Source organism: Centrocercus urophasianus, unplaced genomic scaffold, assembly GCF_019232065.1.
Source record: "Centrocercus urophasianus isolate 14NV4802_14NV808 unplaced genomic scaffold, USGS_Curo_1.0 seq_648, whole genome shotgun sequence".
In the NCBI taxonomy this organism is placed as follows: Eukaryota; Metazoa; Chordata; class Aves; order Galliformes; family Phasianidae; genus Centrocercus; species Centrocercus urophasianus.
In genome coordinates this window covers 1-66,841 of record NW_024885253.1, presented here as the reverse complement: position 1 = coordinate 66,841, position 66,841 = coordinate 1, and the positions used below count along the sequence as shown (strand labels likewise).

Below are 66,841 nucleotides of genomic sequence, written 5' to 3'. Positions count from 1 at the left end.
AAGAGTCACACGGTCACACAACCGTGGGGGCTGCAAGGCTCCTCTGGAGCTTCCTTAGTCCACCCACCCCAATGAAGCAGCTCCCAGTACTCCAGATGTGGTCTCCCCATGGCAGAGCAGAGGGGCCGAGCACCTCCCTGCCCTGCTGCCACACTCTGTGCATGCACCCCAGCGTCCAATTGGCCTTCGTGTCCACCAGGAGACACTGCTGGCTCGTGGTCAGCCATTGGCCATCAAGGCCCTCAGGTTCTTCTCCGCAGAGCTCCTCTCCAGCAGCCCATTCCCAGCCTGCAGGCTCTGTGACTGCTCCTCCACGGGTGCAGGGCCCTGCGCTGCCTATGTTGAACCCCAGCAGGTTCCTCTCCACCCAACTCGCAGCCTGCCCAGGTCTCACTGAATGTCAGCATGGCCTTCTGGTGTGCTGGCCGCTTCCCTCAGCTCTGTGCCACCAGCAAACTTGCTGGAGGTGAACCCTGTCCCTACATTCAGGTCGTTGATGCAGATTACAAGATGGAGAATGCGCTACTTCTGTTAATTATTTCTCCCGTTAGTTAATCGTTGTCACTGTGAAACTTGCACCTGGTAACTAATTTGCATTTATTGGCTTTTGCTTCCAGGGGTTTGTTCATGTATTTCCTCTTTTGGTTAGATTGAAGAACCTGCTTGTACCATATTCTTTCTTCCTCAAATAGCTTTCCTTGTAATCTTCTAACTGCAAAATGGAAGCGAGCAAAATATAAGTGTGACACATTTTTACAGCCCCTTGACTCCCAAGCCCTTATCTGTATTCACTCTTCTGGCTTCTTTGAAGTCGATTCAGAATGTGGTCACTGAGATTTCATGCTACATTTCGGTACCATCCTCAGCAGTGCTGAAAATGCCTCTTCCTGCTTGGTTGGTAACGCCATCAACTCTTTTGCCATCATGTTGTGTTCCTCTGAGACTTGCTGGGAAAGTTTGTGCTGTGGTGCAGGCAGTTCTCAGCCAAAGACCTGAGCAGTGCTGCACACCACTGGTAGGAGCGGGACCCCGTGGCTCCAGGCATGGACTCTATGACTGCAGGAGGAAATCCTGCTCCCTTCTCCCCAGCTTTCCTTAGTTCTGCCTGCTGAGCTATCTCTCGGGTCTTGAATTCTCTGGAGAAGGAGAATCCACAGCCTCCCTGGGCAGCCTGTTCCAGTGCTCCATCGTCCTCACTGGGAAGAAGTTCCTTCTTATGTTGGTGCAGAACTTCCTGTGCTCCAGATAATGGCTGTTTCCCCTTGTCCTGTCCCCACAGACTGCTGAAAGAGGTTAGCCACATCCCTTTGACTCCCACACTTAAAATGCTCATAGATGTTAATAAGATCGTCCCCAAGCCTTCTTTTCTCAGGGCTGAACAGACCCAGCTCGCTCAGCTTTTCCTCACAGGGAGATGCTCCAGGCCCTTTGTCATCTGTGTGGCCCCCTGCTGGACCCAGGAGACCCCTGTCTTTTCTGTATTTAGGACAGTAAAGTACAGTAGGATGGCTATCTTTGATGGATCTGTTTTTGTTAATAATCTGTTCCTCTGCAGCCTCTGATAACAGGAGCAGATTTATATCTGTCTGCTGAATATCTGTTGCATTTCACCCTCATCTAGAAATACTGAAGCTGCATTGCTTTTTCTGTGCTGCCAACAACATGTACTGCTGATGATTTTCTGATCTAGCTAGAGAACAGCTTGCTTGTTCTCAGTGAGAAACCAAGGTAGAGCTATGTCGAAGGTTGCTTATTAGGCAAATCTTATGAGGTCAGAAAACCTCCAGAGCTGAAAATAGAGGCTGGGAGAGGACATAAGGAAGTGTCAAACATGGTTGCCCTTTTCTTGGTCTTACCTGGGAGTGCCCTTAAGGCACGTGTTCCTACTGTTCACCTGTAGAAGCCAGACGCCACCAAGTCCCTGGGAAGGGGGAGGTAATGCCAAAGGGAGAAAGACCAGAACTAAAGTAAATACCATGGAGGACAGCAGATGTTGACATGTGGGGAAGTGATCATTAAAGGGACAGAAATGTTAGATGTACAAGTCAGTAAGGACTGGGAGCACCTCCACCCGATGGGTGCTGTTCCCACAGTTTTCCCAGAAGGCGGGCAGCAGACCAGCACTGCATCCAGAGCATCACTGAAAGTACTGGAAAAGAAACAAGAGAAAGACATCCACTGCAGGACAGTCAGATTGAGAAGGTGAAGCGAGGGAGGGTATGACGTGTGAAGGGACATGGGAGGAAGTGCTCCCCTGGCTTGCAGCCAGGTGTGTTCCCTGGTTTTGGTACTTTTCTCTGGAAGTAGCACAGTGGTGCAGATGAAGATGTTTTGCTGCACATTGTGAAACTGGGAGTCTTTGGAGTTGTGTAACAAAGGGGCAATATCACATGGCAAGACACATCTCAGAGCCTTTGGCACTGAGCTGAGTGTCATTTGACTGGAAGAGGGGTGTAGTTAGAATGGAGTTAGCCATCCCAGTTGGAATTTGCAAGCTTATGTCCCAGGCATGTTCCAGAGTTGAAACTGCAGCTTGCTTACACCTGCCCAAGTTCACATTTGAAGTACTGTGCAGATGCAGAAAAAATGCAGCTCTGCGGGTGTCAGGGAGTCAAGTTTTGTGGACTTTGGCTGCCCAGCAGCTGAGCCCTGCTCTGACACAGGAGCAATACTGGAGCTGAGGCAGCTTCTCTGCACCTTTGTGAGCTGCAGCCGCCTCCCAGGGTGGCAGGGCAGGCATCTGAACTGCAGGGAATTTTGTTGCAGCGCTGTGAAGGGCGTTGTGGCTCCCTGTTCTGTGCATGTACCCATGGTTACCAGCCCACAGAAGAGCTGAGGTAATGGTTCAGGCATTTACTGCATTTAGAGTACAGCCAGTACAAAGCGTGGTGACTTGCTTTAAACCTGCTCATCACCTTTCCAAAGAGAGGTTTGGGTCGCCCCACCTTTCTGCTCCACCCTGTTTGCAGAGCCCTCTGAGCTGCCTATGATCACACCTTTGCCACGTGGTGCACTGCACATCCTGAGAGGCCGTGCTGTAAGCCATAATGCTCAGGAGCTGCTGAATGAACGTGACTTCTAGCAGCAGTGCTTTGTATTGCTACAAATAGTTTTGCTATCATTCGTTATCATTCTTCACTGTGATATGTGAGATAAGGGTTTGGCAGCCATGGCCTAAAGGTAATTTAAGTCAGGCAGAGAGAATATGGCCCAGTATTCTCCAGTACACAAAAACGACAGGAAGCATAGTGGAGCACATGAGGTTAATAATCTGTGCATGCATGATGTTCATCTTCCATTAGGAGTCTGACCAGCTGACCCTGGTGCAGCAGCTTGAAGGAATCAAACATTTACAAATGACGACTCTGGGATATATTTTGTCTTCTAACACTTGCTCTGGTAGCTCCTTTTTAAAGTAGGACCTTCCATCAACATTTGATGGAAGGTTGTGGCTGCCCCTTCCTGTAGACATTCAAGGCCAGGCTGGATGGGGCTGTGGGCAGCCTGGTCACCTGCAGGAGTCCCTGCCAATTGCAATGGGGTTGGAACTACGTGATCTTACAGTCCCTTCCAACCCAAATTATTCTATGATTCTATGATTTGCTCTTTTGGGAATCTTTTGGGAAAAATGATTTGCATTGTTGTGGTGCATGTGCAGATACAGAATTAGGAAAGCTTAACACATGTCTTACTGGGTCATACCACAGCCCAGTCGTGCATTCCCAAGAGAAGAAGTCCTGTGGAAAAACCCCATCGCTTTCTGCAGTTCTTTCCCCTCACACAGCTGCTGTATACAATGATACTAAGAATGATAAAGGACACATTTGAGGCTGTTCCCGTTGGTGTCAGCTCTGGACCTGCTACCCAAGGTGTGTGGAGCCACCTCCTGAGCATGTTGGTGCAGTCTGACCCAAGCATTTGTGCGCAGGTCCCAGAGGGCCAGAGTCTGATAAATGAAGGACCATGGATATGGCAAGGACTATGGATATGGCAGTGGTGACCTGTTGTAACTGTCAGGGGTTACCAGACTACCCAGGTGTTTCTGTGCTCACATTCATCATTGCAAGTTCTGCCTCTGTATTATCCAGTCAGAGGAGAGGGCCAGAATTCCAGCATTTTGGCTCGCAGTGGGCAACGTAGACAGCTGATAATGTGGGGAACATTCATGCGTGCTGCTGCAGTCAGCTGGTTTAGATTCACATCACTGTTCACAGCTTTACAAAGCCACTTTGAAGTACAAAACTCCTGACCCCAGTCTCATCTCACTGCTGGTAATGCAAAAGCTTCTTTGCACATCATGGAAAAACAGTTCATATGATAACTTTGACATTTCCAGTCTTCCGATGTCACTGAGTTTTGTTTTGCAGCACTTGAAGGAGAACTTTGCACGAGTTCAAGCCTGTATTTCAGAGCTCCGCTCACTGTCAAGAGAAGGCTGCTTCCCACAGGGGGGACATGGAGTGGTACAGGCCGTGCAGGATGGATTGCAGCAGTTCAAACAATACAGCAGGCACACAGCAGCAGGAGGCTCAGCAAATAGCTCTGTTGAGGTAAGACAACGTTGGGAAGATGGTGGTGATTTTCCTTTCGGCCTATCATGGGATGGTTGAGGTTGAAAGGCACCTCTGGAGGTTGTCTAGCCCATCTCCTGTGCTGGAGCAGGGGTACCCAGGACCCACATGCAGAGGGAGGCTTTAAAGCACCGTGCCAGTGCTCCATCACCTGCACAGTAAAGAAGTGCTTTCTGATGCTTAGATGAAACATCTTGTATTCCAGTTTCTGTCTGTTTCCTCTTGTCCTGGCACTGGGCACCACTGACAAGTGCCTGACTCCATCCTCTTTGCACCCTCCTTTTGGGTGTTCGTACACATCGATACAATGACAACCAGCTGTCTCTGGTACAGGTGCCAGGAGAGCCGAGCAGGAAAGATGCCCTCCTAGATTTGTTGCTTGTAAACAGAGGGAGTCTCATGGAAGATGGGATGGAAGTCTCATGACTTCAGAAGGACAAAAGCAGGAGCATCAGTGAAGCCACAGCAATGGGGACAGGAAACATGGGCTGCATTAGGATGGAAAGCTTTTTTCAAGTCCCCAGCAGACTTTGGTTTGTTTTTTTTGTACAGCTGAGAAGTATACTAGCATTAAGAGATTATTTTGAGGAAGTGTAGTAAAGTGAAGTCACAGTAGCTTTTTTTGAGGGACGTTTTTCTCCTGGCCTCTCACTGGCCTTTGCTTATGTGTCTCAGGTTCTGAAAAGGGCAAAGGGGATGTGATAGTCTGTAGATGAAATGCATCCATGGTTTTAATTAGATAAAGGTGTATTAGTGTAACAAATGGTTTGTCTATAGCTCAGCAGAAGACAGTGGTCTCTTGTAGACAGTTCAGCTTCCCTCCACTTCAAGGACAGTCCCTGTTAACCATTTTCAGTATATCCCAAAAGGAGACCACCATCTTTCTTCTCTTTCAGTACTTCAGAGCCAAACACCAGAGATGCATTTGAAAAGAGAAGATGTTCTTTGCTGTGGAAACACGTTTTAGTATTGCTGTACACATCTATATTCCTATTCAGCCTTTAAGTTAGACAGCCAGATTTGATCTACTTGAAATATGGATTGGTGCTGTAATGGGAAGTGGTGCTTTCCCTCAGGATAGCTTAGGGAGAAGCCCTCCCATGCATACATTGTCTCTCTCATTGCCCTTTACATGCAGCTCTCACAAGAGCTAAGGCTAAAAAAGCGACGTGTTTAGGTCTTCTTTACAAATAGATTATATGCTTCTTCCATCAAATTGGCACCTTATTCAAACAGGAGGCAGCCCAACATCATTGCTTACCAACGGAGGAGTAGAGTCAGAAGCAGCTGTTGCACTGTGATTTGTGTTTCAGATCACAATTTTGACGAGCCAGTCAGGTAAAGAAATTGTTGAGCAGCTGGAAAGGAAGCTAAAAGATGTAGACCTTGTGAGTCTCAGAAGAATACAAGTCATTGAGGTTTTGAAGAGAGACTTTTTGGAGCCAGAGGATGTGGAACAGTGCACGCCAGCAGAAGAGCCCAGCAGCAGTGGTGAGTACTTGCAAAACTCATGGCTTTGGACAGCACTGCTTCTTGCCTTTGTCCAATACCTACCATCTTCCTTTGTGCCATTTGGTGTCACTCAAGTGGGAGCTGCTGAGACTGGAGAACAACAATAAACTTGTACCACAGCATTTCTCAGGGTGCCTTCTTGCATTTGGGTAGACTTAGCATGTAGATTTCATGCAGCTCTTCTCTAGGTTTTACTAAAAATTGACTTATTGTGCAGTAGAGCTTTATTGAGGAATTAAAGAGAGTAAGTGCAGAATTTGTGAGAACAGCACAGGCTGAGAACTCATACTGCTGAGCATTAACCTTCAGGTTCTGCCCCCAGACTGCATACTCCAGTATGCCTGCAGGAGTTACATTTCCAAACCACATCACGTAATGTACTGTTGATCAGCTTTTTTTGTCACTGTTGTCTTTGCTTTGCTGCTGCTTTTTTTTTTTTTTTCCCTTTTTTTTTTTTCCAATGCTTAAGGCAGCTTTTCCCAGGCTCTAAGGTTATACTTGTTGAGTAAACAGTGAAAGCACTCATCAGTGAGTTCCTTATAGCCAGCAGCTTCTATTTCTCAGTCCAGGTCTCCATTTTAAGGCCATTGCTGCTAATTCGCACTTCAAGTCCAGACCAACAAGCCTTGATTCACACAGCAGGTTCTCACAGCAGGTTGATAACAAGCTCCATAAACCTGGGCCTGGTGCCTTGCAGAGTTAGAGCATGGCCAGTTACCAGCAATGGCAGCACTTTTCTGTGCAGCGATAAGCAGCGCTGGATGTTGCTGCCTTGACTGCCTCTAGCTGTTCTTTCCAGGTTGCAGTGGCACATTTCTGGTCCCGTGGCAGAGCAGGGGTTGGGGCTGTTTGAGGCAGGTCACAGATTCCTTTTGGTGCTGCCCACTGCATACATGACCCCGTGTTTCATTAATGAAGGAGGTAGTTCACCTCAGGCCCTAGGTGCTGTTTTTCCTGGCTGTATCTTTATAGAATGCTGCCACTAATCTGAGAGTTTTCAGCAGAAAGAATTTAAGCTATAGTAATGAGAAATTCAAAGCAAGAAATTACTATGAGGTGCTGTTATGAGCCTTTTGTTGTACAGCAAATGATGCTGAGCTCCATAAACCTGTGAGGTGGTACCCAGAAGTCCTGTACTGCAGCAGTTAACTGGCAGAAGCCTGTACAGTGCATACAGTGCCACTTTTATTTTCTATATTGCTTTTTATCTAACTTTCAAATCTCTTCAGTTACTTCAGCTCTTTCTCGAGGCTGATAAAGTAACTCCTGAATAGCAGGAGCTTTGCTGCTTTTCCCTCCTCATAGCACATACCAGCTGCATTTTGCCACAGGCAACGATTGCTCTGTGCCACCTCTGCTTCCCACTAGCCTGCTGGCTAGACTTAATCCAGTACTGAGCTTTGTCACCAAGTTCTGAGACACACAGCAGGCTTTTTCCTACCTGCTGAAATCTTTCTTCCTGGAAAGGAAGGACTCCATCAGAGAGACTGAGCTGCTTATTCTAGGCTGCCTGCTTGGACCAGGGGCTTTGGAGAGAGCTCTCCTCATTGCTGCCAGAAGGGCAGGTCTGTTTTACCTGATCAGCACCACCACCTCTGGGTCACAAGGAAGAGGACCAAGGCTCTGTCACTCTGACATGGCTTTACAATTACTTCAGTATGTCTGAGCCCCAAGGGCACCAGAACTGTGAGTTACAAAACGGTTCTGAAGAAACTGTTGCCCACAGCTCTGAGGCTGAGGTGTTCTTAGCAAACACTGCTCCAGTCCATATGGACAGAAGGGATCATTTCAGGTGGCTGCAGATGCTGACTTCTTAGGTGAGGTGCATTATTGGCAGGGCTCTGCAATGTGCTGATGCTGCACGGAACTGTGCAGGGAGACCTTGAAAAAGGAGTCACCAAAAAATGAGATGTTCTTTGCCTCTTGACCACGGGGCTGCTCTAGCATGCAAACTCCCACTGTTGTTTCTGAAAGTGAAGTTGTGCAGCCCTTTTCAATATCTGGAGTGAAAAAATAAACAGAGATACAGAACGTAGCAATTCTACATGAAGACCATCTGACAAGAAGTAAGGATTGGGTTTTCAGAACAGCAAAGCAAATCTTCTGTGGGACGACAACTAAACCGATGGTGCTTCTTCAGTGATAGAACATTAGGGCTTAGCAGACTGCAGACTGGAACAAAGACTATAAATCCCACAAAGAGACCAATACATAAGGCTTTTGCAATGGGAGTAGTGTGTGTCTGTAATCAGTGGGATGCAGTGAACTGATCTCTAATGGATAAGATGGGAATTATTGCTGTGTCTTTCTTTCCTCCACCCCATTATGAACACTTAAAGCGTCTGGATGTTGCCAAACCATTTGCAAATGGCAGCTAATATTTATGAGATGCTGGCTCTGTCTTTTGAGAAAGCAAAAAACAAGCACCGATACCTTTTTTATGAACGCAGTCCATCTTCTGCAAGGCCCAGGAACCTTTTTTATCTGCTCTCTGCAGACAGCTGGCCAATAAATGGTGCTGCATACCCAGCGTTCGAGGACTTCTGCAGCCATCACTCATAGGGGTCGGCATCCCACCCCAATCTTCCTGCAGATGCAGTGAATCCAATGAATTTATTTTTACAGTTGCCACCTATTGTGCTAACTTAAGATGTGTAAGTGGCTACATATGCATTAGAGAAATGTAATATATGTATATATATTTATATTTACTGAGTAAAGAACTAGAATATTTACCAGCCCCAAAACACTGTCATTCAAAACACAGGTAATTCCCCTTGTCACCTGTGTACACGTTGTTTGTCAAATTGAATGACACAATTTCCAGGTGCTTTGTCTTCTGTACTGCTGATGCCATCTGCATCAGCGAAGCCTAAGAAAACTATGGATTTGTCACAGCTGAAGCACAGCCAGCAGGCTCTCCAAGTGCACGCTCCACATCAGTGCACTCTGCAGGGAAACTGGAACTCGAATCCTACCATCGGGCCAGAGACTGACAGGTGATAACTGCTCACGTGGAGCTGTCTCCAGAGAACAGTGAGGAATTTGCTCCGCCTGGGGTATCCTCCAGCACTGCTCCAGGGAGCAACTCGAATTTCCACAAGCATTGAGAAGACTGGGACAAGGCACGGTGGGAGGTGATGCTCCCCCTCTGCTCTGCCCTGCTGAGGCCTCATCTGGAGCACTGCGTCCAGTTCTGGGCTCCCCAGTACAAAACAGACAGGGATCTCTTGGGAAGAGTCCAGCGGAGGGCCAAAAGATGGTGAGGGGCCTGGAGCATCTCTGCTATGGAGAAAGGCTGAGTGAGCTGGGTCTGTTCAGCCTGGAGAAAAGAAGGCTGAGAGGGGAGCTGATCCAGGTCTGTGAATATCTGAGGTGTGGGGGGCAGCATGGCAAGGCCGGACTCTGTTCAGTGGGGAGTGGAGACAGGACGAGGGGAAACGGCTGGAAATGCAGCATAGGAAGTTGTGCAGCAATGTGCGAAGGAACGGCTGTGCAGTGAGGGGAGGAGCGATGGAACAGCATGCAGGGAGGGGGGGAGTCTGTGGGTCCCAGCATGTCTCTATGGGTCCCAGCGTGTCTCTATGGGTCTCAATGGGTCTCTATGGGTCCCAACGTGTCTCTATGGGTCCCAGTGTGTCTCTATGGGTCTCAATGGGTCTCTATGGGTCCCAATGTGTCTCTATGGGTCCCAACGTGTCTCTATGGGTCTCAATGGGTCTCTATGGGTCCCAACGTGTCTCTATGGTCCCACTGTTCACTAGAACAGGCTGCCCATGGAGGTGGTGGAGTCTCCTGCTCTGCAGATGTTCCAGACCTGCCTGGATGCCGAGCTGTGTGACTGCTGTAGGAACGGCTTGGGCAGGGGGTTGGACTCCATGAGCTCTGCAGCTCCCTTCCAACCCCTACCGTTCTGTGATGCTGCGATGCTGTGATACATACGTATACAAGAGCTGCCACAGGAAAAAAAAGACCTTGCAGCCCAGGGCAGCCAGACTGGGACTTGAAAAGCTCTCAGCACCAAAGGCAATGTGAGGCACCTCCCGTGGGGGGGGCTGCAGAAGTACAGCCTGCGTCAACCCAGTGCCTCCCTCAGGGCTGCAAGGGGAAGCAGTGAGTTGGCCGTCGTCATCTGATGGCCACACTGCGAGTTGCAGTTTGCAGACAGCTGAGGAATTACTTCACAGCCATTATTTTAGCCCTTTAATCGATTTTATACTATTCATTATGTAGGGGAGGTTAATAAATTTCCATCTCATTTTTTTGAATGCAGGAGAGGATGCACAGTGTTATGTTTGCAACCCATAAATACAAATGCATCAAGAAAACATTTCCCACTGCACATGAACGTAGAGCTGCATTTCAATCGTCAGCTGAACTAATAAACATTTGCAACAAAGGGCTTTTCCTGCTACCCACTCCTTGTCCTGGAATACTGGTCTCACACCTCAGTTCTGTGCACCATTAATGCTACCAGGCTGTTTCTCCTGTGGTTACGAAGGCTGTGTTTCAGACACATCATACAGGTTTTGCGAGTTGGTTATCAGACTCTGTTTTTTCCCACTTTTTCCAACTTTTTATCTTTTTTAAATTAATTGAATATGCCAGACTTTATGACAGCTTCTTTGACACCACTTTGGGTTATTATGTGGGAGTGTTATGGGGTTTTTGTTGTTGTTTGTTAACACCTCCTTTTAATTTATTTTGAAGAATTGTGTATTTTTATCTGCAAAGATCTTCTGCTTTGTGATTGCTGTTACCAAGCAGCACTTCAGCAGTAATGTACTGAACCACATCCTTTCATTTCACATCTTTCAGTTCCAGGTCAAGTTTTACTTCTGTTCTGTGTCTAGCTGCTCCTGGTACTGATGGTGTTTAGCAGTGTAGTTGTGTCTGCATTGCAAAGCAACGTTCATCTTCTTTACGAGGAGTAGTTTGTCACTCTACAAAATTCCTAACTACAGTAGCATTTCTGTTTTGCAGTTTCTGTGATTTCTTATACAAACCTTCAGCTTATAGCAAAGCTCTTCTAAGAGGGCAGGTGTCGCAGTGCTGTGCTGAGATTTGTGTGATTTCTGTTTGAAGGCATTTGAAGAGCTGGAGGGGTAAAGTGCAGTGCAAAATGCAGAAGAATGTTCATTTTTATGACTGAAAATATGTCTGCGTGCGTTTCCCCATGTTTCCCTGCAGATATTGCAATCCTTGGAATGGACATTGATCTGCAAACCATAGAGGATAATGTCATCAGCTTGGAGATGCTGTTTAAAACGTGGCTCCATGACTGTGGCTCAGAGAGGGAACATCTGCATCTTCTTCTTCCGTCTGGAGGCCTCAGCTGTGGCACTGCACCCAAGCCAACCCTAAGTACGGCATTTTCTCTCCCTCTCTGCAGAGAGCTCCTGACTCCCACAACCTTAACGATTATCCAGGCCCGTCCTGGACAAGTTCCTCTTCATTTTTAGACTCAAGTAGGGTCTCGGGGCGACACTGAAAGCTCTCCGTAGTTTCTGTTGCGTCAGGCTCTTAGGCACCTGCTCAGAGTGTGTGTCAGGGTTGCTGTGTCCCATGACTGTTGATGCTACAGTTCACCTCCATTCTGCAGCAAACATGTGCTTTGGAGAGGATGTGACTTTATGGCCACTGGGTCAAAGTAAAAGGGGCCTTACTGAGTGCCAGAGACCTTCTGCCTCAGCTTTATGGCTCTAAAATTATGTTCCTTATGCTTGATGATATGGGTCCGTGCCAGAGCACTTAAATTAAGGTTGTTTTTAAAAGGGGCTCGGCACATATTTTTATCTATTGGTGTTTGAGGTTTTTTGTGTGTTGTTTTTTTTTTCCCCTTTAAGTCCAAATTCCTAACAATTCCTCAGGTAAGTAAGCAGACACAGATGCTTCCCATAAGGGTTTGTTGGCTGCGTTGCCACCATTGTGCTGCCGTGGCAATCTGCATGTGCTCTTCCAGCAGCCCTTCCATGCTGCTCCACTGTCTCTCATGTGTTGCCTCTCACTGCCAGGCAGCAGAAGCACACTTGTTTTCTGCTAATGGTCTGCAAGCTGGCTCTGGTCTGGAAAAGAAGCACGGAGGTGGTGGGGCTCTTGCAGATACATGCTCAGCAAGCAGGTCAGAAGGCTTAGTGTGACTTTATTTGTGCAGTAGCCACCATAATGGCCTCCAGAGCACACATTATTGTGGTTTTTGTTTCTGAAAGGTGAATGTTTCTTCATCATAACATTCAATTTCACATTTGATGTGCTGAATTGTTATAGCTAGTGACACAAACCAAGTTACAGCAGGTTGTTTTCACCTTCCCACACTGAAGAACTCTTTGGAAGGCCAGAGAAATCGTATGCAGCTGTACACCCTGTGACAGTAGAGTTGCTATCTTCAGCGTGGAGTATTTCTCCCCAAACTATGTGATGACAGCTTATCCAGTGGCAAAACGTGCTGCCTTGTTTCACAGGATTTATCATTGCTCTTCCAGGGAGACATGGCTTGATTTTTAGGTAGAGCTGAGCGGAGCCTGGAGTAAAAGTCCTTGTGGGTCGCTTCCAGACAGGGATTTTTGTGATTTTATTATTCACTCCATAGTTGCAGTTGCTAGATAATATTAACTTATTGTTTGTAAGTGGCTTGAGCATGTCGTGTGCTACACAGTGCTGTTTCCACCAATCTAAACCCATCTCCCTCTCCCAGTGTGTCTGAAGTGTGATTTGCAAGAAAGATTGCTCGACCCAGCTCTGCTTTCTGGGACAACGGATGGCACCCTGAGAACAGCTGATTTAAACTCACCCTGCCAGATGACAGCCTGGCCAGCGACGATGCTGTATAAACTCCAGGTTGTGAAGTAAGTGCTGTTGCATCTTTTGCTCGATAGCTGGAATGCTGGTATAACAGTGTTCATGCTTTCTGTGCAATTTCAACTAGGGGCCAGGAATGTCAACATAAAGTGCCTGGGACTCAAAGAGCAAGGAAAACTCTGGGCTAAAACATTCCCAGCAGCTGTACCTCTTGGCAGGATGCATTTGCACATCCCATACATGCTGACAGGTGTGCAAAGTCTAAAAAGATGTCACCATAATGCTAGCACTTTATGAGTTTAAAAGCATAGATTTTATGCATGCAGCAGTGATTCCTTCCAGTGTGAAGCCCTACAGGTTGTGGCCATTGTTCCATATATGCTTTAGGTAGTGAAAGCACTACCTAAAAGAGGCTGCAGCAATTAACTGGCTGCTAGAGCTTGATCTCTTTACTTGACTATTAGGCAAAAAAGCAGTGAAAGCTTCACAGTTCTGAGGGACTGCAGATAAGAATTTGTCTTCTTTTCCCATCAGCAGGCTCTGCTGGTAGGCACAGAAAATAACAGGAAGGTTTGTTTTTAGTAAAAATGTGGTGTGATTTTTGAACTTCTTCCTGTATGGTTGTTCCCGAAATGATTCTCAGCTTGTCAGTGTTTGAAGAGTCTTAGTAATTGTGAATCACAGAATCACAGAATAGCTTGGGTCGGAAGGGACCTTAAAGTGGGACGCTAGCTGTGTGCAGGAGCAGTTGAAGGGAAGGAAAACCATAATATGCTAAAATCACTTAGGGAGAGATGTAACTGCCAGGGTGATCTATTGCCCAAGAGGCCAAATTACTAGTCTGCTTTGTATTCAAAATGTGTGAAGACTGAATATGCTCCAGGGCATACTCTTGACAAAAGAAATACAGTGGAACCTGGCAGCATGCTGGAGGGTGCCAAACTCAGTGTCCATCAGCAACAAAGCCCTGCAGGCTTTCCACTGCAATTGGACTTTTCCCTACTTCAGTTGGGCTTCATTGTGGCTACAGATATTGTTTGTAGCAGGATTGCAGCTGTTACAACCATGGCTGCTTGAGCTCATCTCCCCCCTGCGGAGTCTTGGCAGTTTCAGGCTGGCTGTGCTGAAGACGAGCTGTTTGTTTATAGAGCTCTGAAGTCTGAAGGGGTCTGTGAGTCTGTACTGTACGGACTGCCTTTCATCATCAAGCCCACGAGCTGCTGGCAGCTGGACTGGGACGAACTGGAGCTAAACCAGCACAGCTTCCATGCTCTATGTCACAGTCTTTTGGTGAGTGTAAAAATCGCAGTCTCATGGGGAGGGATTGCCACAGAAAGGAATTGTTGGTGTGCACCCAGTAAGGTCTTTCAAGCCTGTGCCTGAAAATATGTTCAAAATATATGGCTTCTTCTCATGTGCCAGGGTTGGGCCTGTAAGTCCTTCCAGTCACCATGACTATGGCAAAGAACCTGCAACACATCAAACAGGCACTCTTGCCAATCAGAAATGGGGCTAGAAAGTGCAAAATCAGGGCTGGAGTTGGGCAAGTATTTTTAACTGTAAAAATAGTTAACCAAGGCTCTGAGATGTGGAGGACTTTCCATTACTGACAAGTCTTAAATTAAACGTGGATGTTTTCTTAAGAACTGTCTTGCATTCATTGAAGAAAGTTGGGTTTTCCTCAGCCACCATGCAGTGGCTGTGTAGTAGCGGTGATCTCACAGTGAATGTGCTGAAGGAAGCAGCTGTTACCCATTTTACATGTTGGTTTTGGCTTTTGCTGTTTAGAAAAGGAAGTGGATGCTTTTGGCCAAACATGAGCCACACAACACTTGTCCAAGCTGGAACACTGTGGTGCATTCCTACTACATCATTGTCCCTTCTGACTCTGCCACTCTGCTTGTCAAACCAGTGGCTGCCAGAGAGCTCTTGATGCCATCAGCCTTCCCAGCCCTCTCTGCTGAGCATCCTGAGAGAGTACAGGGTGCTATAGAGGTAAGTCATCGATGACCCTACACAAAAACCTGTGGCAGAAATGCCAGCTATAGAAGCAGGGAATCAGGCTTATAGTCAGCCTGCTTGCACAGAACATGCAAATGCTACTGAAGTTGTATTTATCTCCCTTACTACAGTAGGTCCTTTGTACACAAGATAAATCAACACATAAGGTATCTCTGTTTCTTCTGATAGATTCAAACTTCTGCAATTCATGCTGTGCATCCACATGTTCTTCTGAGTTTTCTGCCTCTGCTTCAGGTGATGTCAGGAAGGGCAGGGCTCTTGCTATAGGTCTTAGCAGGTGAACAGAGGAGAGAACAGCTGTGAAAATGTCCACTGACAGGTGGAATATGATGTAGCACTCCAAAAATTCTTTTCAGCAGACAATATATTCTACGGTTTTCCTGCAAACAACAAAGCCATCCCTGCAAAAAATGCTCCCCCAGAAAAAAAAAAAGACAGCCACTAATAATGATTATAATAAGTCCTCCTCTTGGCACATCTAATTGCCTTTTTTCTGTCCGAGCAGAGTGCCCTGAACAGCTTAGAAGTGGAAGTTACTTATAATCCCTTACACCTGAAAAGCAACCTCTATAAATACCTGAAAAGTATGCTGTACAGACCGCTGCACAGGCAGCAGCCCCAGCCCAGGGAGCAGCGACCGGAGCGGCATCAGCCAAAGCAGGTACGGCTTTTGTCTTTGACCACCACAGACAGCCTCTGTCTTGTGCTCCTGATCTGCTTCCTGCAGAAGGGAAGAGGGCAGCTCCCCGATACCCTGATGGGACAGGGAGGCCACATATGGCAGGGGCAGCATTCACTTACAGCTGCAGAAGCGGCGAGGTGAGTGGAGCTTGTGCTGTTGAGAAGATGCGTGCTGAACAGCTGGCAAACACACTGAGGCAGCATGCAGCCAAGTGTTGGACAAGCTGACCCCTCCTTCCACAAGGTACATTAATATTTCATCCCTGCATTGCAGCATCAGAGCAGAGCCAAAGCCACAGTGGCACCCCTCCTGATGGCTCCTTCTCCTGCCCAACTGTTCAGACCAGCAGGAGTGAGGAGAGATTCCTGCGCACTCTCCTTCCTTCCCAAAGAGGATGACAAGATCCTGCACTGAAGATACCCCATGGCACTGCTAACACCCGTCTCAAGCAGTTAATGGTTTGGCTTCTGAGCCAGAAGCAGACAGGCAAGACAGTGAAGCCTGGCTGAGGTCAGATGGGTGCTTTCCGTTGTTTGTTGCTCCTCGTTTTATGGTTTTGTTTGTCACTAAATCAGTTGGCAGGAAGCTTGGTTCACCATTCCCTGGTGAAGCTTCCCATGCCCTGGCAGCTCCCCATGCCTGGGCAGGTGGCAGTATGCAGGGTTTCTTGGCCTCTTGCTGTTCAGCTGTTCCCTACAACACCTGATATTTCAGCACACATCACCAACAAGCCTCAAATTACGTTCTCTAGAACAGACGAGTGCAGCCCACAAACCACAGATTGCCGTCAGTGAATGCAGAAAAACTGCAAGGTAGCGTGGTGGGGAAGTTGGGCTGTACAGCAACGTCAAGCCACCCTCATCCTGCAGAAGGTTTCAAAGAGTGTTCTGAATAGCATAAAACAGGGCTTTTGGAGAATGCTGTCTCCCACAGCAGCACTATCTGTTCCAATGCTGATTTGCCGACTTCCACAGTGGTGTCTGTGTCCCTCTCCTGAGCTCATGGATAGTTTGCAGAAGTGCCAGGCTAGCAGCCGTGTCCTGGCCGACTCCTGCACAGTGCAGTAACCCACTGCAGCTGGACCTCAGAACAGTACCTTTCTCCCTGCCAGTTGTTGCTTGAAGCACACCATCTTATGGCCCATCTGCACAAAAGAGACTGTTCTGCAAGCTGGCGTGGCCATACATCTTGGCAAGGCTTCCCAGATACAGGGAGTTGCCCGCAGCTTTCCAGAGAGCTGAGTGAGCCCCAGTTTTTCAGTGCATCCATAGGACAGCTGCCAGAGCAGGAGCTGAGGACAGTGCAACTTAACCAATGTGGGGCAGCATCACTGGGCTTCCTGGATACTGCTCACAAACAGGGATTTGTGTTCCACGTAGTTTGTTCTAACGTTCTGTTTCAAAATAAAGTCCTCTTGCTAAATGTTACCTTACTGCTTGTGGTCTACAGTGCTTACAGTGTGTGGCAATCATAGCACTGACCTCTGTTTCCTGAGAAACGGCTGCTGTTGACCAAGGGCGCAGTGCAGCACCGTGCTTCCTCAAGGACTGCAGCGGCAGGACAGAGCCAGCTGTTTGTTCCAGGATCACAGCTCACGAGCAGGCTCTGATTGCTACCTATTTTCCACCCACTCATGAGATGTGCACTGAGATGGTAAAGCACCCAACGGAAGAAAAGGTGCCAAGACCCTATTTACCTCTTGTAGTAGTGTTCTCATCTGATACCTGAATCCCTACAGTACAATGCGTGCTGTAGTCTCAGATGAGGGCACCAGGACCCCTCCGAGCGTTGAGGCCAAGGAAGGGCACCACACAGTTGCTGCTGAGACAGAGATGAACCAGATGCTGCTTTCTGTGTCTGTGTGGGAGCTGTGCCATCAACAACTGCACACAGCCTGACTCAAGCACAGCACAAAGCCCAGACACACCACTCCCCATCTTGCTCTGTGCCTTTGCTGCTGGTTTCTGCTGCATGCATCTGAGCTTCCCATGCCCTGGCAGCTCCCCATGCCTGGGCAGGTGGCAGTATGCAGGCAGCTGCTCGGGGCAGTACCAGGAGGGAAGGGTGGACATCCCTAGCAGCACAGGGAGATGCATTTCCTGGGGTGTGCGTGCCTGCAGATGGCCAGTCCTCACCAGTCCTTAACAAACAAGCTCAGAAGGTGAGGAACTGAGAAGTGGCCAGAAACAAACGGCAGTAATGCACACAAATGGTTTCACCTCCAGCATGCTAACCTGATAATGTGAAAAACCAAGCAGATAAAACAATCCCCTCCCTCCTTATCTGATCTGATGACTCATTTAGAAATTACTCGGGTAATTCTATCAGTAGGAAAGGGTACATCAACAGCAGCTGATGGCTTGCTGTGAACGAAAGGAGGCTGACAAAGGAGAAACTCACAAAGAGGGAAAAGGGACTAAAAGGGGAAAGAAATCACAGCGCTGGGAGCGTCTGGGGGTTCCTTCTGAAGCCTTCTGCCTGGTCACCGGTGTGAAGCAGGGCAATAACCCTACAGCCAGTGTGTTTGAGTGCTCTCCCTAATGGCAGAACAGCTGTCTCACACCTGCACCATGCTAGGACCCCATAAGGGAGGAGGAAGTGGTTATAAAAGGACGGTTTCCGGAACGAGAAACAGAAAAAGGTGGTACAAAGGGAAAGAATGTGGCTGGGCTTTGGCAGTTCCCAAGTATTTTTCTCCTGATAAGAACTGCCTACTGGCCTACAGAGACCAAGAATGCTGCTTCATCTCAGCCGTGGCTGCTAGACCTGCTGTACTCAGTAACATTTCTCAGCTGGAGTTTGGGCTTTTAGCAAACAGAACAGGAAGGCTCATAGGCTGCCCACATACAAGGAAGCCTGATATCCAAATGACATTCTGTGCACCACGCAGCCTGGCTCCGAGCACACAGACAAGGCAGAAGATGCAGGATGCTGTTCCCCAAGTAAGCAGACTGCATTCAGTAATGGCACAGTGACTGTGATGTGCCAGGGCTATCTGTGAGCCTCACCCAGCTGCTTCACTGTTCAACACGTGGAAATAACAGGAAACAAAAGAAGGCAGACCGAATAAACCTAATCCAGACAAAAATTCAGCAAGGTCATCTGCTCCTAGAATTCACTGCAACTTTGGCTACAGGATGACCAGCCAAAAGCTCACTCTTTATTTGCCTTATTTCTTATGCTTTCTCAAAGCACCTATGGCACCCTAACCTGCTTCCAGAAAGGAGAAAAGTTGGAGCGCAGAGCAGCAGCCCGAGAGAGATGGCAACCCTGATCTACAACAGTGAGCCAGAAAAAGGATTGCTCTCCAGATCAGCAAGAGCTTTCTGTGCTGCACGCACTGTCAACATGTGGCAACCCCTGTAAAGAAAGCAGGACAAATGCAGAAGACAAATGTTGCCTTGTGTGCCTACCTTTTAGTTTTAGGCCAGTTAACGGAGAGAAGATGTCACTGAAGCAAGAAGAGCAAACATCCCATCCAGGAGGAGTGCAGGGCTGCAGGGAGAGCACTGAATCTAGCACAGATACTGGAGCACTTTCCCTCTTCTCTGGCATCCTTTACAGTGAAAGCTGGGTCAGACACACTCAGTATCCTCAGACACAGCAACTGCAGTGATGCAGATGTGCGAGTACCCACCACAGTGTGTAAGGTGGAGCCCAGAGCTCAGCTCCTTGGAGGCTGCACTTCACCACTCCAGTGTTAGAGCCCTACACTGCAGTCACAAAGAAGGTTTATGGGCAGGTGCCCCCCAGTGCAATGCCCAGAGCTCTTCCCTGAGAATTCCTAGGACTTGAAGCACCTGCCTGGGGTCACCCCACCCCAGCTGTGCACAGGGAGCAGGCACACCCCTGTCCTGGGCAGGAACAATATCAGGCTCTCTCTGGTTCCCAAAACACCTCTGAGGTGTTTCTCCAGTTTACTGCAGCAAAACCCCAGCAGAAAAGAGTATGGAGCACAAGACAACAACAACAAACTGGTTCAAGTTGTTGCTGCACTTTTACAGAAGCTCCTCCTGTAACCCAGACATCACACACCCAGTCAGAACCCACTGCTCGCTTCCATCTCACCAGTTTGGGAATGTGAACACAGCCCTGCACACCTTGCTACCAGCTTGTGGCTCTCTGGGTGTGAGCTTGGGCTACTGAATTCATGCTTAGTCCTCTGCACAGGAATATTAGACTTCTGCTTCCATCTCCATCAGCAGGCTGGTGAACCTGCAGAAGCCATCAGCAGCACAAGACTGAGGGACAGGCAGCACCAAGGTGCCTGGCACAGCCCCACACAGAGGAGACAAAATCTTTCACAGCCATTACCAACACCAAAAGAGCAACGTATTTTTTCCCTGTGCAGGTTTCTGCCCAAGGCACACAGAAATCATAGCCAAACCTTTCGCCTTGTAAGCATCACAATCACAGTATTTACCATCAAAGTCAATGGGACTCAGACTGGGCCATCCTCAGCCCCCCACAAGCACATGAGGATAAAAGGGGAAATCAGCAGAGGAATGCACCAGGTTAAGCAGAGAACCTGTACCTCATCAACAGCCACTGAGCTCCAGCACAGACCTTGAGCCTGGCCCTGACCAAGAGAGTCCTGCATTTTTTCAGGTCATCCCATGTCTCATCCTGACTAGCACACCAGAGCCTCAGTGGGGCTGATTCTCACATCCCTCAATCCCTTGGCATCAGGGCATCCCAGCCACTGCTGGAGCTGCCACCCACTGTCTCTGTGGTTTGCTCTTAGCTCAGCAGCTTTGGCACAGACAGCGTGAGCGCGAGCACTGCTCTACAGGGCATCACACACCACAACTCTGCACCAGCATCTCCCCAGCTATGTGCCTAACATGCCACATGCAAACACTTCATCATAAGACATACAAATTTTAATATCAAAATAATTTGGTATAAAAATACTTTTGGAGACTGATGGCAAGCAGCCCCCCAGGCACTGCAGTGAGCCTCTTAGTCCCATGGCTGGCCTAGAGAGGAAGGCATAGCACAGCCAGAGCCTCTGGAGTCAAAGCAGCAGGCACAGTGCAGAGCCCACCCTCCTGCCCCACCAGGTGTCAGCGAGGCTGGCTCTGGAGCCGAGCAGCACCAGCACCAGTGCACTCTGAGCCTGGGAGCGTGGGACAGACCCAGGGAGACAAAGCCCCTCAGAGCTGACGAGCGGGAGGGGCTCTGCCCCGTCCAAACAGCCCCCAGCCCCGTGCCAGGCCATGGAACACAGCCGCCTGTGCCACTCCTTGTTGAGTTTGGGCCACAAAGCCCCTCAGGCAGGTGCAGAGCAGAACAGTTATATCTCTCCTAGGTCCTCATAGACAGGAGACAAGCTACACTCATCCACACTCTGCTCCTTCCTCTGCCCAAGCTGGGGCTTCATCACCCGGCAGTACAGCACCTCCGTGTTGTTGTTGTTGCTGCTGTTCAGGCCAGGTTTGACGGCCGCCTTCTCAGGAGCAAGATTCCCTCGCCGCCTGCCAGGGTCCTCACTTCTTTCAGCACATTTGGAGATGAACGCTGCCGGGGGCTTGGGAGCAGGCACTGGCTTGGGGCCCTTGGCCTTGAAGGCAGGAACTGAATAGTCATCAGTACTGGGGCTGTAGGGGAACTCGTAGCCGCTCTTGCCATCGTGGCCCTGCGTGCGCCAGGCCTCGCCTATGGGCCGTGCCTCGTCGTAGATGCCGGCGGTGGCGGGCAGCATGCGGGGCGCGCAGCCCTCGGGCTCGTCGTAGATGTGCTCCTTCCGCGGGGGGCCGCAGCCCTCGGCACGCAGCTGCTCACAGGAACCCGGGAACGGCACCCGGAGATTCGCCCCCTCCGCAGCCCCCGCGGCCTTGCTGTCAATGGGGTCTGCATACAGCGGGTCCGGCCTGGGTCGGAAGCTCTTCACAGAGTCCAGAGGCTCTGAGTAGAGGCTGGAGGGATCCTTGTCTGGCAGGACGGCCCGCGGTGCCTTGGGCAGAGGGGAGCGTGGAGGGGTGCTGGTGAGGGGGGGCTTGGCCTGCACCACGGGTGGCTCCGGCAGCATCCGGGTCTTCAGCAGTGATATCGCATCTCTCTCCTCTGCTGCAGCAGAAGGCCGGGGTGCCAGGCCTGCCTTGGCTGCTGCAGCGTCATCCCCTTCCGTGGGCTGCTCCAGGCTCAGTGCATCAGCCAGGGCCTGGCGGAGCAGCACCACACTGGGGCTGTCAGATTCCAACGAGTCACAGCTCTGCTGGTTCTCCTCCACCTGAGCTTTCTGTTCCCGGATGGAGGCTTCCACCAAGCGGAAGATCTCATTGCCCTGCTTGGTCTCGAAGGTGAAGTTCCCTGGTCCAGAATCACAGCGCCTGCCAGCTTCAAAGGAGAACATTACCTGCAAGAGAAGCCAGCAGTCATGTTCTGCTCAGCAACACCCAGAGCCATGCAGGCCGTGCCCCCCTGATGCACACGTGGCTGCAGCGCCGGGCTGCGCACAGCACAACTGAGCACCCTGCTGTGAGCACTGAGGTTGTGCTTCGCTCAGTGGCTGCACAGCACCCAGCAGAACTGGAACAGCTGTGAAATGGGGCACACAGCTGAGGGGACAGTGCTGCAGTCACCCAAGGCCACAGCTGCAGGCCCTGCTGAAGGCTGTACTCTTCCCTGAGCTCTGTCAGCAGTTTCAACAACTGGCACCACAGCACACACTGGGAACTGAGTAGGGCAAGAAGGAAACAGTTCAGCAGGAGAAAATGCTGTGGGTATCTAGGCTAAGTCAGCATCAGTCAGGCAGAAGGGAAGCAAGAAGATAAGGAATCCAAGGGAAGAGTGCAACTTTCCTTGGGAGAAAGGCCAGAAACAGCAGTTTGGTTACCAACAGCAAGCAAAGCATTTGTCTTGCAAGCATCGAAGTACTTTATGTCATTAACAGTAAAGAGAAGCCTTGAGCAAGGCTGTACTTCTCAGGCTGAGCACACTCGTGCATAACTTCCCATCAGCAAATGCACAGACCCTTCTCGAACGTTGGTCCCTGAACCCAGGAGAGACCAAAAGTCTTTCTGGTGTTGTCTGGCATGTAGCAACTGTCTGTGATTCCTGTAAGAGCCTTTGAGGACAGACTTGTTTCTGTGGGTCAGCCATGCTAAGCACAAGCACAGCCAACTCATCCCCACCAGGGGACCCGGGAGTGCAGCCACCTGCTCCTGCAGTGACTCAGCACTGCTCCTGCCTCAGGCACTGCTATCCTGAGAACAGCTTAGTTTCTGCTTCTGTTTTGGTGAAGTGCCACAGAACATGCTGCTGGCAAGCTGCAGCTGATGGCATCACTTCTGTAAACAGCCCCAGGGAGGCCACTTTCTCCCTCCCCAGCATAGCAGGTACAGCTTGCAGTCTGTGTAGCAGCAGGATAGATGGGGAACCCGCTGCTGCAGGACACTGGGGAAGCACAGGCCCACACAGGTCAGTCAGGCTCACAGCTGTGTGCCCCCAAAGGTGAACATATCCAGAGCAGAACAGGTGCCTCAAACAGCCCGTCCTGCTCCAAGTACTGCCCCCAAGAGGAATGAACACATGCTGGGAGCCATCAGAGTGCCAAGCTCCCCAGCAGCATGGGTTTGGAGTGCAAAGAGAGTGAACAAGGGTGGGCAGTGGGTGCGATGGCCTCAGTGGGAGCTGGGAAAGGACTACATGGAGCAGGACTGTGCAGCTAGGCCCCCCAGAGGGGTGGAAACACCACAGCTCACGCTCCTACAGTGACACCACTGAGGAGCTGGGAACAGACCAAGGGTCACAGATGCCCCAGAGATGCTGCTGTGGTCACTGAGGGCTGCAGCAGCCGCAGCACTTGGCAGAGTCCACAGCACCAACGCCACAGCAGCCAGGGACAGCCCGTGGGAAATGAGCAGCATCCTTGGCTGCCCATCCACACACCCACCTTGTCCCGGCCGTATCTCCGGAGTAGCCGGTAGGGCCAGACGTAGAGGATCTCACTGGTCCGTGGGTCCTTCAGGATGAGGCTGTCACGTTCAGCCTTGAGCACGTAGGAACCGCGCAGCTCGCACCGCTCCGCAGCCTCAGTCCGCTGCACCGTCACCCAGAAGGCATTCACTGCAGGAAGAGGAGGCAAAGATATCCCACCCCTGCTCTCAGCACTGCCTGTAGGAGCCCACCAAGGGCAGCAGTAGACCTCACCTTCATCTCTTGAGTAGTAGATAGAGTTCACAGCCATCTCCAGGACTGGTGCCTCCCTGCTGCCCTCTCCACAACACTGGAGTGCCACAGTAGCATTTCTGGAGCCATTCCTCTGTTGAGGGAGAGAGGATCAGTGCCAGCCCTTCTGCCTGCACCAGCTTTGCAAGGACACCTTGCCGTCACTGTCCCCTGCCCCATTTCCCCCAGGCCCCACTGCTCTCTGCAAGGGGCCCACCCAGCCCAGCACAGCTCAGCCAAGCTCCCTCCCACCCAGCGCCACAGACCATACCCACCCAGAGTGACAGGGACAGAAAGAGACAGGACTGGGAAGGAGGGGCTGCACGGAAACCCTAGCATGGCCCTCAACCCGGTGCATGGGACAGGAAGCAGATCACACAACCATAGAGGATAAAAAACCCCTCTAAGATCATCAAGCTCAACCCCAACTCATCTCCACCGTGCCCATCGACCGTGTCTCTCAATGCCACATCTCCACAGCTCTTGAAAACCTGACATGACCCCACCACCTCCCCGTCCCAATGCCTGACCACTCTTTCAAATAAGAATTTCTCCCTCCCCTTCCAGCAGGCCTCCCTCCAGACCCTGCCTTGAGCAAAGACAGCACCGACACAGCCCCCTCGTGGGAGCCCTGTGCCCATGGCACCACTGCCCACTTGACCACTGGGGTAGCTCAGGCTTGGCACACAGGCGCATGCTGTGGAGGCCAAAAGCAGCCCCACTTCCACACAGACGTGCTCCAGTATGGCTGATACCAGCACCCAAAGCACAGCGCCGGCCCGGCTGCTCTCCTAGCTACACAAACAGGAGAGGGAGCAGATGCCATGACCCAGCCACAGCAGCCCGTGTCCTGCTTCTGCACAGCCAGGAAGACAGCGCCAGGATTAGTGCACAGACTGCAGAGGGAAGCGAGCACTTCTACTTTTAGCATATGCAGAACTGAAAGTGCAACACAAGCACTCTGCCCGAGGCCACATCTCCACAGCAAAGTCCCCCGAGGACCCACACGGTAGACGCACCCTCGGTGCCCCCAGGGACCCTCCTCTGGGGCAGCCCCATGCAAACCAGGGGCCCGCTGATGTCCTGCAACAGCCCTTCCAGCGGATTTTGTGCTGCTGCACGAGGGTCCGAGCTCAGACCAAGCAGGAAACTTTCCCAGGGTCACGTGGCCGGGGTTGCGGCACATCTTGCAGAAGGCAAGCTGCTGCAGTTTCAGTTTAAAACTAGTCACATGAGCTCCCCTGCAAGCAGTAAGGCCCAAACAAGGCCAACAGATTCTCTCTGGCTTCTAAACAGGATGCACACTGCTAAAACCCAAAGTCCAAGAGCTGACAGCAGCAGCTTCTGCTCTCCTGAAGTATCCAATGCAGCAGAGCTCAACCTGGAATCAGGCAGCCAAGAACCTTGGCTTCGTTGGACTGCTCCTTTCCTCATCTTCAAAAGAAAAAGAATCAGAAAGGTTTGGGTTGGAAGTGACCTTTAAGATCCTGTAGTCCCAACCCTGTGCTACACGCAGGGGCATCTCCCACGGGGTCAGGTGCTCACAGCCCCATTCACCTGGCCTGGAATGCCTCCAGGGTGGAGATGTTCACAGCCTCAATGGGCAACCTGTTCCTGTACCTCGCCATCCTCACAGGAAAGAATTTATTTTTATTACCTAGCCTAAATCTACCCCCTCTTTAAGTTTAAAGCTATTTCCCCTCTTCCTGTCACTACCTGCTCTTATAAAAAGCCACCCCCGTCTTTCCTGTAGTCCCCTTCAGGTCCTGGAAGGCCACTATCTGGTCTCCTCTGAACCTTCTCTTCTCCAGGCCGAAAACCCTCAGCTCCCTCACCCTGGCCCTGCAGGGGAGGTGCTCCAGCTCTGATTATCTCTGTGGCCCTCCTCTGGGCCTGCTCCAACAGCTCCACGTCCTTTTTGTGCTGGAGGCTCCAGGACTGGATGCAGTGCTCCAGGTCTCACAAGAGCAGAGCAGTGGGGCAGAATCACCTCCCTCAACCTGTTCACACTTCTCTACATGGAACCCAGGATACAGCTGGCCTTCTGGACTGCAAGGACACACTGACAGCTCACGTTGAGTCTTTCATCAACTGACACCCCTAAATCCTTTTCCTCAGAGCTGCTCTGAAGCCATTCTCTGTCCAACAAGTATCTGTGCTTGGAACTGCCCCACCTCCGTTGTAGGACCTTGAAAGAAATCCCATCCTGATCTCAAATCATCTCCCCAGCCCATTCCCAAGCTGCTCACCTTCTGGACAGCAATTAACACAACACAAAATCTCACTCTCCAAGCAGATGAGCAGAAATTGCAACCAAGCACCTACGCTTTCTTGCAGAGACCATATGCAGCAGCTCCTACGCCTTGTGCTCCAGGGCAGGCCTTCAGTACAGCCCCTTGATCTCACAGCACCTTGCCAAACAGATCCTTAAGCTGCTGACCAGCTTCTGGACCCTAAGCATGCAACTGGCAGCTACCAGGTGAATAAAGGTGTTAGCACAGCACCGCTCCAAGCAAGCACTCCCTGCCTTATCACTGCTCCCACCATACCAAATGTGGGGGGTGGGCTCCCAGCCGAGTCCCAGGAGCCTTGCCTAGGACAAAGTCTGCAACACCGTCTGCATGACACAGGGCCACAGACATGGAATGACACCCAGTGCCATACCAGTGCTTCTGAGCTGGGCCAGTCACTGACAGCTGCAGGGAGGCCCTGCAGAGAAGCCCAGCCTTGCATCCATAGCCTGAGTCTGGTGAGCACTGCCCAGCAGCGAAGAACCCTCCCACCCCAAAAGGAGCACAGAACACACGTGGGACCAGGCAGGCAGGGACCACCTTCATGGAGACAAACAGAAGCCCACATGCGCAGGCCATCACTGCCCTGTGAACTGCCTTCACAAGGATGCAGTACATGGCTGACAGCCAGCCTGGGGAAGGGCAGGGAAGCTGGAAGGTTGTGCCATGGGCCAGCACGGACACTGGCACTGGGGAGTGACACCTAGGCTCGGTAAGGGGCTGCCCTGTTCCCAGAGCTGCTTGTGCTTCCCAGGAGCCTGACGGGTCCCAGAGCCAAGTACTGCACCATGCTCAGGGTTCCGCTTCTGCCTCTGCAGGAAAGGCAAAGCCAGCTGGGTCTGGAGGAAACACCCCCAGCTCTCATCCAGCCCTGGCCAGGTGTCTGCAGGGGGTGAGCAGGGCTCCGTGCAGCAGCAAAGCAGCACAGCGGATGTCACAGAGTGCAGGGCACAGGCAGGAACCCTGGGGACAGCGTGCTGAGCAGCCCTGCGGTCCCACGAGCCCAACCCAGGCAGCCGCTGAGGCCGGAGCCGCTCCGAGGGGCCGCGACGCCGAGACGCGAGGACCCCGACCCCGCCCCGCTCACCGGGAAGGCGATCTCGCACAGCTTGGCCACCCACTCCTCGCTCTGCTGCTGCTCGGCCGCCAGGAGGTAGCTGCGGCCGCTGGTCTCCAGGCGGAAGGCGGCGGTGCCGGCCCGGGGGCCGCTCTCGGAGGGCGCGGGGGTGACGCTGGTGCAGTCCGCCAGGCGCACCACCGTCTTGTCCAAGCGCCGCGTACCCAACCGCCCGGCCGGACCCGCCGCGTCTTTGCAATCGAAGAACTCCAGGCGAGCGACGCCGTGCTGGCTGGCCGGGAACAGCGCGAACCAGCCCCGCTTCCACCGCTGCAAGGCACGGAGTCAGCGCGGGGCGCCCCGTCCCGTCCCGTCGCCGAGCGCAGCCGCCACCCACCCTGGCCCTGCGGCCGCCTGTGCAGAGCAATCGGGGGCCCCCATCGCTCGGCAGCGCCCGCACAACGCTCGCCTCGGCTCGACCCACGGCCCGGAGGCCGTCCGACCCCGGCCCCCTCCCACCCCACGGCCCGGCCCCGCGCGGAGCCCACCTTGGCGCCGAACTTGTTGCTGTGCTGCACGAACATCGGCCCCTCCTTGGCCGGCGGCTCCATCCCGCGCCGCCGCTCGCAGCGCTTCCGCCGCCGCTCCAGGGCTGAGGGGCGGGACGGGGCGGGGCGGGGCGCGCACGTGTCGGGGACGCGCGGGAGGGCGAGAGGCGCGGAGCGCGTGGAGAGCGGGGAGCGCGCGGGTGCGTGGGTGAGCGGAGAGAGAGAGAGAGAGAGAGAGAGAGAGCGCGTGCGTGTGAGTGCGCGTGTGCGCGCGCGCGCGTGTGTGTGTGTGTGTGTGTGTGCGCGTGTGCACAGGAGCACTGTCCTTGTCCCCTCACTGAAGGGCTCCACACAGCCTGGCACCCCCAGTGGATGGTGGCTCTGGGATCTGGCTGCTGGTGCAGGATGGAGCTTGGGCACCCAGCGCTACCAGCCCAGAGCTGCGCCTGGCCACCACAGCCCGCCCAGCCTAGGGGCCAACCTGGAGCCCAGCCTGTCCCTGCAGCGCAGGCTTGTGCAGAAGGTGAGCGAGCGTGGCCTGTGTCCATCCAGCCCCGGTAGTTGCTGCTTGCTCAAGTAACCCAGCCTGGCAGCACAGAGCTGGCTTTCATGGGGTATAATTGTCTGCACTGATGCAGATCTTATTGACGAGCATAATTCTGGTCACAAGCAGCATCATGCCTGTCCCAGGGGCTGAATCTTCACATGCTTTGAGCACTCCTTGCATTCTGCAGCTGCCTACATGCCATGTCACTGCGCTCTGAGCACACTTTGGTGGCCCACAGTGCACTCTGACTGTCAGGCTGTGGCCGGTCAGTCACTTTTAGGCTCCTCACTCCCCACATGGCCCAGACAGCATCACCTGGCTTCCTAGCACTGCCTGAACCTGCAAGGGGGAAAGGGAGATGCCACAGACCCTGGCTCTGTTGGCCCCTGACACCCATTTTTCCTATGCAAAGCCATGCAGGCGGGTTAGATGGAAGCACTACCGGTGGTGATAGCCGCTAGGAGGGCCCTCAGCAGTGTCTGCATGCAGGAGTGCACCAATGCTTCTCCTGGCCTCACCCCCCACACACAAATGGACCACAGTAACAAAGCCATGTGCTTGCTTCCCATTACAAAGTCTTGTGGCTCAGAGAGGCTGCAGGACACAGATCTGCCTCACTATTTGTCTGACAAACAGGAAAAGCAGCCAGAAATAGAGCAGAGTAGCGCAGTGATGACGAACACGGGGTTCTGCACGCACGCAGGTACCGGCGTCCGTGCAGCTGCAGCCCAGGGAAGTACTGACGTGGCAGCACTTCTGCAAACCAGAACCTGCGCGACGGCGAGGATCACGAGCCAAACTGCGTCAACAGCCCAGAGCAGCGTGACGAGGCCAGATGTTTGCGGGCAGGTAAATCACGTGCAAGGCGAAACAGTCCGATCTCCGCGGACGCGGTGGGCGGGGGAGGCATCGCAGCCCGCACAGCACGAGGGAAGCGGCGCGGGGCGCCGGAGCTGCGGAGGCGCCCCGCAAGGCGGCGGCTCGCACCGCTCCTCCCCTGGCACCGCCCGCGGCCGTCCGAAGCCGCCGGGCCGCTGCCCGCGGGCTGCCGGAGCTCCCCGCCCCGCGCCCGGCCCCTCTGCGGCCCCACCTGCCGGGGCCGCCCCCCTTGGTTCCTCTCCGTCCCTCGGCTTTCCTCTCCATCCCTCCCCGCATCCTTCCGCGTACCTGCGTACCCTCCCCGCACCGCCCCATCCCTCCCCGCACCCTTCCGCCCGCCCCACCACCGCAGGGCCGTTCCTGCGCGGTCATGGCCGAGCGGCCGCGTTTCCTCTGCGGCGTGGTGGAAGGTAGGTCCTGCCGGACCCCACGGGGCCGGTGCCTCTCAGGGGCGCTGCAGGGGCTGTCCCGGCCCCCCGGGAGCGCGCTTCGGCCGGGAAGGGCCGCTTCCCGGGAAACTCGCCGAGGCCCGTATCCCGGGAACGGGGGAGGCAGCCCCAGCCCTGCACGGCACGGCACGGCACTCTGCGCCCGAGGGCGTGGAACCGGCAGCCCCTGGCGAAGGTCCCCAGCTCTCTCATAGAGCACGGATGCGTCCCTCGCAGCCCCAGCGCAGCCCCCTCCCAGCATCACGGCGCGGCACAGGGATGCGCTGCTCTGGCTCCAGCACACCGCGGTGGCTCTTTCTCTTTAGGCACGGGGCCCAAACCCTGGGGTGCGCTTCTCCTGCCTCGCTGCCTGCAGCACAGCGCTGTGCCTGGCGCTGCCCAGGGAGCGCTGCTCTTGTGGCAGTTCCGTGTAGCTCTGCCCCCCTCAGCTGCTGTTCCTGCATGCAGCTCCGCACCTCTGCGGCTGGGCGATGCCTGGCACCTGCTGGTCAGAAGCATCTCCTCCTTTCCTGGCAGAGCATCACCACAGTGCAGCCCACTGCCTGCTGCCTTGCCTGGGGCAAAAACACTACAAATAAACACAAATCAAGCAAAAAGTGTAGAAACGGAGAAGCTGATAGCAAAGAGGAATATGAGTCAGACAAGAATAGTCAGTGTAGGAAAGCTGACCTGGGAAAGAGAAGGACAGAGATGCTGTCAGCAGAGCTGCTCCAGGAGGAGGAGATTTCTAGAAAGTGAAGGAGGAAGAGCATCCCTCACCCTGCAGTAGCACTGACAGCTGGTGCTGCAGGCAGAGTGCTGAGCTGGGTACTGCTGGGCCAGCGTGTCCTACACAGAGCCCTGCTCCCTTCTGGCACCTGGGCTGTGCTGGAGGCAGCCAGAGGGCCCAGGCAGTCTTGTGGCTGGGTGACCAAGTCTGCAAATCTGGGACAGAGTAGGTGGTGGAGAATGGCTGCAGCCTTGGGACTTTGCTTTCCCGCATCTCCAGCATTCACTGACGGCACAGAGGATGGCAAACAGTGCTGCTGGCTGGGTACTGCTGCCATCTTCTGGGCCACGGGAGAGCCAAGGGGCAAACACTGCAATACTCATCACTGCTCACCTGTCCCTAAAAGAGCGGGGCACGAGCATCCTTCCTATGGAGATGCCACCGCAGGAGCCAGCAGGTTTCTGTTGGTACAGTTTAATCATTTTTTTTCTGGGCAGAAACTCTCTTGGAGAGTTTTCAAGTGTGCTGCTGCTGGCATGGTGTGTAAGAAAGGAATGTCACTTCTGTGAGGCAGTGTCAGCTCACAGTGAGGCCCTTGCAGGCAAGGGCTGTGCAGACCCCAGGGCCTCCTAAGCTGTGGGCTGAGCAGGGCTTCCCATGGGGTGGGTAACAGAAAAATCTCTTTTTCATGGAAATACGTTCTTCAGATGAAATGCTTGCCGGGATCTTTGGGTGACTCTAGATTTGGCCCCATGCACAGGGTATGGCTAGCAAAGCAAATCTGTATTCCTTCAAAGCCAGTGGAGCAGGTATGTAGATGTTCAAGCTGTTAAAAGATCCACTGGCAAACAACAGCGCTGAGCGCATGCTGCAGTGCAGCCCAGCAGGCTGCCATGCTTTGTGCTGGCTGCTGCGGGGCAGCAGGGATGTGGGGTCCTGGCAGGCAGTGCACACCTCAGGGCAGCACTGGCCTCGTTGCAGCACGCAGAGCCAATCCTTTCTGCTGCATGGGCAGAGTCCTTACAGCCTGCCCTGGTGCACAACAAATGCATTCATTTCTCTCAATCCCTGTTCTTGTTCGACTGCTGGAAAGTACTTGACTAATTTAAAAGCTGCTGGTGATACTGAGCCCATCTGACACCAGGAAGCTGCCCTAACAGCTAACTGCCATCACAGTTCAAGACACAACGTATTGTCTGTGAGGCTTCATACCTGGGCAGGTAGGTGTAGGTGCTCTGTTTGAGCAGAGATTGGACCAGATGACGTCCTGAGGTCCGTTCCAACCTCAGCCATTTGGTGATTCTGTGATTCTGAGACTTAACTGTATGGCTGAAATACCATTTCTTGCTAGATTTCAGCTTGGACATTTAAGTGTTTCCTTTAACTTGCTCTTTAAGAAGCAGTCAAATCTGCATCTCCTCAATGCGTGTTTCTGCCCGTTCTCCCATTGTTCCAGGTGAACTTGCTCTCCTCTGTTTTTTTTTACCCGCTGGCTTTGCAAGCAGCTCTGCGCCTCCCAGATCTTCCTACGAGCAGAAGTGGGAAGGCCCTATGCTTGACAGTGGTCCCAATGGGGAGAGGTGCTGCAGGACCAGCAGCCCCTGGCTGCACTCAGGCCGCACAGGGCAGGCTGAACGATGCTGCAGCCTCCAGCTCGTGTCACACGCCGGTGCCCAGCAGCCTCCCAAACCTGCAAGTGGCAGAAGTAGAAATGCTCAGAGACACCATGGATCTTGCTGACAGCAGCTCTGCATTTCCTGCATTCAGTTCTGTTGTATGAGCCGTGGGAAGGGCAATGCCCTGGCTCACTGGTGAACATTCCTGTCAGCAGACAGCCCTCGGGGCTGCTCAGTGCTTTCTTTGTCTGGACTTTCCCTTTACAAGGCTGTGCGGATGGTGTTTCCCAGTGGAGGCCACACGAGGTCTCTGTGAAATGGTCTGTGCCATCAGGGCATCCCCACAGATTGTGTGCTCCTGATCACGGCCGCTGGCGGCGATGCTGCCTCGTCCTGGGCTCGGCTGGGATGGAGTTAATTTTCTTCCTGGTAGCAGGCATGGTGCTGTGCTTTGGGTTTAGGATGAGGGTAATGCTGATAGCACACCACTGTTGTTTTTTATCAGCACACACACTGAGTTAAGGTCTCTCAGTGAGGGGCTGGGGAGCATTGGGAGCTGGGAGAAGGCACAGCCAGGACAGCTGGTCCCACCTGCCAAAGGGATGTTGGCACTGTGTGGCACTGTGCTGTGCAATAGGACTGGAGGGGTTGGCTGGGAATGGCTGTGCTGCCAGGGGGAGGAAGGGGGGGCTGGCCATTAGTGGGTGGTGAGCAATTGCATTGTGCATCACTTGTTTTGTTTATTCTTTTGCTTCTATTATTATTTTATCATTCCTCCTTCCTTCTCTGTCTTACGTACTGCCTTTATCTTGATCCACAATTTTTACTTCTATTTTTTATTTTTTTTTCCCCAGTTCTCTCCTCATCCCTTTGCTGTGTGGTGCACGGCTCCCTCCTGGGGTAAACCCCGATGTGCCTCCAAGTCGTGCCCCACTGCAAGGCGTTCATCCTCCAAATGAGGACTGAGCTGCATCGCCGCATTTCAGCTGTAGTCTGAGTTGCTGCAGTGTTTAAAGGCAGAGAGAGCACCTTTCATTGCCTCTCTTTTTACCTGCTTTGCTCTTTCACAGGTTTCTATGGGAGGCCATGGTCCATGGAACAGAGGAAACTGCTCTTCACATGGCAAGTATCCCAAATTGGTTTTAAACTGAGATGGGAGGTTTAGGTTGGATATAAGGAGGAAGTTTTTCACCCAGAGGGTGGTGAGGCACTGGAACAGGTTGCCCAAGGAGGCTGTGGATGCCCCAGCCCTGCAGGCATTCAAGGCCAGGCTGGATGTGGCTCTGGGCAGCTTGGGCTGCTGGTTGGCGACCTGCACACAGCAGGGGGTTGGAGCTGGATGAGCACTGTGCTCCTTTGCAACCCAGGCCATGCTGTGATTCTATGATCCTACGAATTTTACTCTCGGCAGTCACTAGGAAGGTAGACAAGGTGGAATCCAATGGCGCATGACAGCCCCTGCTGCTCCCAGGGCCGGTCAAGGGGAAAAGCCCCTGTGCTGCCCCGAGCCGAGGCGCGGAGACCGCGGGACGGGGGGGCGGCGGACGGAGCTGACAGGAGCCGGCGGTGCCGGCCGTGCCCACCAGGTGGCGCTGTGGCTCTGCGGCCGCTGGGCGCGCCGGGCCGGGCTCGGGGAGCAGCGCGGGGCGCCGCGGGCGGAGCGGTCGGCGCGGGGCGGGGAGCTGCGTGCCGCTGGTGGCTGGAACGGAGGGTCCGGGGGCTGTGAGCGATCGCTGTGCGCCGGCAACAGCGCTGGTGCTGTGCTCAGAGTGGGAGATGTGCTGTAATGGGGGAGCGTTGGGAGATGTGAACGCAGAAAAATGGAACTTAGAAAAACTTGGAAAACCTGCGGCTGAGATAAAGGAAAGCAAGAGATATGTTTTAAATGATATTAGGGAGGAGCGCTGGTGATGGCCCAGTCAAATCGGTGTGTGCGTTCATGTGTTCCCATATGTGAGCAGAGTTTTCCTTCTCTGGGAAGAAATAAGATGATGTGATGGTGTCATGCAGTCCATGACAGTCTGTTCACCATAGGAAAATGTAAAACATCATCCACTTGGGAGGATAAATAGAACAGATGAGTAAATCAGATGGCTTTCATACAGGAGTGCAGAAAGAATTGCCCAGGGAAGTGTCAGTCCTGTTCTGATGATCTCCAGTGAATGTTGGATTGCTGTGCAGATTCTGGACAGAACTGTGCTTTTTGAGGCCAGGGAGAGCCTTCCGACAGCATGGCCTCATCTCCCAAAACAGCCAGGCCCTGCTTTAGCTCCAACCTGCACTCCTTCAACTCCAACTGCGGTGCAGCATCCAGAGAGCTGAGGATGGGCTGTGGCTGCACAGTGGGGGCTGCAAGCAGCGGTTGGGAACCTGCAGGCACAGTGAGGAGAGGGCTGGCACACCTGCCTGCAGACTGCCTTGCAAAGAGCCCATCTGCAGCCCCGGGTGACGCCTTTTCCTTGCTGCAGGTTGAAGCGCTGGGGCCTGAACTGCTACATGTATGCACCCAAAGACGAGCTGAAGCACCGGCTGCTCTGGCGAGAGCCTTACACACAGCATGAGGCAGGTAGTGGCTCTGCTGGGCCCCAGCGTGGGGGGCTGCAGTCATTCTGGTCCCATTGTTCTGCATCTCAGCCAGGCTCAGGCTGCAGCTACGCTCCCCCTGACGGAACCCTGTGTGGTGTAGGAGCTCCAGAGCCTCCCCATTATGGGTTCTCCCCAGGGACCCCAACAGCTACAGAGCTCCTGTGTGTCTCAGGGCCTGAGCACCACCTCCCCAGAGCCCTTCTCTCCCTCTGATCCTTGAGGCTGCAGCCTCCCTTCTGCCCCTCCTGTGCCTTCAAGATCTCACTGCATCCCTCTGCTTTGTCCCCAGCCCAGATGCAGTCTCTCATCAAAACTGCCCAGGAGCACGGCGTGGAGTTCATTTTTGCCATTTCTGCTGGCCAGGACATCGTGTTCTCAAGTGCAGGGGACAGGCTCCTGCTGCAGCAAAAACTCAGGCAGGTACCGTGGGCCATTCCTTCACCCCACGGCTCCTGGCAAGGGTCACAGATGCTCATGTGCGGCCCCATGCCCACACCAAACGTCTGTGTGGGGCTGTGAGTTCCTTCTGACCCCAGGGCAGCTCTGGGCGCCTCATGCAGCCCCAGTGTCTGCTCAGGGCAGCAGAGCCGGCAGCTGCGGGTGCTGCAGTGCCTGCAGGCGGCATGCAGGAGCTGCAGAGAGGGAGCAGCCCCATCCCAGCGGGTATCACAACGTGGGCATCATCTGTTGGGGTGCTGCAGTGCTCTGCCGTCCCTGCCTGGAGCTCACCCGGCTCCCCAGATCCTCCTGCTGCCGCCCTCCTAGCGCCTGTCCTGTGCCCGCAGGTGGCTGCCCTGGGCTGCGGTGCCTTCGCGCTGCTTTTTGACGACATCGATCCCTGCTTGTGCCGCGCTGACACGGACGTCTTCCCCTCCCTGGCACAGGCACAGGCCTCTGTGGCCAACGAGGCGTACCGGGAGCTGGGCCTGCCTCCCACCTTCCTCTTCTGCCCCACAGGTACCCCACCAGCTGCGGGTGCTTGGCAGCCACACTGTGCTCACTACGCTGCTCCCAGCACTTCTTCCCCCTGCAGGCTGATTGTCCTGGCAGCTGTGGGCTCCACCACGTTTTGGGACAGCCAGGGAGACCTCAGGGTGGGGACAGGAGCAGGCAGTGGGAAGAACGGCAGTAGGCTGTGAAGGGCGGTGCCACCTCCCCTGCCCAGCTCCTCTCCACATCCCTGCCTGCTGCAACCGCTGTCTGCTGTCTCTGCAGAGTACTGCAGCTCACTCTGCTCCCCCAGCCCCGCTCAGTCCCGTTACCTGCAGACCCTCGGCCGGGAGCTGCTCCCAGAGATTGGGGTCATCTGGACAGGTGGGTGCCCTGCCTGTCTCGATGGCTGCGCGCAGCTCTGCACTTGGTGCTCAGATGTGCACACACACCGTCGGTGCTGTGCGTGGAGAAGTGCGCCGCCTGTGATCCCACACGTGTCTGTGCCTCGATGCTCCAGGCCCAAAGGTGGTGTCCCAGGAGCTCTCGGTTGCATTGGTGGAGGAGGTGGAGCACGTCCTGCAGCGTCGCCTCCTCATCTGGGACAACCTCTTTGCCAATGACTACGACTGCCGACGTGTCTTCCTGGGCCCCTACACGGGCCGTGCCCCTGGCCTCGTGCCCCGGCTCTGTGGGCTGCTCCTCAACCCCAACTGCGAGCTCCAGGCCAACTTCATCCCCATCCACACTCTGGGCACTTGGTTCCGCAGTGAGCTGCAGGGCTGTGCCCGCACCGACAGCGCAGGTACGTGGCCCCACGCCCTGGGACACTCCGTGCACGGGGCACCACGGCCACAGTGAGGTTGCGTGCACGGGATAGGACCCAGGATGACTCTGCCTGGCCTTGCAATAGTCCTGCAGCCCCCCTGCCCACCAGCCTGGGAGAGGTGACCCTCCACGTTCATTCTGGACACGGGGTCCCCCAGGTGGTGAGCTGCCATTCACTGGTGTCACGTGGGTTGGCTCGGTAAAGCAGCGTGTGAGACTGCCCAAGCTGATGAGCTCTGTTCCTTAGGAACAGAAGCTTCAGCAGAGCTGGGGGATGGTCAGGGCCTGCAGGAAGGTTACAGCCCTCAGGAGGCTCTGGAGTTGGCACTGCTCGACTGGGTGGCCGAGATAAAGCAGCAGGTGCTGGAGGCAGGTAGGTGAACCGGTACCGTGCAGCGTCCCTCAGTCCTGAGCATGGACCAGCTCTGCCGGGAGCTCTGTGGGCTGAGGGAGCTGCAGGGGGGTCGTCGTGTGCTCAGGGTCTGCTTGGAGGAGTCTCTGTGAGTAGCACTGGGAAAAGGAGGGATTTGCAGCTGAAAGGTGAGGTAGAGGAGTTTGAAGCTTTGGTTCCATGGGTGCTGGGCTCACTCTCCTGCTCCAGAAGTGAGCAGGGATGCAGGATGGTGAGCCCCAGGAGGTACTACCAGCAGATGTAGTAGTGACCCTGTCTGCATTATGAGAGCACTTGGAGAAATAGATGCTGAGAGAAGATGGTGTGCTGGGGGAGAAGGCTGATGGGGAGAGATGTCTGAGATCTGGGGGTAGCATGACAGGGTGACCATGTGCAGGAGATGAGCATGAGTCTGTGACCCCGCAGCGTGGTTCAGGAACGGCTTTGGGCTGTAAACAGCTCTGGGTAGTGCCCAGCTGCCCGAAGGAGGATTATGTGGCATTTGCTGCAAAGATGGAGAGCAAAGCATGCTTCCTGCTTTCCACATTCCTGTTTCCTCAAACCGTGGGCTCAGTAGAAAGCTAGGAACAAGGATAGAGCTCTGGAGGTGGGGGTTAAGCGTGGTGCAAGTTTGTTGCTTTGCACTATTTGCCTCTGCAAAGCCTCCCCAGCTGCGAAGTCCTGAACAATTCAGAGCCCACAGTCTGGGCAGACCCTGGTCGGTGCCAGCACTGCTCTGAGCTCCCAGCACAGCTGCCCCAGGGCACAGCCATCCTGGTGCAGGTGCCAGTGAGGCCGCCCCTTTGCTCTCTTGCTAGGAGGAAGGACTCCGCTGCAATCCAGCACTGGCTGCGAGGAAGAGGCAGGGCTGCATCCTGGCACAGCAGGAGGGCAGGAGGCCCTGCTTGGCCCGCGGCCTTGTGACACTGCTCCCAGTGGGGCAGACCAGCACGAACCGGAGCCCTGTGACGTGACACCGGGGAACAGAAAGAGGAAGGCAACCTCAGTGCCTGAAGAGGGCAATGGGAGCAGGGCCTCCACTGATGGCCCACGGAGCCCCGCAGAGGATCGGGGCCGGCTCGCTCCAGGCAGCAGAGCGAGCTGTGAGCCCTCCTCTGCTCTGCCCATCACAGCAGGGAGTGACAGGTCGGCAGGAGCTCCTGTGGCTGATGAGACCCTCCGCAGCCTGGGGACAGCAGTGTGCTGCAGCAGGGGGGGCAGCAACTGCCAGAGCGCTCCCCTGGACAGCGGTGATGTCAGGGAAAGGGGCAGCAGCCCTCCTGGCAGTCCCCAGCCTGGGGCCAGCACTGCTGATGTGCTCCAGATACCCTCAGGGTCTAGGGCAGACCCCAGCCCTGGCCCCATCTCACAGCTTGTTGATGGGGCCACCACCAGCCCTGTCCCCACAGCACTGCTCGCTAGCGGGACTGCCGTAAGCCCCGTCCCCTCTGTGCCACTGATCTCAGAAGGGGCTGGGTCAGACTCCGATGCCCCACTGACCGTGGAGGAGGCGCGGATGCTGGTGGAGCTCTTCTACCTGCCCTACCATCACGGGCCACAGGCGCAGCATCTCTTGGAAGACCTTCGGTGGCTCCGGGCCAACGGTCCCAGCATGGGAGTCCCCAGCAGATCACCAGACTCCTGTGTGGTAAGGCTAATGTGGGCGCTGCTGCGGCACGGTGCCCATTGCAGCTGCTCTGACGCCTGCCCTGTCTGCAGGTTGCACAGTGGCGCAGCCGGGCCCGCTCCTTCGGGCAGCTCTGTGCCCAGCTGTGCTGCCTGCACAGCCGCTTCGTCCGCAGTGCGGGGCAGGCGCTGCTCTACGACCTGCACCCCTACCTGTGGGACATCCGCAACCTGCTGCTGGCTGCCAGCGCCTTTGTGCTGTGGTTGGGTACGTGAATGAGGGCACACGGGGGACAGTTCTCCACCCTGGGGCACTTACCCACACCTCGCCAAACCCAGCCCAGCTCCCAAAGGGGCCTCTGGGCACAGTGGAACAGCTAGAGCACCTTAATCTCGCTTTGTTGTTCTGCATAAAGAAGTGAAAGTGTCTGGGAGCCCTCCCAGCAGTCCTGGGGTCTGGCCAAGATGCCAGGGTCTCTGGTGGGAGCAGTTCCCTTTGACCCCCGTGTGCATCCCATGCCTTGTACTCCTGCCTTGCAGATGGCCGCCTCCTGTGTGACCCTGAGCACAAGGGCACCTGGGGAAGCTGCTTCGGCTGTAAGTATGGCGCTGATTTTTTCTCTTCCCTCCCCCTCAAAGGGCTGCTGCCCTCGGGTCCTCACCAGTGGGCTGCCCTTCCCCACATGCTGCCTGCAGGTGTGAAGGGCCTGGGAAGGCTGGCACATTGCACATCCTCATGTGCTGAGAGCATGGCTGCTGGGGAGAGGGCAGCGGGCTCAGGGCACCATTGGTACAGGGCTCGTGAGGGTCTGCCCTGCCTAGCTGAGGGTGAAGGCTCTCTGTGCTGAAGCCAGATGTGGGCTATGGGTTCTCTGCAAGACAGTGCCCTCAGCATCCCAGCCCTGCATCTCTGCACCCAGGGACCCAACAGTGTCCCAGTGCTGCGCACCCACCTCACCACGCAAGTGGCTGAGCCCCTGCCCTGCACCCACAGCCATCAGCAGGGAGAAGTCATCTGGTGCAGTTCCTTTGCCTCTGAGGACACCGTGACATAACTCCCAGCTCAGTGGTTTGTGAGCAGCTGTTAGCTCTGAGGCACCATCCCTGCAGACGGCTCCTGACCTGGTCAGGAGGGAGCAGCCACTGAAGGGGAACTGAAGTGAAGCAGCCTGGAGGGGAAGCAGCATCATGCTTCAGGGAGGGGGCACACATTGCAGCAGCACTTTGCTGTCTGTTGTGATTTAGAGGGAATGTCCATTACTAGGTCAGTTTCTTGGCCTTTTTTTATCCCAGGACCTCCTTTCTGGTAGGAGGGATGCATGGAAGAAAGTCTTTAGCATGGGGGTGGTGAGACACTGGGACAAAAAAGCTGTGGGTGCTCTATTGGATGGGGATTTTGGCAGCATGACCTAATGAAAGATGTCCCAGCCAATGGCCGGGCTGCAGAGCAGTGTGCTGAGTTCTGCCCTGGGCTGCAGCTTTCTGGCTGTGCCAGGAGCTGTGTCACACACACATCTGTCTCCTGCTGCCTGCAGGGTGCCAGAGCATCACTGCCCCGCTCTTCCCAGGGGAGGACGCTGAGCCCTGGGTGCGCCGTGGGGGCCTCTTTGGAGACCTGCAGGTGAGATCATGCCCTTGAATACTGGGGGCTGCAGGAGCCCTTGGGAAGCCAGGGCCATAGCTGCTGTTCCTGCCCTGCCATTGAGTTCCTGTGTGCTTGAGAGGCAGAGCTGCTTGGGTGCTGGTGCTGGGGCTTGGGGTGGAACATGGAGACGTTTCTCCTGCTGCTCCAGGGCAGGTGTGGGGGGCAGAGCAAACTGCTCCTTGACAGACTGCCTCCTCCAGGCACTGCTGCCCGTGGGGAACAGCTGTGACCTCTTTTGCCATCCACCTCCGCTCTTCCCATCCCGACAGCTGTACCTCCTGCGCCCGCTGCTGCCCCAGGACAAGGTGAGATGGAACATGCCACCCTGCAGCCCCTCCTGCCCCTCACCCTGCATCACACCCTGCATGGCATAAGAAGAAAAGTGCATGCTGACTCCCAGCCTCAGAGCTGAGGTCACAGCACAGGACGACGACAGTGGGAAGCAAACCCCAGGATCAGGCCAGTGTGGGGTTAACTGCACAGGGCTGTGTCCCATGGGATGCAGCCTGCAGTGGTCACACAGCTCTGTCTGCTCTGCCGCCCCGCCGGGCTAAAAAATGCTAACACTGCGAATCCACCATCATGGGCACAGCACACACATCCCTGCTGAACACAGTGCCCTGCAAGGCACGGCTGGTGCTTATAAATAACAGAGGAGGAGTTGCAGGCACATGAGAGCAGATTATAATGTCAGACTGTGACTGCCAGCAATTCCCAGTGCAAGAGCTTGTTTTCAATTGCCAGTTGTCAGATTACGTCTGAATGCATCTTTCCACAGGAACTTTGTGGGAAAAACTCAGCCGAGCGCTTTGGCCAGCAGTGGGAGCAGAGCTGAGGAGCGCCTTTCTCTGCCCCTGCTGCTCCCCGAGCCTTCCTCTGAGAAAAACATGTTCTTGCCAGGATGTCCTTTGTTGTCCTTTGTGCTGACCCTGCGAGCTCTAATGTGACCAAGGCAGGAATTCATGAGAGGGTTCCCCTTCGCACGTGCTCCATGGAGAGCATGTTTTGCTGCTGTTCAGCTTCTCTGAGCATGCTCTGAGCTGGGCTGAGCAGCATTTTCTCAGGAGCTGCTGCGAGGGGGTGCCTGACTGGAATGGCAATGCTCATTTTAAAGCACGCTGTGCTGTGGCAGCAGGACGCAGCACACAATGGCTGCATGCATCGCGTCGCTCAGCGCCAGCACCCCCAGCACTGCAGCACCCACCTCCCCTGGTGCCGAGGGCTGTGGCTCTGGTCGTGTTCCTCTCTGGGGACATTTCAGGCAGCTGTGAGTGCTGCCTGAAATCACACTCCAAAGGGGCTGTGGCAGAGCAGCAGAAGCTGAAGGGGTGCAGTGGGGCAGGATTGGGACTGAGCTGGGTTGGGCTCTTCCAGGGCAAGCTGTACCAAATGTTCCGGGAGGGTCTGGATGGTGAGCCCAGCACTGTGGAGGTCCTCGCGGCCCACCCTGACCTGCTGGGTGATAGGTGAGACCTGATCGGCGGGGACCCCCTGGATGTGTGCCCAGGCAGCATGGAAGCAGCCAGCCAGGGCCCTCCTCTCGTCCCTGCAGGGAGCAACTCTGCCTGTGCCACGGCCACTGTGGGACTGTGGTGTCAGATGTGGGGCAGGGAGGGTGCGTCCGGGGGGGTCCTGGTAGCTGCCATGGGGATAGAGATGCTCTGTCCCCACTGGTCCCTGTGGGGGCTGCAGTGTTTACACTGGCAGAGGGCATCATTAGGACCTCAATGGGTTGGGAGGGCGCTGGGTGCTGCGTCCCAGGAGTGGAGGCAGCCGGCAGCTCTGTGCTCCCTCTGTGCTCCGCTCGGCCCCAGCTCAGCGGTGCCCTGCTCTGTCTGGCAGGGTGCTGGGCAGCTTCCTGAGCCTCAGCCCTGAGTACACCTTCGTGCTGGAGGATGAGGGCGGCCCCTGCGGCTATGCAGCTGGAGCGCTCTGTGCTGAACGATTCCTGCGAGAGCGCGACAGCAGCTGGCTGCCGGCCATGCAGCACAGGTACCCCCGGGAGCTGGGGGTCCTGGGACAGGTGAGGGTGTGACTGCGGTGCTGGGATGGGGTTGGGGAGGGAGGGTTCCCTCACTGTGTATCGCCTGCAGGGTGTCCTGGAAGAAGCACTGCTCTTCTTCCACACGAAGCCGGTGGCCGTGCCGCTGCCCGTGCTGCGACGCTTCCCCTCCCTGGTGCAGCTGGACACGGCCCCAAGGGTGCAGGACGTGGGTGCCAGCCGCAGTCTGGCTGTAAGCCTGCTGAGCGCCCTCAGAGCCAACGGTGAGCTCCGTGCTGGTGGGGCTGAGGCACCCCTGACCCACCCCAACCACATCCTGTCTGCTCCCTGCCCACTTCGGAACCGGGGCAGCCCTCACTGGGGCTCCTTGTCTGCATCCTGGCTCTGCCCCCAGCACCATGAGTTGCACAAAGGGACACGAGGGACCCAGGCCATGGTCTGAGCTCTCCTCTCTCCTCCCAGGCTCACGGGGAGTGTTTTGCCAAGTCAGTGCTGCAGACCACCAGCAGCTGAGCTTCTACAGCAAGCTGGGCTTCGTCACGCTGCCCTTGCCCTGTCCCAGCTCCCCTGGAACGCAGCTCCTGGGACGTCTCCTCTGAGCGAGCATCAGGGGCAGCCATGGGGCAGCACCACGGGGCCCCATCCCACATGGGATCATTGGAGGAATTGGGAGCGTGGAGCTTCTCGGGCCGGGCAGGGATGTGGGAGCGTGGCCTGGGGGTGAGCAAGGTGCTCCTGGGCTGTGTGCAGTGCACCAGGCTTTTTGGCAAGAGAGAAGCATTTCTGCCCTTTTTGGAGATATGGGTACTGGGAACCTTCACTCTTGCTGGCTGAGCACCCTGATGCAGGGCATCCCTGGGCTGTGAAGAGCTTCCAGCCTGCAAGTGTGGGGTGGTGGTCCTGGAGCACAGCACGGTAGTGTGCCAGTGCTGCAGGTGGGGCTGCCCAGCTCTCCATTCCGGTGTGGACCCAGGCTGGGAGGCTGGGGCTGGGGCTGGTTCTCAGCACCCAGGAGCTGCCTTGGATCAAGCTTGCACTGGGCACAGTGAGGCAGACCCAATTCTGCTGCCTGAGGACTGATGAAAGTTCTATCCCTGGTAATAAAGCATTTGCTGGCCACATTGTAGGTCATCTCATGGGGAGAGCATTGGGACACCACCGACTCCTTCCAGCAACCCGTAGCTGCCAGCCACCCAGCCCCGTGCTTGCAGCCAGCACAGCGGGACCTCGGCTACAGTGGCAGCCACAGCTCTGCCTCCAGCTACTCCCCGGCCTGGGACCCCTCACCACAATGAGGAATGGCCCTCAAAGGGTCCCCGCACCTCCCCTGCAGGATGGGGTCTCCTGTGGCAATGGCTCCGTTATGGGTCTCTGGGGGCTCCTCATGCCAGCAGGGCTGTAGAAGGAACGTCTGTCTGTCCTGCCACGGTCGTGGGGAAAGAGTTTGGAAGGAGGGACGGAGGGACGAAGGGCTCACGGGAGGCTCCCTCTCCATAGCCGTCCCATACCCATAGGGCAGGGAAGAGGCTAAAGAGTGGCCGAGGTACCCGGAGCAGTGGGGACACGGGCAGTCCCTGCTTTCCCCGTGCCTGGCCAGGACGCGCTGCTCCGTGTCCGAGAGCGGCTCCGAGGGGCGGCTGCAGCCGGTTCTGGTCCCCGGAAGACTGTGGGTCCCGGGGCGGAGAGAGACGGGGACCCTGCAGGGGAGGGCCGCGGTGTCGGTCCCGTGCAGGGGCTCCGTCCCGGGGGCAGCGGCAGCCGTGCAGCGGAGCCGCCGGGGGAAAGGAGCAGCTCGGGAGTGCGGGGTTCCCGAGCTGCCGTACCCCTCCCGCCGGACGTCCCCGCCACGAGGGCTGCGGGCTGGGAGCCGGGGCTGCTCGGTGCGGGCCGGGGGGTGGGGGGCGGCCCCTGACACGGGCAGTGCGCGGGGCGGGCCGGGGAGGAGGGAGCGGCTCAGCGCGGCCCGGCACAGCCCGGCTCCGCAGCGCTCGGACGGACGGGCGGACGGACGGACGGACTCTGCCTCTCGCCGCCGTGTAGCCGAGGGATCGAGAGAAGTACGGCCGGGGCTGCCGGGGTGACCGGAGCGGAACCGGTCCGGGGGGGAGGGGGCAGTGGGCGCGCCGGGCCGTGCCGGAGCGCAGGGCAGTGCTGGGGCTGCGGCGCGGGGCGAGTGCGGGAGACGATACCGCCGATACCGCCGATACCGCCGATACCGCCGATACCGCCGATACCGCCGGCGCGGAGCGGGGCCGTCCCGCGTGGGTGCGCTCTGTGGGCCGCGCGGTGGGGGTTCGCGGCTCGCACGGAGCGCTGTGCGGGAGCGGCACGGCCGGGAGCGCGGAGTGAGACTCGGGGTGCGGTTCGGCTCCCGGCGGGGAATGAATGGGGCCGCGGGGGCTGCGTGCGGGGCACGACGTGTCCGTACTGCCTCAGAGCTCCGGATGTCAGCGCACGTCTGCGCGGGGCGGTGAGATGGACTTTCCCCGTCTGTGGTTGTAAGGAGAGCGCCTCGTGTCCGCTGCAGAAAGCTCGCTTTGTGTGCTGTGCCGGCAGCAGTGGATGGGGGAACTGTGTAATGTTTTAGTTGTGCGTCCGTGTCTGGCAGGGTGAGAGGATTTATGTCACGCAGACTGCCTGCGCTTTGCATGTGCTTGCTGGGAAGGGATGCCCAGAGGATCCAGCGGGTCAGAGGGTGCTGCGTGTATCCCTGACAGTGTTCTGGCTTCAGGATGCTCGTTTGCTGATCTGCGGCTTACAAAGGGCAGAAGAAAGACAGAATTTTAGCGAAGGTGGAATTTGCTGTGGCTCTTGGAAGAGAGGATGGATGGAGAGACGTGAGGTGTGAGGGCTGGGGGGCCTGGGTCAGATGGTGGTGGTGGTACTGCATCCTCCCAGCCATCCTCCTGTGCAGAGCCGGACTTCTCCCTCCCAGCAGCTCTGAGCCAGCTGCCTCCCAACTCACTGCTTGCTCCCCAGAAACTGCACATTATTCTGAGGTCTCCCCTTTCTGCCTGCCCCGAGGAACCCAGGGGAGCCCAGAGTAGAGCAGGCAAAGCTGGAGGCCCTGCTGTATCCCAGGGAAACAGAGTGGTATCGGGAACTGCAAGGATCTGTTATGCCCTGACTTAGAGGGTGACAGCAGAATGGGGGACATCGGGCAATCCAGAGGGCTCAGAGTTGGAGGGGAAGGAAGGTGCAGCCCCAAGTGCAGCAGAGTGCTCTATCCCCAGCTGAGGCTCTCCTTGTCACTGCTTGGGATGGAGGTACACAGCGCTAGGGCAAGGATTTGGCACTCTGCCTCCTGAGCAGCAAAGGACAGGGAGCCCCCAGCTCAGTGCGCGGGGAGGTGGTGGTGTGAGGAGTGCCAGTAGTGTGCAGGGCTGCCATGGTGGTGCTGGGCTGCTCCCCAGCACTCCTAGGAGCACTTCAGCTCATTCCTCCCTGCCCTAGCTGTGGCTCTGCGTCCCCTGCTCCTCCTGTCCCGTGGGGTCCCTGCAGGCGGCACAGCAGGAGCTGTCATGGACCTCTGCTCCAGCCCCCCTGGACTGCCGAGGTGTGGGAGGATGATGGAGGCCTTCCAGGCAGCCCGGATTGCGAAAGGGCTGGAGCAGGAAGCCAGGCTCTGAGGCCCCAGGAGATGGGGAGGGAGCAGAACCTGGTGCCTGGAACCATGAGACCCACCAGACCTTCTGCTGGGGACGTGACCCCTGGCTCCCAGAGATGCCCCAGCGTGGCCCTGGAAGAGTGTGATCGTGTCACCTCTTGACCTACCAAGGAAAGATAAACAGAGGGAGCCGCTTCCTCCTTCTGCAGACGGGTGTCCCAGGTCGGTCGTCTCTGAGCCCTTCCACGCATCAGGGCCTGCTTTGCTCTGTCTGCCCATGCATGCTGCAGGCCTCCTGCGCAGCACTGCTGAGTCCCTGCGGTGCAGAAATGATGTGTGCCTGGCTGCTGATGTGCACACGTAGCCAATTCACTGAGCTGCTGGGAGATCTGCTCCAGCTGCCCCTTGAGTCTGTTCCACTTGCGGGTGCTGGATGGCAATCCTTGGGGCCAGCATCCCCTGTGCTCAGCCCCTGCCCCATTGTCACTGTCTCTTAGTTCTCCCCCATGGCATGGCCAAGGCCCCAGAGGAAGCAGCCCCTCTGCCAGGGGAGTGGAGCAATGAGGGCAGCAGGCTGGCTGGCTGTAGGATGCAGTTCCTACAGAGGTGTTGGGAATGGGAGCCCTCGCAGTCCGCCGGGAAGAGCAGAGCGGTGGGGCTGGTTGGGAGCAAACCGAGCAGTGCTGCACCACGGGGGCGCTGCAGTGGGGCAGGGGTGCAGAGTGCCCCAAGTCTGAGCCCTGTGGTGCTCTCAGGTGCCCACTGCCAACCCCAGCCCCGTGTCCACCAGGAGGTGACAGAGGCCCAGCGCACACCTGGCTGGGACATTCCTGAGGTTTCCTGGGCAGGCGCAAGGAGCAGGGCTGCTCTCCAGCTCCACGGATGTGTCTGCTGAGGACAGCCTGCTCTGCCCAACGGGATGCATCCGAGCCCCGTCACTGTGCTGGGGGGGGGCAGGAGTGCTCTGCACAACCCCTCAGAAAGGGGGTTTGTCTGCCGCCACAGTCTGGATACGGCGTGAGATGTGCTGCAGTCCTGCACAGACCTCACCAGGGCGTTCCTCAGGTAGCGGGATGTGTGGCAGGGCTGAGTGGGGTTCATGCAGAGAGATGGGGGGTTTTGTGCAGATTCAGGAGCAACTAAGGACTGTGAAGAGAAGAAGTAACAGAGCTGCCGAACGCAAGGGCTGGGCTGTCTGAGCTGTGGGTGCAGAGCAGGGCGACACCAGGGTTGTGTCCCAGGGCAGCACCAGCTGGGTGTCAGGGAGTGGCTGGGGGGGTTTGCTGCGGGCTGGCGCTGCTGCACGGCTCCCTCCTTCACCGGTGGTGTCAGGGTGTGGGCTGGGGCCGTTGGCCATGGGCTGGCAGCCCTGCATGTGCTGGTGGTTCTTTCCAGTCCGTAGCAGTGTACCAAGCCCTGAGCCCATAGTGACTGTGACTGTGGGCATGGGGTGGTTTCTGTGGCCACACAAACACTGGGTGTTTTCCCCGGCGTTGTGTTCTGGTCTCTGCCTGCATGCTTTGTTCCTGACTGAAGGCTGTTCAGTGTCCCTTCTGGCCGAGGGCAGTGATGTGGCTGCATCAGCCCACATTGGTCCATTGCGGCTCTGTGTGCTTTCACCATTTCCATCTTTGCGAACTGACAGAGAACATCTTTCCTCTTCCAGACGAAGTTTTGTTTTGGAAAAGCATGTGATCCCCTCCAGTCCCCCACTGACGGGTGGCTTCCCAGCTGTAGCCGCATTTTAGTTCCAGCAGGTGACCGGTTTTAATCCATTTAGAGGAAGGTGCACTGATTTTGTTGAGTGCTAATTATTCATTAAAAGGTCATGCAGGATGAATCAAATGCCTTCCAGTCTCTGCCTGTTATATCAACACAGTTACTCCAATTAACCAGACCTGTGATCTCATAAAAGGTCGCAGCAGCTTTGTGACATGGGCCATTTCTGAAGAATTGTAGAGATTGGTGTTAACTATGCTGCTGCCCTTCGGTGTCGTGTTGGCCCCGTTGCAAAGCAGCCTGCAGTCAGCCCCAGCAGAGCTCGCCTCTCGTTCACTGCATACGCAGGTGAGGTTTTGGTCTCCGTGCATTCAGCGTGCGCCGCCTCGACCGGGCGTGCTGAAATGGGCACTTTTTGGTCGGCACGTGCATGCACGCGGTGCAGTTCTGCAGATTTACATTGCTTTGCTCGGGAGGGTCGAGGCGCCCCCTTGACCCGTGGGCAAAATAAGAAACGCGTCCCCTCCCCGCCCGCCCCCGGCAAACCCCGGCGCCTTCCCCGAGCGGGCCGGGCCGGCCCTCGGCTCTGCCCTCCTGCCTTAAGGCCGATTAAAAGGTTCAGCAAAGCATTTCCCTGCTGCCTGTCCGCAAAGTCGCTTCCCGCTGGGCCGCGCTTTGTTCTCGCAGTACCAGAGCGGGCAGCACCGCCAAGCCCGGGGCTCACGGGGTTCTGCCCCCCCGGCGCCGTCCCCGTCAGCGCAGTGCGGCCCCCACGGCCCGGGCCGTGACAGAGGACGGCGGGGCCGGAGCTGATGTGAGCGCCCTGCAGGGATTGGCGTCGGCCCGCCGCGACGGCTGAGCTGCGGAGCGCCCGGGGCCGGAGCGGGGCTGGGGCCGCCCGTGCGGCGCTGCGCGGGGCTGAGTTGATCCCGGAGCCGGGCAGGCGGACTGGGCGCGCTCCGGTGGTGCACAGAGAAAAGCCGGCAGCGCTGTTTGTCGCCGGGGCCGATGCAGAAATGCCGCCATCTCCCGCGGGTATCTGAGGAGCCCAGCCGTTACTGAAAGGCTGAAGAAAACGCCTCCCAGGTGAAATGCAGCGCGCTCCGGTTGCTGCGCTGCTGACAGCGGGTGGGAGCGCGGCTTGGCAGCCCTTCGCCACCGGCAGCTCCGTCCGGGCTGCAGGGCTCGCGGTGCTCCGAGCCCCCTGGGCTGCCCGGCTCCTGTTCCAGCTCCTCCTCCTTTTCCCGCTGCCTCTCCTCTGGGTGACGCGGGCTGTTGGGCGCTGCTGCCATCGCCGTCCCTCGGTGCGGTCCGACAGCGCGGTTTCGGTAGCAGCGGCCGAGTTCAGGGGATGAGGCGCGGGGGGGCACCGGGCGGCGCTGCTCAGCAGCAGCTCTGGGCAGCGGGCGGGCGACGGCAGGGCTGGCCCTGGCTGGGGCCGCGCAGGTGTGCTGGCAGTGAGCAGAGCCGCGTGCTGAGCGGCTGTTTCCGCGCGGCGCGGTTCTCCCGCGCACCCTGATGTCGTTTCCCCGCAGGGCCATGGGACGCTGCGGCGCGAGGGCCTGGCAGGAGCTGCTGGTGCTGCTGGGCGGGCTGTGCATGTGGGGCAGCGGCGCGCAGCCCACCCCCCCCGGCCCCACGCGCAGCTCCGTGCCGCCGCTGAAGTTCCGTCTGGCTGGGTATCCCCGCAAGCACAACGAGGGCCGGATTGAGGTGTTCTACAATGAGGAGTGGGGCACCATCTGCGACGATGACTTCACGCTGGCCAACGCGCAGGTGCTGTGCCGGCAGCTCGGCTTCATGGGGGCCACCGGCTGGGCCCACAGCGCCAAGTATGGCAAAGGAGTTGGTAAGATGGGGGTCACCAGGCCGTGGGTCTGTGTGTGCAGCGCTGGAGCCGAGCAGGGCTCTGTCTGCATGAATGTGCACGTGTGTGTGCCTGCGTGCGTGTGTATGTGCAGAGCAGAACGGGAACCTCTACGTGTGCATTCATATGTGTGTCCATCCCATGCCCAGGGAGGCTGTGTGCGCTGCACTGTGGGGCTGTGCAACTCTCTGGGTGCTGCGGGTGGCTGCAGGGCTGTGCTGTGAGGGTGCGTGGAGTGGTGCGGCATGCTGAGTGCAGATGAGGTGCCAGGTGCCATACAGTCCCCCTGCTGCTCATGTTCTGTGTCTGCTGGAAACTCCCTCCACCTTCCAGCCTTCTTTTTCTGTGTGCCTGGCTCCAGTTTTGTGCTGCCCCAGTCCCCACACTGCCGTGTGTGGCAGCACCTCCTCTGCTCTGGGGGCTGCTGCATGGGCTCTGATCCCCCTCACCCCATCCCCGGTGTGCGGCAGGGCGGATCTGGTTGGACAATGTGAACTGTGCGGGGAACGAGAAGAGCATCAGGGACTGCAAACACCGCGGCTGGGGGAACAGCGACTGCAGCCACGAGGAGGATGCGGGCGTCATCTGCAAGGATGAGCGCATCCCAGGCTTCAAAGACTCCAACGTCATCGAGGTGAGGGGGCTGCAGACGGCCTGCCCTGCCGCGAAGGGATGGCAGCCGTGTCCTGCTGCGCTCCCAGAAATGCACCCTGTAACCAGGGTTGCGTGGGATGGAGTTGGGCACTCGGCTTCTCAGTGCCACTGGAGGTTTCCTGCAGGGCTGTGGGACCTGCCTGTCCCTGCTCCTCCCCAGGGATGGAGGCCCTCTTCTGTGGGACACCCTGGGCAGGGGCTGGCAGAGTGCTGGGCGCGGGGTGCCAGCTGCTGGGGCTGACATGCCTTGCAGACGGAGCAGAGCCACGTGGAGGAGGTCCGTCTGCGTGCCGTGGTGTCGGGGGCCCAGCGGCGGCTGCCAGTGACAGAGGGCATCGTGGAGGTGCGCTACAAGGATGGCTGGGCACAGATCTGTGATGAGGGCTGGGACAGCAAGAACAGCCGCGTCATCTGCGGCATGATGGGCTTCCCCACCGAGAAGAAGGTGAACAGGAACTTCTACAAGTAAGTGGGGCTGGCTGGGAGCCTGTGGGACCGGGGATGCAGGAGCGCTCCTGGGGCACAGCAGGCTGTGCTGTTCAGCATCCCCCCGGCCTGCCCAGGTCCTATAGGGCACGTGGGCACTGCAAACCCAGCTGGGGGCCATGGCACAGCTGGGAGTTACGGCTGTTGGTCTTCCCTGTACATCTCTGCCCAAGATGGCTGGGTTTGGTCTCTGGCAGTCATGCATCCCCATGTTTCCCTCTGGTGGGAAGTGTGGGGAACCCTGTGCTGAGGGGTGGTTTGTGCTGAGCTGGGCAGGATTGCTGCTGCAGCACCGCTGCGCATTGTCCTGGGCTTTGGCCATGAGTGGGCTGCCCTGGGCACAGCTGTGGGTGTGCTGCACAGCGTGTGGCTGTGGCTGTGCTGCCCACAGTGTGGGTCAGTGCTGTGTGCATTGCTGACGGTGCAGCCACGGTGTTGCCCTGCAGGCGGCTGAAGCGTGCAGCCAGGACGAGGGGCCGGAGCACGAGGCCAGGCAGGAGGTAAGGGGCTGGGATTGAGCCTTGCTGTGCCTTGGGCAGAGCTGGGCTGTCCTGCCCCACCGTTCTCTGCTGTCTGAGTAGATCCTACAAATGTGGATCTGCTTGGAACAGATTGAGGGCCTGGGCTGTGCTGAGCGGGATGAGTCCATCCTGATGGGACCTGTCTGGTACACGTGGTCCCTTGTCCCCCTGAAGAGATGCTCTTTTCCCAGGCCGGTCATTCCCCAGGCAGAGCAGCCTCATCCCATGCACTGGGCAGGTGCTGGAGATGCAGGGTCTGAGTGGAAGGCGTAGAGAGGCCTGGAGCACCCTGTGCTGTGCCCTGTGGGGACAGGGAGGCCTTGGGAAGGAGCTATCTCTGCAGTGGGGAAGCTGGAAAGGCCGTGTACCTCCCATTTGTCTGAGCTCGCATGGATGAGGAGCTTGCTCAGCAATGCTGGTAGTGCAGGCACAGTGTGGCAGCCCTTGTCCCAAGATCTGCATCCACCTGGGGTCTCTTTCACCATCGTTTTGCTGCCATCCTGCATGACCCCAGGGAAGGCCTAGCTGCTCTTTCCCTCTGACCCTGCACTGCTGCTGCCAGATTTGGTGGTGGAGGCAGAGATGCAGGCTGCAGCCACAGCCTGGGCAATGTGTGGCACCTCCTGTTTAACCCCAGCAGCACGTGGAGCAGCTGCTCTGCCCCCAGCAAACAGCTTCACCCTGGTCTCACTACTTCCCGTGGTGCCAAAGGCACTCTGCCCCAATCCTGGGCCCTTTGCTGTGATGCTGAGGCAGAGCTGCAGAGCCTGCGCTGTTGATGGAAATCCAGGGGGGTCAGACTGCAGCATCTCCTCAAGCTCTCATCAATGTCCTTTGCTGCAATTTGCTCTTTTTCCTTTGTCTGGGTGGTTGGTGCCTGTTGTGTGGGCATTTCCCGTGTGGATGGAGTGCACTGTGCCTGGCACAGGAGCAGCTTTGGGCTGATCTCAGGCTGCGGGGCCACAGGGTAATCCCAGCTGGAAGGGGGCTCAGGGTTCTGGTCCATCCTCTCCCACAGCACTCAGGTCTTTATACATTTGTCTTCTGAAAACCTCTGAGGACAGAGATCTCACAGTCCTCTGCTGCAGTGCTGAATGACCCTCACTGGGAAAATGTTCACCTTGCATCCAATACGACCCTTTTCTTGCAAATTACGCCCGCTTCCTCTTGTGCGCCTCTGTCAGCTCTGCAGAGCTCCCTGGCAGCCCCGTGTCAGTGCAGGTTCAGCACTGCCCGAGCACCAAACTGTCCTCTGGTTATTCCTCCTCACAGCAGTGCTGCACCCACCTCTCCCAGCCCCGTCTGTCCCTGCGCCCTCTGCAGATGTCCTTCTGTGTGGGGGCACAGGATCCAGCTGTGGTCCCATAAGTGCTGATGGGAGCTGATGTCCTCTGGATGTTCTTGTGCCTCAGGTTCCTGGCTGCCTGCGCAGTGCCCTGGGGCCATGCAGGCTGACACAGAGCTGCCATGGGGCTGGCTGTGCCTGGTCTCTGGGTGCTGCCCATCCCCTGCCCCGTTCTGGGGCTCTGCTCTCCTGCTCCCTGGAGCTGCAGCTCTGCTCAGCCTCTCCCTCCCACCAAGCAGGACAAAAACAAAGCGTCTGTGCAGGGTCTGTGCTCCCATCACACTTCTTTCCTGCCGAGCTCGCTGGGTGTGCTGCTCCCCTTGGAGCACACAGTGACATTGCCTGCAGTCCAGATGAGGACAGGGGCACATCTCACTTGCACCCAACAGATCAAATTGTTGCGCTGCTGTTTGATCTTTTGCTGTTGCCAAAGCAGCACAGGATGTTGCTGCATGTGTCACAGTTTCCTGGTGAGATGTGGACCGGAAACTGCATCTCTGCTGTGGAGGACAGCTGTGTCACATTGCTGGCAGCAGATGATGCTTTGTATCCACACATGACGTGAAGGGGAACGCGTGAGGCTCCCGAGCGGCCTGCTTCATCTGGGCCACCTTCACGGTTGTTTTCTGTTTTCCAGGCTGGCCTCCAAATCTCAGCCTAAACAAAAGCGCAGGGAGGACTTAGGGTCCAGGAAGAGGTAAATGGCTCCAGCGGAGAGCCTGAGTGCCAGGATCCCAGCTCAGCACTGCTGAGGCTGTGTGCCCCTGCGCTGCTGGGACGTGAGCATGGAGCAGGCAGGGGTGGGCACCCAGGGACAGTACAGCTGCAGGCAGGTGACACCTCTGCTCTGCTGGCTGCGCCTCAGGCTCTGCTCTCTCCTTGCAGGCTGTTTGCAGAGCGGCAGCAGCTCAACTACCGCCTGCACTCGGTGTCCTGTACAGGGACAGAGGTGCACATCTCCATGTGCACGTTCCAGTTCTACCGGGGCAACTCCTCGGCAGCCTGCAGCACTGGCATGCCCGCTGTTGTCAGCTGCCTGCCCGGGCCCCTCTTTGTCACTGGCAGCGCCCAGAAGAAGAAGCAGCGCCAGCAGCAGCAAAGCCAGGTGAGCCTCGGGTGGCTCCTGCGGTGGACCACAGCTGCTGCCCTGCGCAGGGCTCTGTCCCTCTGTGCCTTCAGTTGGCTGAGAGCGAGGGTGCAGGGAACCCGTAGGGCAGGAGGTGGGGATGGTGTCCTGCCCCTGAACATCACGGAGTCGTGGCAGCCATTTCTGTGTTGTGCTAACCATGCAGTGCCATGCTGTGCTGCACCATGTGCTCCACTGCGCTGTGCTGTGCCGTGCCATGCTGTGCTGCACCGTGCTGTGCCATGCCATGCTGTGCTGCACCATGTGCTCCACTGCGCTGTGCCATGCCGTGCCATGCTGTGCTGCACCATGCTGGCCATGCTGTGCCATGCTGTGCTGCACCGTGCCGTGCCATGCTGTGCCCTGACCCTTCTGCCCCACAGCCACGGATCCGGCTGAAAGGCGGTGCCAAGGCTGGGGAGGGCCGTGTGGAGGTGCTGAAGAACAACGAGTGGGGCACAATCTGCGATGACCGCTGGAATCTGCTGTCTGCCAGCGTGGTTTGCCGCGAGCTGGGCTTCGGCAGCGCCAAGGAGGCCCTCACTGGGGCACGCATGGGCCAAGGTGAGCGTGCTGTGGCAGGGGGGACAGGCACTGCCTTCAGCCCTCTGTGCTGGACGTGCCCTGTGGGCGCCTGGATGCAGGGTGTGGGTTTTGCCCTGAGCATCTCCAGAGCTGGGGCTCTCATCCCAAGGCTGGGTGGCACTCATAGGTCTGGCTTGAGTGTCACCAGCGCAAGCGTGGCAGGGGAAGGGAAAGGCTGGGCCGGTCTGCCCCTGGTGGCAGCTGGGGAGGGCAGGGCTGGGCTGTGGGGATGGGAGGGCTACAGCATCCCTGTGCTGCTTCACTGAGCCTTGCCGTTCCTCTGCAGGGACGGGGCCCATCCACCTGAACGAGGTGCAGTGCCTGGGCACTGAGAAGTCCCTCTGGAGCTGCCCCTTCAAGAACATCACGCAGGAGGACTGCAAGCACACGGAGGACGCGGCCGTGCGCTGCAACATCCCCTACATGGGCTACGAGAACCTGGTACGTGCCATGGGGGGGGCTGCAAGTCTGCAGGGGGACTGAGGGATGGCAGTGGTGTCTGTGGCACTTAGAGAGCGTGGGGTCACATGGGACCCAATGTAGGATGTCCCCTGCCGAACCCTTTTGGCTCCCTTGTTTCCCCCTGGTCTGGGACGAGGGCTGCCCTGGGGGGTGGGGATCTCAGGGGTCGCACGCTGCCCTGTGAGGAGGCAGGATGGGAGGGGGCTGTGGGGCTCAGCAGCATCCCTCACACTGTGCAGCTCTGCCTGCCGCTGCCACATCCGCACCCAAAGCACCCCAAAAAAAATTGCTGTGAGAGATTTTTTTGGGGACTGCTGATGAAATGAGCGAACGGATCGGCGCCTTTCAGCGTGCTGCGCCCCCTCATCTCATCCACTTTGGGCTTCTTAACCGTTCTAATACTCCCACGCCTGTCATTTCAGAAATGGGAATGCCATTCTGAAATGGATCTTTCTGCCCGCTTTGGGCATTGCTGCTGCACCGGGGCGCTGCTCGCGGTGACGGCGCTGCAGCCGCTGCGTCTCTCCGCAGATTCGGCTGAGCGGGGGCCGGAGCCGCTTCGAGGGGCGCGTGGAGGTGGCGGTGGGGGCTGCGGAAGGGGACGAGCCGCGCTGGGGCCTGGTGTGCGGCGAAGGCTGGGGTACGCTGGAGGCGATGGTCGCCTGTCGCCAGCTGGGGCTGGGATTCGCTAACCACGGCTTGCAAGTAGGTGCCAGAGCCAGCACGGCCGGGGAGGCGAGACAGCAGCACCACTGCTCTGCGGGGATGGAGATGCGGGGGGGCGGCGGAGCGGGGCGCTGCGGGGTGATGACGGCCCCAGGGCTTCCCGCAGATCCGCCTGGCCGGGGGGAGGACGGAGTTCGAGGGCCGCGTGGAGGTGAAGCGTGGCAGTAAGTGGGGCACTGTGTGCAGCGACGGCTGGACCACCAAGGAGGCGATGGTGGTCTGTCGCCAGCTGGGCCTGGGCTACTCCCTGCACGCGGTGACGGTAGGTGCGGGGCGCTGCGGTGCGGTGGCCATCCCTGGTGCTGCCCTGACCGCCTCGGGGCTGCGCGGGGCGATGGGATGCGGCTGATCCGTGCCGTGGGATGGGGTCTCTGTGGGTGTGCGGGTGCAAGGCCGGGGTACTACAGCATGAATGGCTTCCTGCCCGGCCTTCTCACCCACCCCAGGAAACGTGGTACTGGGATGCCAGCAACGTGACAGAGATGGTGCTGAGTGGGGTGAAGTGCGCCGGCCACGAGCTGTCCCTGAACCACTGCCAGCACCACGGCAGCAGCCTGAACTGCAGGAACACGGGAACGCGCTTCGCCGCGGGCGTCATCTGCTCTGAAAGTGAGCGACCGTGGGGGCTGCGGGCAATGGGGGCAACCAGCCATGGGGCTGCGGGCCGTGGTGTCTGCAGGCACCGCGGCTGTGGGTCCAGGGGATGATGATTGAGAGCCCGTAAGCTGCAGGGGGTGGGGCCGTAGGCTCGATTTGTGCCCCAATGGTGGGGCCAATGCATTCTCCCAGCTGGCTCGGCCCCGCACTGCGCTGCCTGGGGCGGCCATACAGCCCTGAGCTGCCATCTGTCCCCAGCCGCCTCCGACCTGCTGCTGCACGCCCCGCTGGTGCAGGAGACGGCGTACATCGAGGACCGCCCGCTGCACATGCTGTACTGCGCCGCCGAGGAGAACTGCCTGTCCAGCTCAGCCCGCCACGCCAACTGGCCCTACGGGCACCGCCGTCTGCTCCGCTTCTCCTCCCAGATCCACAACAACGGCCGCGCTGACTTTCGCCCCAAGGCTGGGCGGCACTCCTGGGTCTGGCACGAGTGTCACCGGTGCGTGCGTGGCAGGGGCAGGGAAGGCGGGCGGGTTGGGAATGGCCTGGGCTGGGTCTGATGGTGCTGTGCAGGGCTTGGTGACACAAGCTGAGGGTAATGCTACAGGAAGAGAGCAATGCCACAGGGTGAGGGTGATGCCAGGTCACAGCGGCGCTGCGCAAGGCACAGAGCCTGGGTGAGGGCTCTAATGCTGTTCTCCCCAGTTTGGCTCAGGGCTGTCTCTGGAGGAGCGGCGCTAAGGCTGGGCTGCAGGCTGCGCCCTGGGGAAACCTCCCCTGTCTGGGCCGTCTGACTGGTGGCAGCCGTATCCCAGCCCTGGGTGAGGCTGAGCTGTGCCTCAGCCTTGCTGTGCTGCATCCAGAGCAGGGGCCGTGCTGACCTTCCTGAGCAGCAGGGATGGGCACGCGACTCCGGGGGTTTCCTCCACCACCCCTCCGCCCCTCCGCCCTCCCTGAGGGGCTGGCTCTGGGGCAGCGGGCGCTGTGCATTCTCTCACAGGCACTATCACAGCATGGACATCTTCACCCACTACGACATCCTGACTCCCAACGGCACCAAGGTGGCTGAGGGCCACAAAGCCAGCTTCTGCCTTGAGGACACCGAGTGCGAGGAAGGTGGGGCTGTGAGGCTGCGGGGCACCACGAAGCTCTGGGTCCCCGCTGCGTCCCCCCCATGCAGGGGCTGTGGGAGGGACAAGCCGTGTTCTTTTCCTGCCTTCAGATGTGGCCAAGCGGTACGAGTGTGCCAACTTTGGGGAGCAGGGCATCACGGTGGGCTGCTGGGACCTGTACCGGCACGACATCGACTGCCAGTGGATTGACATCACTGACGTCAAGCCAGGCAACTACATCCTGCAGGTGCTGCAGCTCTGCCCCAGCCCCTCACAGCCTTAGTGGCAATGCATAGGATGTGCTGAGAGTGCACAGAGTGGGCTGTGCCGCGGGGCTGGGCAGGCTCTGGAGCTCGCGGGGCAGGCTCTGGAGCTCACCTCCACCCTGTGGTCCTCACAGGAGGCACAGCCCCAGGAGCTGCAGCACGGGGAGACTGTGCCTGCCCCGCTGCCTGGAGATGTGCAGGGCTGTGTGACCCACTCACGCTTGCCCCACAGGTGGTGATCAACCCCAACTTTGAGGTGGCAGAGAGCGACTTCACCAACAACGCCATGAAATGCAACTGCAAATACGACGGGCACCGCATCTGGGTGCACAGCTGTCACATCGGTAACAACTGGGGACGTGGCACAGGCTGAGGCACACCGGGGCTGGGAATAATTAGAGCCGTGGGCAGGGTGTGGGGTTGAGCAGGCAGTGGGGTGTGGGCAGGTGCAGAGGAAGGAGCTGGGGCTGCTGGGGACAAGTAGAGATGGTGGCAAGGCAGCACCGGAGCCACAGCTCTCACCCTATCACACAGGTGATGCGCTCAGCGAGGAGGCCAGCCGGCGGTTCGAGCAGTACCCGGGGCAGCTGAACAACCAGATCTCATAGGGCCCGGGCCCAGGGAGACGCCATCTCCCTCTTTCACCCTGCGTGCAGGAGGAAGCTGCTGTGGGGCTGGCGGGGGCTCACACAGCCCCATCACAGCCTGCACTGCGCGAGGGACTGCCCAGGACTCACTGCCGGGGCTGGGGGCCCTCAGCACCGCACCTCCAGCCCTCGACCACTGGCCAGACGCTGCACCCCAGTCAGGCTGCAGCACAAGGGTACGATCCGGGGAGGCCCCACCACCCCAGCTGTGCCTCTCCTGCTCCCCAGCCCCAGCTCCCCTCACCTTGCTCCACCCTCTCTGGGGCTCTGCCCGCCTCAGGCAGCAGGACCCCACCCGGGGACCCCCATCCCTGCTCAGGGCCGGCCGCCCTCGCGCTCCAGCAGCCCCATCTCCAGACAGTGTGGCTGCCCTGCACAGCAGTGCTGCCATTGGCTGCCCGGCAGCAGTTCCCACACCCGTGTCTTAGTTGTAATTTTATTTTCTTGATAAAGATGTCAGTTCTGTATCCTGCTGACTCCTCGTCAGGGTGGGAGGAAGAGCGAGGAAGCATAGCCCGGGGGGCCGCTTTGCACGGGGTAGAGGAGCTGCCCCTCTGCAGGGCAGAAGAAGGGGCTGCGGGAGCCCAGAGATGCCCCAGAGCAGCTCTTGGGGCTGCGGGAGGCCCACAGCAGCAGGAGCAGATGGGGCCACCCTGGCTCAGCCCCGACGCAGCGCAGCACAGGATGCCCCGCGCCAGACGCAACACAGATGTTATGCGGCAGGAATCCCAAGCAGTGCGAACTCCCAACAGCCCCGCAGGGACTGCAGCTCCGGGCTGCCTCCAATGGGAGCAGCCCCACAGGGAGCGGCGCGGGGGGAGCAAAGCCCCTCTGAGCCAGCGAGACTGGACGGATGTGGGGAACGAGGTTCAGGTAAGCGGGAGCCACCTCACTTCCCGCGGCCCTCATCCCTCAGCCAGCACCTCTGGCCCCGTCTGCAGAGCAGCACGGAGGAGCAGCTCGGGCCGCCGGCACGCAGCAGGGCAGACCCTGGCCGCGGCCCTGGAAAGCGCTGCGGTCAGCGCTGCCGGAGCAGCTATGTGAGAAACGTCCCAGCTATTTCCCCTGCGCGCTGCCGCCCCTCCCGCGGCTGGGCTTCGCCGGGGAACAAATTCCAGCGGCGAGGCCAGGGCCAGCCTGAAAGGAGCCCTGTTCTGTTCTCTGGGCGGCAGAAGGGGAACGCCGGGAGCGGCGCTGGGAGCTGCCCTCCGCCACAGCCCCCCAAGGAACTGTGCTGCTTTCATCTAAAAGCACCAACGGGGGGCAAAAGCCCCTCCGCGGGCACAGCCCGGCCGCTGCTCGCATTCCTGCCGCTGGAGTCGGGTCACTGCAGCGCCCCGGGCAGCGCCGCTCCCCGCTCCTCGCCTCCCACGGCCGCTGGCAGAGCGCTGGGGCTGGAGCGGAGCGGGGCTCTTCCAGGAAAGCAAGGACAGCCCGAGCTGCTCCCTCTCAGCACAGCTCTTGGCCGCCAGCTGCAGAGGACGGGGAGGGAGCAAGCGAGGAAGGCAGCGGGGAAGGGCCGGTCGGGTCCCCCGGGACGCCTCCGTGCGTGGGAGCGCGGCGCTCTGGTGCTGACAGACAACTGGGGGAGGGAAGGGGGGGGGGGGGGGGAAGAGACAGACGGCGCCAAGGCAGCGCGCACAGCTCCCACAGGTCCTCCTGCACCTCCGGCTGGCCATACGCTGCCCCGGCCAGATCCGAGGTTGGCTCAGCCATCACAATGAAGATCCTCCCCGCGCGACCCAGAGAGCTGCGCTCAGCGTGCAGACGCGGGCACTGACACTGGAGTCCTTGCTCCACGTGGAAGTGATTTGACCCAGAGGACGTCAGCCAACTCCCAGAAGGCTTCAGGGAGCAGCCACAGCAGTGAGATCTGGCTAGGAGCAGCTCAGCCTGCGCAGGGAGGGAGGCAGTGACGGCTCTCCCCAGGAAGCCCCTCTGCAGCTCCAGGGCCGCTCTCACCTGCAGAGAAGGTGCCCCCAGGAGCCACACGTTACGGATGGAGGAATCGGACCACAGCTCAGACCACAGATGCTGAGGAGGTGACAGGACACCTCTCCCCTGGCACAGAGGAGATCACCGCTCCTCCCAATGGCAGGAGGAGGCGGCTCTCACAGCCCAGCTACCTGCAGGTCATACTTGGGACACCGTGTGCCAGGGAAAGGAGGCCACACGGCACCTAGAAAAGCACTTTATTTGAGCACGGAGGGGAGTGGTTTCACACCGAGTCTGCCCCAGTGCCTTGCCCCCTGCCTGGCCCCTCCAGGCCCTCGCAAGCTCCCAGTCTCTCCCCAGTGGCACACAGATGTGCCTCAGTCCTGCGTCCTCGGCTCCTGGCCGGCGCAGTCAGCCAGCAGACAGCGGCCTGCTCTGCAGCACAGCTACTCTGTGACCTCAGGGACGACGCTCACCAGCAAGGTGTCGTAGCTGCGCCGCACCAACAGGGCCAAGCTCTGCTGAGTCCTCACTGCCTCGTACACATCCTCGGCACGGCGCGTCGCCTGCCCGTTAATCTCCAGCACCACGTCGCCCGCCTTCAGCCCTGCCCTGAGGGGAGAAGGAAAGAAATTCATGGCAAGTGAAGCAGACGCTTGTCTGCGGCTTCGTCTTCCAGGAAGGAAGGAGAGCCAGGCACTTCAGGAAGCTGGGGCTGTTGTGCCAGGCATTCCTTCAGCTCCACAGGTAGCTTGGTCAAAGGGATGCCAAGCCCAAGCACATTCCACCACTCGGCTCCTGCTGCAGATTGCTGCTCTGCGGGCCCCAACCCCTGCTGCTCTGCAGCAAAGCCCTCAGAGCTAAACCCGTCCCGCCCCGTGTACTCGCTCTCCCACCCCGAGGCACCAGGCAGCACTTACTGGTGGGCCGGGGAGCCGATGATCACTTTGTGGATCAGCACTCCATAGGAGACATCAGGGAAGCTGGGGTCACGCAGCTTCAGCTCAGCTAGGATGCTGCAGAGGGAAAATGAGCATCACAGTAGTGAGCCGGGAAGCAGAGCAGGGCTCCCATCCAGCCAGGACCACGCTTGGGGAAAATGCTGCAGAACTCTCCTGCTGTGCCCTTGCACAAGTGACCAGCTGCAAACTCTGGGGTCACTCGAATGCCACCACCTTTCTGACAAAAACTAGTCCTGACTGTGCTAGGGAGAACTGGAAACTACCAGCACTGCTGCCAGCTGGATCCCAGCTGCTGGTGATGCACGTCCTGTGTCTGAGCAGCCCCACTTCAGACAGCTTTCCTGGTATCAGACTTGCAGCTCCCATGCTGAAGTTTCACTTCCCTCTTCTGTGGGTCGGTCACAGAAGAAAAGTTACATCCTTTTGATTTTGCTGGAAATGTCAAGCAGAAGCATACCTCTATCTCTCTGCTGGAGTCTAGACTAAACAGTCCCAGTTCCTGCAGTGTTCCCCCAGATCAGCTTTTCTAGCCCCAGATCTCAATTCCTCTCCTCTCTCTTCTCCTTTCTGGATTCTCTCCAACACATCCAGCACTGGATGCAAGGCTCCAGCTGGTTCTCACAGCTGTGCATAATGTAAACAGCCTCAGCACCAGTTCAGATCCACTGTAACCCCAGGAAATACAGCACCCAGCTCCTTGCTCCCCACTGGTTACGGCTCCTTGCTTTGCTGCTGAACTGCACTGTACTTTTTTTCATTGAGCTTTGCAAGCTGCCATCTCTTCTCGATGTCGCAGTATTACAGCACAGATGAGGTTGGAAGGGAGCTGGTCCTACACCAGCCAGAGCAGGCTGCCCAAGGCTGTCCATACCGGTGCTGAGTATCTCCAAGGACAGAGACTCACAACCCCTCAGGCTGCAGGGTTTCACCTCTCTGACAGTTAAAACCATTGGTTTGTTGTGTTCAGTTGGAATCTCACACATTTCAGCTTGTGCCATTGCCCCTTGTCCTGCCAGTGGGAACTATCAGAACTATCAGGGCTACTGCTCACATTTACAACGACTAATCTCCTTCTTCAGTCCACTCGCTAACACAGAACCATATGTGCCCTTCTGCAGTCTCTGTACAAACACAGTAACTGCATCCCAGTCCCTGAGCAGCTACTGTGGAAAAGCTTCTCCCCAGTTTTAGTGCTGAGCATAACATTGTGCAGCCTGGGCCATCGCTGGGGCCAAATCCCCACTGCATCCTCTCCCCACCTCCTGCCCACCCTCAGCCCACTCCCTGTGTGGAGCAGCATGAGAATCAGTGAAGGCCTGGACACTGCATAAGCGCTGCTCAGCTGTAGCTAAAGCATTGGTATGTTGTATGTTAAGGGGAAACGGTTTGAAGTTGAAGGGGGGAAGACTGGGGTTGGGTGTCAGGGGAAGTTGTGTGCTGTGAGAGCGGGGAGGGGCTGGAACAGCTGCAGAGAGGCTGCGATGCCCCGTCCATCCCTGGAGGGGTTGGAGGTTGGATGGGGCCCTGGGCAGCCTGGTGTAGCCTTAGATATGGAGGTTGCTGGCCCTGCGTGCAACAGGGGGTTGGAGCTTCGTGATCCTTGAGGTCCCTTCCAACCCCGGCCATTCTGTGATTCTGTTATCAACACTGCTTTGGTCACAGATCCAAAACACAAAACCATACAAGACTCTAAAAAAGAAATGATCTCCATCCCAGCAAGGCCCCGCACACAGCTGGCCCAGACCAGGGCCACATCTACAGACACCGTGCAGCCGAGACTGCGCCTCACGCCTGCTGCTGCTGCGCACGTGACAGCAGCAAGGCTCTGCTTCTGTTAGGTTTCCCACTTGCTCTTTTGAACCCTACGCCAGCAAGTCCCATCACACAGCACAGAGAAGCACCTCATCTGTTTTAATGCTTCCCTGCTAACACGCCTCACCAGCACTGCATGTTTTACGTAGAACTCATTTCCAACAACCAGCACCTCTGTTTTCAGAGCCCTTTTCTCCCTCCCCACATATTGCACGCTGTAACGCAGGGCAGCGGGAGCTCAACCCTTCCTCAGCTTGATACTAAACAGCATCTGAGAAGACACTTCCCAGCCTTTTTTCCTCTCCTCCCTACAGAACCATTTGAATCTCAGTAACAACTTTCCGTGGGCAGCAATAGGGTGCCTACATGGGCTCCGTTCTCCGCCCCCGGCTCCCGTTCTGTGGGCACTGGTGGCTCTGAGCCTCCACACCGCCTCATTTCCGCGCCGCCCGCCGCCCCGCCCGCTCCCCAGGCGCCAACGGCGAGCACGAGCGCCATCTGCTGGCCTGCGGTGCCGGCAGCGCCCCCCGCTCACCCCGCCGCCCGACAGCCGAAGCGCAGAGCGGCTCCCCCTGCCTGCGCACCAGCAAGGAGCCAACACCGCTCACGGCATCCGGTCCACAAACACAACCAACCGTACAGGAGCCGCCAGAACTTTGGCCCTGAAACGCGTTTCTGCCAGGCACACGGCAGCCACCAACACTGCGCCGCGGGGATCTCTCAAGAGCCGCTCAGGCACAAAACCTTTGAGCAGGGCTGCTCACAGAGGGGAGACTGCAGGGCTGCTGCTCCCCGAACGGCTGTGCTTGCTGCACCTTGGAGGCCGCAAACACGCTGTGAAGCAGTGGCAATGCTGTCCCAGGGCACGCAGAGCTCTTCACAGGCCTGAGCAGGGCTCCCAGCACTCAGCAAGGCACATTAACACAGCACGCAGGGCATCTGCCCTGGGCACCGGGTTTGGCTCCCGTGTCTTGGAGGCCAGCAGAACCAAAGCAAGCAGTCTGGCTGCAATTCTCTTTGCCAACCAGAGCATTTCTTCAGATGCAGAGGAAACACAGTGCTCTTCCCAGGCTACAGAGAGGAGGGCGAAGAGCCTCAGGCCTGCAGGTCATCCCCTTCCCATTTTCCAGTGCTGTCCTGCTCAGCACTGCCATTCCTTTCCAGCGGCAGCACCCAACCTTCCTCCTGCCAGCCAGGAGCCTCACAGCACTGAGAGGCAGCCGTGCTGTGTGCCCGCACAGCCTGCTCTGCAACCTGCCTGCAGGCAACCTGCCTCCTTCCCCAGCAGCCAACTCTCCTGCAGGCAAACGTGCACTTTCTTATTCTGAAAGTCCCACATTCTGCCACGAATTGAGCGCCACAGCAGTTCAACCACCAATCCACTCCTCCCAGGAGTGCAATTCACACATTTTACACAAAAGCTTTCAGTTGGCACAATGCTTATCTGCTAATTACACAACATTTCTGGTGGCTCTTTGTTCAGGTTGTGTTGCAAGGCCTCTTTATGGAACTCCCAATGAAATTACACACTGATGCAGCAGATTTAGGGACGTTTTATCTGCTTACAGATTCTGCCACAAACAGAAATTTGCAAGCTTCTAACTTACCCCAGACACACAAGAGTCTGAACACATCAGCAAAGAGACTTCTGAATGTGAATGCTTAACCTTGTGAAGACAACCCTCCCAGAAGCTCCCAACAAGACCGGTCCCGCTGAGCTCACAGCGCTTACCTGGGTGTGAGAGTCAGCATCATCACCCCGATGTAACGGCGCTTCGTCTCCGCGTTGCCAAACCAGGAGCCTGTGGGCAGAAAGGACCTCTAACAACAGTGCTGAAAACAGACATGCGCCCAAAAAGCACAGGGCTGAGCCAGCACATCACAGAGCCCGCACGCCTCAAGGCAGTGATTCTGATTCCCTACCAACAGAAGATTTCAGTTTCAGTTACTGGCTTTATAGCTATTGCACAGTTTCTTTTCTTGGTTTAAGATATCACTGTTTTGCTTGAGAATATCAGTCCATGATGTCAACGTGAGAACCAGGCAGCAAGAACCTGCATTAAACAACTCACCACAAACACAAAGGACAAAAGGCAGAGTTCTTGGAAACCCTGGAAGCCTTATCTATGGCATATGGACTTCCCACGGCAGAGGGGCTCACTGCTTCACGCCCAATGGGAGAATCTTCCTAGTCCCCAAAGGTTCTTCCTCTTCTGTGTCTGCCCACCTCTCTGAAGAAGAGCTCAGCTTTGCCCACAGCTTCCTCCCTCTTTCATCACCCTCATTCTGCCCTCATTCCCCAGCACCTGAGCAGAGAGGCTTCCAACTCACTTTTGCGCTGTTCCTCCTTCTGCAGGAACTTCCGCAGCCGGTCTGAGGGGATGGCAAAGGAGATGCCTGACGTCACCTTCATGGTGTTCACCCCAATCACTTCGCCATCCTGCGTGGAAAAGGGCACTGCGTTCTCCAACCTGCACCTTTATGGAGCTCTGCAAAACCTGAAGCCTGTGCACCCGTCCCATCCAGGCAGGCTGGGCAGGGATGAGTCCTACCAAGCAGGGCTCTTGCTCCAACCAATTCCTTGATGCCACCCCTTAAGATGCCTAAAGCACACACAGTTCCTCCTTCCCACCTCACAGGTGAGGACGCTTGCACTGAAGGCACTCAGCCCCAGGAGAAAAGGTCCGCTGGGACACATGCAGGAGAACTTACCAAGTTGACGAGGGGACCACCAGAGTTCCCAAACTGAAACAACAGAGAGCAGCAATGAGGCCACGAAAGCAAACCTCAAGCACTAACCAACAGCGAGGAGGCAGAGCCCAGAGAACAGGGCTCAGGCCGAGAAAGAGCCAGACCACCAACCAGAAACACCCCTCTCCCAGGCTGCTGTGCCCAGCCTCCCTGCGCCTCGCAGCACCCAGAGCCCTTCCCCAGAGCAGAGGTGCCTTACGTCGATAGCGGCGTCCGTCTGGATGTACTCCATGTCGGAGGCGGCCAGGCCCAGCTCCCGGCTGCCGCGCTGCGCGGAGCTGACGATGCCGGAGGTGATGGTGTTCTGCAAGGCGAAGGGGCTGCCCATGGCCACCACGAACTCCCCCTGCCGCACCTCGGAGGAGCGCCCGAGGGGCAACGTGGGCAGCGGGTGCTGCAAGAGAGGATCCGGGTTAGCAGAAGGCAGGCGAGGAAGGGAGCCCCTGCACCACGTGGCACGCACCTTAGGCTTGATCTTGATGGTGGCGATGTCTGCGACCTGGTCCACGTCCTGCACCATGGCGTCGTACTGCTCCCCGCTGGCCAGCTTCACCCGCACGCGCCGCCGGTTGGCCACCACGTGTGCGTTGGTCACAATGAGCCCATCGGGAGACACCAGGAATCCCGAGCCGTTCGAGATGGGCACCTCACGGCCTGAGAACGGGTGCCTGCAAGGTGGGCAAAGGTCACAGGAGGGTGTGGGGACCAGGAGGGGACAGGTGGGGATGTGGGAGGCCGGGGCAGCTGGCAGCCGCATGGCTCAGCCTGGTGGGCCGGGAAGTAGCGGGGGACCGCGAGGGGATGCCCGGATGACAGCAGGACGTGGGAGCTCCTTCACAGCCCCGTGATGGCGTCCATCACAAGAGACGGCACAGCCCTGCACGCAATGGGGCAGCAAGCAGGAGGAACCAGAAATCCACATCCAATGGCAAAAGTGTCACCTCATGAGGACCATGGAGGCGCACTGGGAAGCGCACAGTAACAGAGAGCTGCAATGGACACTGCAGTCTTTAGAAAGACAAGCACAGACCTATGGAGGGATATAACCTGAACACACAGCTTTGCCATGAGGACCAAACAGGATGAGCTAATGTCCCTGTGAGTCTATCAATGACCTTTAAAAAGTCACAGCGGCTCAAGGTGGTTCTCAACTGCTGAAAAAAGGCATCAAAGCAACCTGTGAGGATATGGAGGCGAAAGAACCAGCTAGTTTCACCCTGCCTTTGGGGATATTCTGAGGCAAACGCTGCAGGAAAGCACTTCCATGCACACAGCAAGCAAAAGGGGCCGGGAGCAGCAGCACAGACCCACCGCGGGCCGAACCACGGGCACCAACCCGACCGGATGCTGCGATGAGCGGTGACGCAGATCAGGAGGTAACGGGGCAATTTTGCAATATTACAAACAGTAATACTGCAGCATCTCAGCAGCCCCCACGCGGGCGGCACGCAAGCTGAGCGTAAGGCCGGCTGAGCGGCAGCGCCGCGGCACCTCAGGGCTGCCGCAGGCCCCGAGCGCAACGACGGCGGCCGCGAAGCCGCGCCGGGGCGAGTCGGGGTACCTGCCCACGATCTCCACGTAGACCAGGGCGGGCGCCGTCTTCTCCACGACGTCGGCGATGAAGTTGAAGGCGGCGCGGGGCGAGGCGGGCGGCGGCACGGGCGGCGCGGGCGGCGCGGGCACGGCGGCGCGCAGCGCGGAACGGCGGCTTTCCCGGGCCCACAGCAGCAGCAGCGTCGCCGCCCCGGCGCCCAGAGCCGCGGCCAGCAGCCGGGAGCCGGCGGGAGGGGCGGGGGG

General features: G+C 57.3%; 5 protein-coding genes across 15 annotated transcripts in view; 3 read left to right on the top strand and 2 right to left on the bottom strand.

Annotated features, from left to right (window-relative positions):
• Positions 1–17,012, top strand: part of LOC122170217 (meiosis 1 associated protein) — a 20,781-nt gene extending 3,769 nt beyond the window's left edge. Inside the window, exons 3-10 of one of the 2 annotated variants that reach the window (XM_042836903.1) lie at positions 4,368–4,550; positions 5,885–6,062; positions 11,274–11,447; positions 12,778–12,928; positions 14,030–14,171; positions 14,670–14,876; positions 15,409–15,564; positions 15,859–17,012. In XM_042836903.1, the coding sequence (XP_042692837.1) occupies positions 4,368–4,550; positions 5,885–6,062; positions 11,274–11,447; positions 12,778–12,928; positions 14,030–14,171; positions 14,670–14,876; positions 15,409–15,564; positions 15,859–15,999 (1,332 nt within the window). In that variant the 3' untranslated portion in view covers positions 16,000–17,012. Of the gene's footprint in view, positions 1–4,367; positions 4,551–5,884; positions 6,063–11,273; positions 11,448–12,777; positions 12,929–14,029; positions 14,172–14,669; positions 14,877–15,408; positions 15,815–15,858 lie in introns of those variants that run through there. The other variant, XM_042836902.1, reaches the window with a different exon arrangement.
• Positions 17,013–20,453: 3,441 nt separating this feature from the next.
• Positions 20,454–27,739, bottom strand: DOK1 (docking protein 1). 2 transcript variants are annotated; one of them, XM_042836917.1, is made up of 5 exons: positions 27,654–27,739; positions 27,136–27,435; positions 23,740–23,851; positions 23,483–23,655; positions 20,454–21,943 (listed from the first exon to the last, which is right to left on the bottom strand). In XM_042836917.1, the coding sequence occupies exons 1-5, from the start codon at positions 27,714–27,716 to the stop codon at positions 20,882–20,884; spliced, it is 1,710 nt and encodes a 569-aa protein (XP_042692851.1). In that variant the 5' UTR covers positions 27,717–27,739; the 3' UTR covers positions 20,454–20,881. The 2 variants fall into 2 exon arrangements, with proteins under 2 accessions (XP_042692851.1, XP_042692852.1); XM_042836918.1 differs by lacking the exon at positions 27,136–27,435 and having other exon boundaries at positions 27,654–27,693.
• Positions 27,740–28,902: 1,163 nt separating this feature from the next.
• On the top strand, positions 28,903–42,987 carry LOC122170221 (protein O-GlcNAcase-like). 6 transcript variants are annotated; one of them, XM_042836911.1, is made up of 17 exons: positions 28,903–29,049; positions 32,924–32,975; positions 34,322–34,419; positions 34,729–34,859; positions 35,225–35,396; positions 35,655–35,753; positions 35,890–36,174; positions 36,445–36,570; positions 37,407–38,236; positions 38,308–38,482; positions 38,755–38,811; positions 39,750–39,835; positions 40,060–40,164; positions 41,234–41,325; positions 41,702–41,882; positions 41,953–42,124; positions 42,324–42,987. In XM_042836911.1, exons 2-17 carry the CDS (start codon positions 32,947–32,949, stop codon positions 42,458–42,460), a joined length of 2,775 nt encoding a protein of 924 aa, XP_042692845.1. In that variant the 5' UTR covers positions 28,903–29,049; positions 32,924–32,946; the 3' UTR covers positions 42,461–42,987. The 6 variants fall into 6 exon arrangements, with proteins under 6 accessions (XP_042692845.1, XP_042692844.1, XP_042692850.1 ...); XM_042836910.1 differs by lacking the exon at positions 28,903–29,049 and adding an exon at positions 29,427–29,489; XM_042836912.1 differs by lacking the exons at positions 28,903–29,049; positions 32,924–32,975 and having other exon boundaries at positions 34,335–34,415; positions 34,729–34,855.
• An 846-nt stretch (positions 42,988–43,833) lies between these two features.
• Positions 43,834–58,078, top strand: LOXL3 (lysyl oxidase like 3). Of its 4 annotated transcripts, XM_042836909.1 has the most exons (16): positions 44,243–44,331; positions 48,723–49,036; positions 49,525–49,688; positions 49,962–50,173; positions 50,641–50,694; positions 52,698–52,757; positions 52,946–53,165; positions 53,570–53,750; positions 54,058–54,212; positions 54,765–54,938; positions 55,406–55,568; positions 55,815–56,058; positions 56,560–56,675; positions 56,782–56,918; positions 57,170–57,281; positions 57,472–58,078. In XM_042836909.1, the coding sequence occupies exons 1-16, from the start codon at positions 44,243–44,245 to the stop codon at positions 57,543–57,545; spliced, it is 2,469 nt and encodes an 822-aa protein (XP_042692843.1). In that variant the 3' UTR covers positions 57,546–58,078. The 4 variants fall into 4 exon arrangements, with proteins under 4 accessions (XP_042692840.1, XP_042692841.1, XP_042692842.1 ...); XM_042836906.1 differs by lacking the exons at positions 44,243–44,331; positions 50,641–50,694 and adding an exon at positions 43,834–43,918 and having other exon boundaries at positions 57,472–58,075; XM_042836907.1 differs by lacking the exons at positions 44,243–44,331; positions 50,641–50,694; positions 54,765–54,938 and adding exons at positions 43,834–43,918; positions 55,066–55,221 and having other exon boundaries at positions 57,472–58,063.
• A 1,681-nt stretch (positions 58,079–59,759) lies between these two features.
• Positions 59,760–66,832, bottom strand: HTRA2 (HtrA serine peptidase 2; the record flags this gene model as incomplete). Its single annotated transcript, XM_042836905.1, has 7 exons — positions 59,760–60,131; positions 60,440–60,535; positions 64,026–64,095; positions 64,625–64,733; positions 65,006–65,038; positions 65,244–65,712; positions 66,606–66,832. Coding segments are annotated over 7 exons (1,170 nt in total), but the record flags the coding sequence as incomplete, so codon positions are not given.
• Positions 66,833–66,841: the final 9 nt, after the last annotated feature.

Coding starts and splice junctions, on each gene's coding strand:
- DOK1 (XM_042836917.1), bottom strand. CDS start 27,716: ATGGAGCCGCCGGCCAAGGAGGGGCCGATGTTCGTGCAGCACAGCAAC. Junction 27,436..27,653: donor GCAACAAGTTCGGCGCCAAG/GTGGGCTCCGCG, acceptor CGTGCCTTGCAG/CGGTGGAAGCGGGGCTGGTT. Junction 21,944..23,482: donor GGAGATACGGCCGGGACAAG/GTGGGTGTGTGG, acceptor CTTCTCTTGCAG/GTAATGTTCTCCTTTGAAGC.
- LOC122170221 (XM_042836910.1), top strand. CDS start 29,450: ATGGCCGAGCGGCCGCGTTTCCTCTGCGGCGTGGTGGAAG. Junction 34,420..34,728: donor TTACACACAGCATGAGGCAG/GTAGTGGCTCTG, acceptor CTTTGTCCCCAG/CCCAGATGCAGTCTCTCATC. Junction 36,175..36,444: donor TGCCCGCACCGACAGCGCAG/GTACGTGGCCCC, acceptor TCTGTTCCTTAG/GAACAGAAGCTTCAGCAGAG.
- LOXL3 (XM_042836909.1), top strand. CDS start 44,243: ATGAATGGGGCCGCGGGGGCTGCGTGCGGGGCACGACGTGTCCGTACT. Junction 52,758..52,945: donor GACTTAGGGTCCAGGAAGAG/GTAAATGGCTCC, acceptor CTCTCCTTGCAG/GCTGTTTGCAGAGCGGCAGC. Junction 56,059..56,559: donor GTCTGGCACGAGTGTCACCG/GTGCGTGCGTGG, acceptor ATTCTCTCACAG/GCACTATCACAGCATGGACA.